The sequence below is a fragment of the Bos taurus genome, chromosome 20 (genome assembly GCF_002263795.3).
Source record: "Bos taurus isolate L1 Dominette 01449 registration number 42190680 breed Hereford chromosome 20, ARS-UCD2.0, whole genome shotgun sequence".
In the NCBI taxonomy this organism is placed as follows: domain Eukaryota; kingdom Metazoa; phylum Chordata; class Mammalia; order Artiodactyla; family Bovidae; genus Bos; species Bos taurus.
In genome coordinates, this window is record NC_037347.1 from 11,496,282 (window position 1) to 11,568,370 (window position 72,089).

The 72,089-nt window shown below is 40.5% G+C and overlaps 1 long non-coding RNA gene across 1 annotated transcript; it reads left to right on the forward strand.

Moving 5' to 3' along the window:
• The first annotated feature begins 881 nt into the window (after nucleotides 1-881).
• Nucleotides 882-34,029, forward strand: LOC112443029 (uncharacterized). The gene is made up of 3 exons (XR_003031313.2): nucleotides 882-1,405; nucleotides 5,266-5,492; nucleotides 17,992-34,029. It is a non-coding gene; the product is annotated as an uncharacterized lncRNA (long non-coding RNA).
• Nucleotides 34,030-72,089: the final 38,060 nt, after the last annotated feature.

Sequence of the window (72,089 nt, forward strand, 5' to 3'; positions counted from 1 at the left end):
AACTCTCACAACACAATCATGTTTTTTTTTAAAGTAAACAAAACAGTTTTAAAAATGGACAAAAGATTTGAACACTTTACCCAAGAATAAAGTGCAGAAGCTCAGCATCTTTAGTTATTAGGGAAAAGCAAATAAAAACCACAATAAGAAGGGATTCAAATAGATAACTTGCATGCAGCGTTGATAACAGTGCTGTTCGTAATAACCAAAAGCTGAAAACTACACAAATGTTCATGAACAGATGAAAGGCTAAGCAAAGTATACTGATGTGCAGTGGAATATCATTTGGCCGTAAAAAAGGGAATGAAGTCCTGACACAGGCTACAACGTGGGTAAACCCTGAAAACATCCATACTACACAGGGTGGGGAAGCTGGAGGGACGTTTCATCCTGCCTTTGGAAAACCTTACCAAAGCGTCCCAGGCACCTGATGGGGAGCACCCGTCCCCCATCAGTGAGCCGTGGTGTTTATATATCCCACCTCACACGCCTTCCCTTGGCACTATTTCACTTGTACTCTTTGATTCCCTTTTGTGTAGGCTCCTTGAAGCTTTGTCATTTTGATTAAAAATCGTTTACAAAGCTTACAGTATACTTAGTTAGCTTTCAGCTTTCTGAGCTAACGTCACATTCCAGTCCTTCCAGTTTTAGAGACTAAAATGTAGTCACCTTGTTTAGACTTGGGTGATATATAAGATTTTCTCCATCACCATCAACAGACTCTCCCTCTCTGGCTGGTTGCTCATATGTTCATTGTTAATACGGATTTCTTTTTCAGAGGGTCCCCTTTTCCGAAGTTTGGAGCCACCTTTCTCCAACAAAAGCAACCTCTTTAGATCTATAAACATGAGTCGGTTGAGCTAAGGAAGCAATTCTGAAATGTTCTATGTTTTTTAAATTTAAAATGGGCTTGCATTTGGAAAATGACAAGAAGTGTAAATACGATGAAAAGCAAGCTGATAAATTGTATTTCTTGGTGATTCAACTAATTGGAAATTTCACCCATAGTTGATTATATTCTACACCCAAGCTTTGAGCACTGGCACAAATTGTTAGGGTGCTGTTACAGCTGTCTGGGTAAAAGGATTGGCTTAAATATGCTCATGTTGGCACTGCCAGCATAAAAATTAAGGGCAAAGTCATACTGATAGATAATGAGCCCTTTATCAAGGAAACTGTGTTGGACAATCTCAGTCCTCAGAAAGAATTTTTCAAAAGAAACCCCAGCCTTTGTTCCCTCCACTGGAGGGGATCCAGAACTGTCAGTCCGAGCCCCAAGGATTCAGACAGCCTCACAGAATAAAGGAAATCCATTACCATCAGCCTCTCCAGTCTACTCTCCACCCCACTGCCTTTCCTCTAGGTCTTGCCAAGCTGGGTGTGCAAAGAAAACGCTTTACATCAGGTAAGGCTATATTCTGACAGTACCAATTTTCTAAAAGTAGTTAAAATCTTTTGTTGGGTGACTGTATCCCAATGTTAACAAGGATTTCCTCTCTTCAGTTATGAGCAAAATGCATTGTGAAGGAAAGACGACTCCTTATTTAGGATGGTTTGGGGGGACATGAGCTTCTTTAACCATGGATATGTTTGAAACATACATCTTATGCTTTCTGTTGTAAAAGGGAGCCATGCTTATGATGGCTTTTGTGTTGGATTGCAACGATTCAAGAGGGCTTGGTCATGAATTCTTTCAACTGATGCATCTACTTTACATTGTAGGCAGAGCATGCATCATGATTTCCGTTTTACAGATGAAGAAGATAACTTGGGAAGGCTATGTGATTTGACCCAAGTCTCATAGATGGAGAGCAGCAGAATAAAATCTTGGCTGGGGCTTTTTAACTGTAGGACTGCAGCATATGCTGCCTTGTTCAGTAACACCTCCCTTTTGGTTAATGTGCTCCTTATCCTCAATCTGTGATAAGTCACTTCTAGGCAACTTTCAATCTAACCATTGCAATTATCAGCTAATCTATCATCACTACAAATCCAGGAGAAACTTTGCTTCTGTTTTATGTCTTTTAGCCATGAGGTTTGAGGGATCTTAGCTCCCTGACAAGGGATTGAACTCACAGCCTTGGAAGGCCGAGTTTAAACCACAGGACCACCAGGGAAGTTCCCTCAGGATCTAGGCTGATCAGAAAACTTCACACCTCTGGGAACACCTCATTTGCTTCCTTGGGTAATCCTGAATCACAGAGTTGGCAAGTACCTGCTGCATCTATTAGGTTGGTGCAAACGTAATTGTGGTTTTGGACTGTGAATTTTAAATCATTATAACTAGATCAAACACATCTTTATTAACCAAAATAGGAACCATTACAATCAACACATTTTTGCCAATAAGAAATAAACTTGTTTATGCCTATATTGTAAAAATCCATGCTTCAGGATTTGACAAACACTTGGAAAGCATTTTCTGCATCCTGCTGGTTGTGGAAGAACTTTCCTGGCAAAATGTTGTCAACATGCTTGAAGAAGTGGTGATTGGGCCGACAAGAAGTCAGGTGAATATGGCAGATAAGGCAAAACTCTGTAGCCCAATTTGTTCAACTTTTGAAATGTTTGTTGTGCGACTTGTGGTCAGGCGTTGTCGTGGAGAAGAATTTGGCCCATCTTTTGACCAATGCCTGCTGCAGTTTTTGGTTCATCTCATCGATTTGCTGAGCATACTGCTCAGATATAATGGTTTTGCCAGGATTGAAAAAGCTATAGTGGATCAGGTAGATCAGATGGTCAGCAGACCACCAAACAGTGACCATGACCTTTTTTTGGTGCAAGTTTAGCTTTGGGCAGTGCTTGAGAGCTTCTTCTTGGTCCAACCACTGAGCTGGTCATCACCAGTTGTCATTTAAAATCCAGTTTTCATTGCGCATTACAACCTGACTGAGAAATGGTTTGTTGTTGTTGCATACAATAAGAAGATAACACTTCAAAACAATGATTTTTTTTGATTTCCAATCAGCTCACAAGGCACCCACTCACTGAGCTTTTTCACCTTTCCAATTTGCTCCAAATGCCAAATGACCATAGAATAGTCAATGTTGAATTTTTGGGCAACTTCTCCTTTAGCTGTAAGAGGATCAACTTCAATGATGCTCTTAGTTGATCATTGTCAGCTTCCAATGGCTGGCCACGATGCTCCTCATCTTCAAAGCTCTTGTCTCCTTTGCAAAACTTCCTGAACCACCACTGCACTGTATGTTCGTTATCAGTTCCTGGGCCATATGTTGATGTTGTGAGTTGTCTCTGCTGCTTTACAACCCATTTTTAACTCAATAAAAAATTTGCTTGAATTTGCTTTTTGTCTAACATCATTTCCCTAGTCTAAAATAAATATAAAATAAACAGCAAGTAATAAGTCATTACCAAAAAACAGAAAGTGAGAAATGCACATTAAAATGATGTATAACATAACCACATTTAAGAATGTATTCCAATATCAAACAACAAACTTCAACAATTCAAAACCGCAATTACTTTTGAACCAACCTAATAGTTTAACTCTGTTATATTTCAGAGAAGGAAACTGAGTCTCAGAGAGGGTAGATAACTGTCTCCATAATACTGAGTTAGGTGATGCTCCAAGTCACACAGCCAATTAGTTACAGAATCATGACAAGAACCTACATCTCCTAAACCAGCTGTGGGCCTTACTGGTCTGGCCCATGGCCTCACCGGTATGATTCTAGTTTAGCTGGTGCCTGGTAAGCACTTGCCAAGTGTAACAGGTAAGGTTGACTTATGGAAGACAAGGTTTATGACTCGTCTACATGACTACAGGTCTGTCAACAATGGCCTTGTAAAATATTAATAATCTTGTACATAATTCAGGCACTGAGCCACATGAAAAAATAGGAGGAACCATGCAGGCTTATGATGCAACCTAAGGACAAAGCTTCTTTAAATGTGAAATGCTATAAAAGACTCTACCACACAATTCTGTGGCAAAGAAATGGCAATTCCTGCTATTTTTTCAGTCACTCAATTCAAAAGGAAAAAAGAATATGTACCCATTTCCCAAACCATTTACCCAGCCAAAAATGATGGCACATACCCTCTCTACACCCAGCAACACCACCATCTCCCTTCTGCAGACCAAGTTGGACCACATTAAAACTGTGTCCTGACATTCCCCTCATGCAGGAGACATTCCCTCACCAATCCTTGGTATAATACCAGAAATCTGTTATTCTACACATCATGAGACTCAGTACCTTCTTTTACTGGCCATAGTTCACGGCACATGGGATCTCAGTTCCCGGACCAGGGATCGAACCTGCAACCCTTGCACTGGACGCACAGAGTCTAAACTGCTGGACCACCAAGGAAGGCTCAGTACTTTGACAGAGGTGGCTTTGTCAAGCTTTTCCTTATTCATCCTCTCTTAGCGAGGGGTTCAGAAACTTCTTGGCTTAACAATAAGGCTACCCTGCAGAAGGTACAAGACCATTCATCTTAGATTCAGGTGGTATCCTACAAGAGGGTATAAGAGCCATTCATCTGAGGCAGGCCAAGCTCATATGCTTTTGCTCTAGTAAGAAGCTTTGGAGACAGCTGTGACTGTCCACCAGTAGAAAGCTCAGAAGAGATGAGTTTCTGTCCAGGGATAGGTCTTTCTTCACCTGGCAGGCCAGTGGCCCTTGCCTTAGTAACACCTCCCTGCAGAATAGGTTGTTGGGCTAAGCTCATCAACAGAAAGACAGTGTGCAGAAACATAACATGAATTTGAAAAGAGGGAAGAGAATAACCGCTAACCACACTTCTTATGAATTAAGCACTGGTCTACATGCTGTACACGTAAGAATTAATTTCTCCACTGTGCCATCTCTCCCACTTTGCAGATAAAGAAACTGGCACAAAAAGATCAGGGACCTGGTACAGCTGAGTTTTGAACTCAAGCAACTTGGTCTCATACAGCATCTTCTAAACCAGGGGGTTATAAACTCTATCTTGCAGGTTAACTTCAGCCTACCACCTATTATCGTAAATAACTCCCCTTTCTGTGCAGCTTTTATGCTCACCTGGCAGAGTTTGTAGTTGTAACAGGGACTGTATGACTCACAAAGCCTAAAATTGTTACTAGCTCTTTACAGAAAGATTGTGCTGACCCTTCTTCTGAATTATACTGGAGGAGGGAGAGGGGCTGTTCTCTTCATACCTTTTAGAATACAAACACGTCTGAAAGCTGTTATTACATAGACTAACATGCAATATCCGGGAGAGAGTTTAGCATCTAATTCTTTCCCATTTGTCTTAAAGGTGAGGAAACTGAGGTCTGGGCACATGAGAGAAACTGACCCCCAGATGACACTGATAACAGCAGACACGGATCCAGAATCTAAACCCTCAATTCGCTGCCCTGCTGTGTTTGAGACAACACCTCAATTTTCAGTTAGCGCCTTAGCAGGAAAGAGTTAAAGATGAGTTGAGAGCAAGACTGGAACGAATCAGAGCGACCCTCCAGAAGATGGAGAAGGAAGTTAAAGGTAAGTAAAGAGAGGCCAATAGGGAGGAAACTCAGTCTGTGCTGATAAATGTGTGACCCCATGAGTATAGTTCATGGAATTCTCTAGGCCAGAATACTGGAGTCACTAGCCTTTCCCTTCTCCAGGGGATCTTCCCAACCCAGGGATCGAACCCAGGTCTCCCTCATTGCAGGTGGATTCTTTACCAACTGAGCCACCAGGGAAGCCCGATGAAAGTGTCTGGAGGCAGTTATTTCACAGTTTTGTCAGGGCAGCAGGGCAGGGCCACTCATGCCTGCCTGGATTCCCATCCCTTGACTTCTCTTTGCAGCCTTGCACATTCCAGTTTTCTCTGAAGATTGTTCAACAGTTTGGATGTTAACTGTGACTCATTAAAACAAAAGTTTCATTAGCAGCACAAAAAAATTAAAAAAAATAAAACTAATGTAGACTGTCTACTGGACTCTCAGAAGTAGAAGTTTTATAAACGGTATTAACCATGCATTCGTTTAATTCTAACTGGATGGTAAATGCCTTGAGGGACATTCCAAAAGTCATGAATACATGAGTATGGTCTACAAAGAGGGCCCCACCTTGAGAAGTTAGAATGCAAATATCGACCTGATCACTTCCTAATGTTGTTCAAGGCCCATCCATAAGAAAGCCCAGCCAAAATCTTTATTTCTGATCATTTTCATCACCCGTCATATGAAAAGTCCTCATTTTATCTTAGAGCTTCAAAAGAAAACACTGTCAAAACCAGCTTCTTCCTGACTTGTCATTTAATATGTTCTCCTTCATTTCCAAGGGAACAAAGTACATATTTTCCCAAATGCAATTGAAATTGCAACCCCTGCTCCTTCTTTTAGGGCTTTGGGGAGTCAGTGTTAATCAAATATTAATGAGAATCAAAAGAGCTAGAAATTGTTATATAATTTTCCATCTACAGAAATGCAAATGATGTTTCAAATCAGCATAATTTTACAGTTAGTGCATTGCTTTGTTGAATCCATTCAAAACCTTGTAGTCCGGATCATGAAAAGTGTTAGTTGCTCGGTCATGTTCGACTCTTTGCAACCCCATGGACTTTAGCCTGCCAAGCTACCCTGTCTATGGAGTTCTCCAGGCAAGAATACTGGAATGGGTAGCCATTCCCTCTCCAGGGGATCTTCCTGACTCAGGGATTGAACCCAGGTCTCCTGCATTGTAGACAGATTCTTTATCATCTGAGCCACCAGAAAAGCCCAGTCCAAATCATATACATTCAAATACAAATATACTGGTGTAATCACTATCTAATATGACATTCTCAAAATTTTGGAAACTTCAGATGTCATGATAGCGCCAGTCCAAAGAAATAAAATATTTTGTAAAGTATCAACCTTTTTGAAACTCTTCTCAGATGGAGCTGATGGCTCACATATGTGAATTTACTCAGTTGGGATGTATTGGAAAACTTGCACTATTTGCCTAACCTCTGCTTCTCCAGGATTTGCAAGCCTGGTACTGATGCAGTACCCACGGGTTATCATAGGAGCACCCATTTCAGCCAGAGTACAGTGGGGTTTATGAATCAGTGTGGGAGGACCATCCCCTTTTCCTCAGCTCATACTTCCTGGCCACAGCTGATTGGTCCAAAGGAGGACATGTGGCTCAACTGAGCCAATGAGTTCCTTTCTCAGGATTTTGGATTTTGTGATGAGTCAGTCAGTCTGAGCTCTAACATTTAAAGCTCCCAAACTGTCTGTTACCCTATTTTCTTTTATGCTGACATGAAATGTCATGGAAGCTGGTTTGTGAGGAGAGAGAAGAACAAACAGCTTTGCAGAGAGGGGGAACTGAGGAGAGCTACCATGGAGTCCTGACTTCCTGATTTCAGCTTTTCCTACAGATTCAAATTTGTGTCCATGAGATACCTTTATATCATTACAACAAAATGTTTTTTCTATTTAAGTTTATTGGAGTGGGGCTTCTGTCACTTGGCATTCAATGTCTTAATAAATACACAGTATTAAAAAATTTTAAGGAGAAGATGAAATAGAACTATGCTAGGGAAATATGTATATTTACTAAGAAAGCTTATTCACTCATAAGTAAGCTTCTTCGAGTAAATTGAAAGCAGATTAATAAGGCAAGTGACTTGAACTTAGTAAGTGCTCAATAATTTTGTTGTTGTAGCTGTTGTTTGTTTTAATGGATAATAAATAGCAAGGACTGGTGAGTGACATATTGATCACCTGGAGAAAAGAGAAGGAAAGTATGCAATGAAAGCATACTCCACAGGCCACAACTGAAGACCCGCACTCACTCTAACCATGTCTGGGGCTAGCTTTTGTCCCTGTCTCAATAAAGAGGACAATTATCTAGTCTGCTGTATAAGCAGAACCCCAGAAATCATCTTCTCCTTTTCTCCTGTACCAAGTCCATCATTTCACCATTCCACCAGTCCCAGTTGTTCAATCGAAGAGAAGTCTCTCATCTTTACCCATTTCTTTTCATTTCCACTGGATTCTTTACCACTAGCACCATATGGGAAGCCCTCCATTGCTGCTACCCTAATCCAAAGTTGTTGCATCATTTACTTGTCACTCAACTGGACTCCTTTCTGAAATCTTTACTTCCTAGCATTTCTTACTCCATGGTTCTAGCTAAAGGATGCTTTTTGAAGTGTAAATCTGATGATGACATCCATCTCCCCCCAAACACACAATATATACATCTTTTAAATGTTATATTGTTTCCTCTTTGCTGCAGGGCAATGATTCTCATTCTGAACTTCACAATAAAATCATCTGGAGGCCTTACAACAAGCAAACACACAAGCAAACAAAACTTAGGCCTGGGTTTCACTTCCAGAAGTCTGGATTGAATTGTTCTGGAGTGGGATATTCTGATCAGTATTTCTAAAACACTCCCTAGGTAATTCTGATGAAAAGTTAAAGTTGCAAGAACTGCTCTAGGTGTATAAGCTCTGCTTCATGGGGGCTGGATATGGTCTTGCTTCTGCTTCCTTCTCTTCCCTCATTATCTGCCACGTCCCCATCCACTGTTCTCCAGCCACGCTGGTCTTCTCTTGGTTGCTCAAAATCCCCATACTCCTTCCTGCCTGGGTCTACGGCCTCTGAGCAGCTTTTTCCTGTGACACACTCTCCTTTCTCTCCAGATCTTCACTCTATGTCACCTCCTTAGGGAAGACTTCCTGGACCTTCCTGAGTAGGTCAACTGCCCATTCTGGCCCACTGAACTCTGCACCTTTCCTTTATAGGACTTGTCACAGTAAGCTTTATATTTATGTGTAAGTCTCTGAATCATGTTTGTGTTCCCCACTAAACTATACACTCTGTGAGCAGGGGCCCTGTTTGCTTTGCTCACTGCTGCATCTCCAGTCCACAGCTTTCCTCACAAAGGAAGACGAGGCGGCCCTCTTTCTTTGTGATGAGGACCAAGGGAGGAGAGGGAAATATTTCCTGAGGGCTACCCTACTGCTATGGAAATTAAAATTCAGTGCCAAGATTTTTGTTATAAAACTAACAAAAACTCCAAAGGAAAATTCAAGTCTTAAGTGGAATAGGCAATAAAAAATTTTAAGGGGCTTGTAGTTGATGGTGGATGGAATGGGCAGGGCATAAAAGGCTCAAGTTAGGTGAAGGGTCCAGAGGAGAGGCTCTGACTCCACCAGGGCTGGTCTTCATTTCACCCCCATAAACTTCTACCTATGGCTTAAGTGGCACGGCTTGAAAACACAAAAGGAGAACCTTTGCTCAGTCATCCCCCTGGGCCTTGGCAGGACAAGGCAGCAACGCTATGGGGTTACTGGGAGAGACTGTGGTTTTGTCTGAGTTGCAGAGAGAGGACCCACTTCTCTAGATGGGACATCTAGTTTGGTGACTAGACATGCAGCCAGACTCTCTTTTCAAACTCCTGCAGAGAGCTCTGGTACTTACTTGCCGCATGACCTGAGGACAAGTTCGTTATGTTCTCTGTTTCTGTTTTCAGACTGTATCATGAGCAAGATGACAGTGCAGTGGGTATACAACATTATATAGATACAATCTCTTTAGCGATTCATTATAAAGATAATGGATTCTAGCTAACACAAGCACAAATTCTAGCTAACACAAGGCTTCTTCAGCCATTGTTTTTATAACTTGTTTTCTACTCTGAAACTCTACAAGTTTCCCCATTTTCGCTTCTGTGTTGGCAGCAGGAGGAGGCCTGATAGTTGCATGCTCTGAACCACTGCGGTCGACACCCCCAATTGCTAGGGGGCAAACTTGCTGCTGCAGTGGTTTAGTCGTTAAGTTGCATCCAACTCTTGCAACCCCATGGACTGTAGCCTGCCAGGCTTCTCTGTCCATGGGATTTCCCAGGCAAGAATATTGCTGCTACCACATAAGCAGCAATATTTGGTTTCTAAATAAGACCAACGTGCAGCACATTTACAATTTCTGAATTTTGGATCAATCATGATTGTGCAAATGATTTACCTTCTGACTACAGGCACTAAAATGCCATTGCTGTCTGCAAACGTCTGTGAAGTGTACTATACTCTCCATGCCTTGTGATATCTCTGAAGGCAAGTCTTTCACCTTCTGAAGGGAAGACAGAGGGCTTGCACCAGCACCCCTTCCTAGGATAGTGACTGAGGCAACCTTCTACATAGGACATCCTCCTGCCTCTGGCCCTGCCTTATGCTTGTAAATGCATTCCCAGGGACATCACATTTATTCACATGCTCTGGAATGCTGGGATTCCCTGGTGGCTCAGACGATAAAGAATCTGCCTGCAATGCGGGAGACCTGGGTTGGATCCCTGGGTTGGGAAGATCCCCTGGAGAAGGGAACAGCCACCCACTCCAGTATTCTGGCTTGGAGAATTCCATGGACAGAGGAGCCTGGCAGGCTACAGTCCATGGGGTTGAGTCGCAGAGGGTCAGACACGACTGAGTGACTTTTGCTTTCTCCTTTACATAACCACAAAATTATTGTGGGCTTCCCTGGTGGCTCAGATGGTAAAGAAGCCACCTGCAATGTGGGAGACCTGTGTTCGATCCCTGGGTTGGGAAGATCCCCTGGAAAAGGGCATGGCAATCCACTCCAGTATTCTTGCCTGGAGAATCCCCATGGACAGAGAAGCCTGGTGGATTGCAAGGAGTGAGACACGACTGAACGACTAAGCGCACAGCACTGGAATGAAATGTCCTGAGCACACAGTAACATGTGACGGCACAGAGGACTGGCTACATCACACATCCTCAGTAACATCCATTTCAACTAGAAAGTCATTTTTGTTATAACTATACCAATTTCACCTGAAGTTCAGTTTGACTAGCACTCATTGGAAGAGGAATGTGACGGTTCACTTCGTGTATCAACTGTACTGGACCACAGAGGGCCTAGACATTTTGGATGTGTCAGGGAGGGTGTTTCTGGATGAGATTAACATATGCATAGGCAGACTGAGTAAAGCAGAGTGTCCTGCCTACTGTGGCTGAAACTCATCCAATCATTTGAGGACCTGAATAGAATAAAAAGGCTTACCTTCCCTCAAAGGAGAAGGAATTTCCTCTTGCTTGATCACCTTGAGCTGGGACATTTGTTTTTCTCCGTCTCTGGCACTCAGACTGGCTCTTCCTGAGTTGAAACTCTGCTGGCTTTTAGCCTGGAATTACACTATTGGTTCTGCTGCTTTTAGGCTTTTGGACTCAGACTGGAACTAAACTGGCTTTCTTGGGTCTCCAGCTTGTTGACTGCAGATCTTATGGAGAGTGACTGCAAGTCTCATGGAGACTTGTCAGCCTCCATGATCACTAATTCCTTACAATAAATCTCTCTCTCTCTGTGTGTGTATATATATATATACACACACACACACACATGTATATTTATGTTTCCATACATATATATGGACTTCCCTGGTGGCTCAAATGGTAAAGAATCTGCCTGCAAAGTGGGAGACCTGAGTCTGATCCCTAGATTGGGAAGATCCCCTGGAGAAGGGAACAGCCACCCACTCCAGTATTCTTGCCTGGAGAATTCCATGGACAGAGGAGCCTGGCAGGCTATAGTCTATAGGGTTGCAAAGAGTCAGACACGACCGAGCCACTTTCACTTTCTATACATATATATATATATTTGTATTTTTTTCTATTAGGTTTCTGGGGAACCCTAATACAAAGAGCTCCAGAAGATTCTTCTGCCTTAATAAGGTCAGGAAAGCAAATATTAACTACATTTCATTGCTAACGAAGAGTCAGAAGATTTTAGAGAAACACTAACATTGTGAACATGAGTCATTCACTGTATAGTTCTGAGGGGTTGGAAAAGGGGAGCTGACGTGTACTGAGTTCATGCTATGAGCCAGTCACTTTCACAAACATCAGTTTAATGAATTAAAGGCATATTTACAGAGCTAAGAAATTAGTTTAAGAACAAGTCTGAGGCACCAGTTCTATCGCTTGCCTTTCTGCAAAACTATGGAATTTATTAAATTGAATAAGCCTCAAACATGGCCCTGACACAGGCTATGGCAGGAGCCTTCCCTTACTAAAGGGAGCTACAGAAACTTCAAAGGAGAAGGTGTGATTTCTTTCCTTATATTAATTAACTGGGTGGTCACTTTAAAAATCCTATTCTTCCAGACAAAACTGCATCAGTGTAATGCAAAACAGGGGACTAAACTATCTTTCTGCTTCCAAGACTCTAAACAGCTAGCACAGCATCTCACACTGTCATAGTAGGCTGGGTGCTCACTACCTAGAAATACAGTGGATCCTTGTGACAGGTTATAGGCAATCTTAGGGACATCTTCGTTACCTCACGGCTTTTTGTAAATTTCAGGAAGCCTTCCAGATTCCACGCTGCCCAGTTGTAGAAACTACAAGATTGTATTGCAACAGGAAGAAAGCATTAGGAAGTTAGGTTTTCTGACCTGGGACTGAAGAGAGCCACTCCTGGGGCCTCCCAGTGAGACATTTTTAGGACTTTTATCCGCCTGATGGAATGGATAGAAAAGTCCTGTAATAAAAGGACTCGCGCTAAGTCAACAGGTTGGCAGAGTCTCAACCTCATTCACCCTTATATATGAAAAAGATCTAAACCACAGTGAACCAGTGAACACAGTGAAGTTGCTCAGTTGTGTCCAACTCTTTGTGATCCCATGGACTAGAGCCTACTAGGCTCCTCCATCCATGGAATTTTCCAGGCCTGAGTGCTGGAGTGGGTTGCCATTTCCTTTTTCCAGGGGATCTTCCTGACCTAGGGATCGAACTCAGGTCTCCCGCATTACAGGCAGATGCTTTACCATCTGAGCTACCAGGGAAGCCCCTGCAATTTGATCAAGTCATAACCTCAAACAGTGGCTGACAAAAAGTTTTATAATGTACCAAAAGCAGTGACTAGAATTTATGACTGGAGACTTGATCTTTGTCACTTAGTTATGTCACTTACTTTCTCTGGGCTTCAGCTGAAAAAACTAGGGTGCAATGAAAGTGAAAGTCAAGTCGCTCAGTCGTGTTCAACTCTTTGCAACCCCGTGGACTATAGCCTACCAGGCTCCTCCTTCCATGGGACTTTCCAGGCAAGAGTACCAGAGTGGGTTGCCATTTCCCCTGGGGATCTTCCAAACCCAGGGATCGAACCCAGGTCTTCCACATTGCAGACAGACACTTTACCCTCTGAGCCACCAGGGAAGCCCTTGGGGTACAATGAGGAAGGCTGTAAGGAAGGGTGGGGTCATAGGATTTCTGAGATTCCTTTTACATTTAAAACCCCAAGCTTTTCTGTTGTTACTATATTGAGTGGTTTTATCAGCACAATCATCCTTCCAGCTCACAAAAGGTAAAAATTTGGCAGCCACAAAGTCCCTTCTTCATTTGCATTGTAGTATCCTTAGCTTGTCAGTTCTCTGCTTAGATTAACATGTGTGTGTCTCAGTCGCTCATTCGAGTCTGATTCTTTGTGATCCCATGGACTGCAGCCCGCCAGGGTTCTCTGTACATGGGATTCTCCAGGCAAGAATACTGGAGTGGGTAGCCATTCCCTTCTCCAGGGGATCTTCCTGACCCAAGAATCGAACCCAGGTCTCCCTCATTGAAGGCAGACTCGTTATAGTCTGAGCCACCAGGGACACCCTGGAGCATTTGATACAACACAGTGCCTGTGCTAGGTACTGTAAGTAAAAAATGAACTCACAGACTTGTGCAGTCTTGAGGAGGATCCAGGTTGCTAGTTTAAGATAATACACTCTAAGTTGTTATTTAACACACAAACACAGACATATATCTGGCAGATTAAAAATGTGTCTTTGATATTTCTCCGTATAAGAGGGGACTCAATCTTAGTGACTCGCTTGTAACCCATTGAGTCAGTGACAGTGATGCTGTGTGATGTCGGAGGTTAGGTTGGCAAAGGCTACTTCCTGTTTCTCTTGGGACTGATGGCTTGGGTGAAGTCATGCAGCATCTGGGAAGTTTGAGCACCCCAAGACCGCCATGCTGGTGTAGGTGCTCTGTTAACTAACCATGCCAAGCTCCCATAGGAATTCCTCAACCACACACTCAGGAGAGAGCACAGTGGAGCCTTTGATGGTAGGAGCCCCAGCCAACATCTGACGGCAACAGCCTGAAAAATCCTCAGCAAGACCTGCCTAGGCTGAGCTCTTCCTGAATTCCCAGCCCACAAAACTGTGACCAAAATAAAATGGTCAGTTTTAAGCTACTGATTTCAGGGTAATGTGTAACGCAAGCAATAGTCACCAGAACAACATCGGCACTGAAATGATCCTTGATTATTCCAGAATCAAAGTGAACACAGTTAGAAAATTTCTATTTCAAGAAAATTTTCCAATAAGTATATAGTCCACGCTCTAGGAGAGAAAGATAACAGTGGTATAAGTGACCTAAAACCTATATAAACAATCATGGCATGTTCTACACTACCTTACTTTTTTAAAGTATAACCTTGTGAAGTAGTTTAAGTTCCTTCAAACTAGAAACATATCTGTGGAACATTATATTCTGAACAATAAAAATTCAAGTTAAGAGAAATGAAACCAAGATGACTCATTAAATAACAACTACACTTGTCTTCTTTTGTGTTATCACTGCTCTTCTGGACAAATGAAAAATGAAATTTTTTCTGTTTGAAAAAAAAAAGTCATTCTGAGTCTGTAATTACTCTAACTACAGTGAAACACATTCTGGCCTGGGGATCAAAGCAATAATATAGCGAGATAAGAATAATCTCCTGCCTCCTGTCCCTTCAGCTAATTTGTGGGGCACTTGACCATCCTGCCACAGATTCACAGATACTTTCAATACCATCAAGATTTGAGAGTTCTAATTAAATTGAAGTAGAGGGCATGATTCACCTCCTGAAAATGGCTGTGTTGTAACTCAGTGGACCTAGAACTCATCTGAGGATGCAGCCTCTAGTCACTGCAGGAAACCTCTCTATTGACAGCTGACCATCTAAAGGTCTACCTGGGAGAGCAGCTAAAAGCCAACCTTGCCTTTTTATTTTGGTTTCTCTACGTGCTAAGTGGTAATTATAGTCCTGACTTCCCTGAACTGTCACTGTGTAGGTTGCGGGAGGCTGCAAACTTACTGGAAAAAAAAAATCCTGAGAATTATAAATGCCAAGTCAGCTTTGCAAATGTGGAAGTTTTCAAAATCAACTCAACTTGCTTTTTTAAAAAAGAGATTAATCTGTAAAATTTGCATTCATACTGGCCATATTTTTAATGGCCCACGGACAAGGGAAAAAAGTGGAAACAGTGACAGATTTTATTTTCTTGGGCTCCAAAATCACTGCAGGTGGTGACTGCAGCCATGAAATTAAAAGATGCTGCTTGGAAGGAAGGCTATGGCAAACCTAGACAGCATATTAAAAAGCAGAGACATCTCTGCTGGCAAAGATTCACACAGTCAAAGCTCTGTTTTTTTTTCAATAGTCATGTACAGATGTGAGAGTTAGACCATAAAGAAGGCTGAATGCTAAAGAATCAATGCCTTCAAATTGTGGTGCTAAAGAAGACTCTTCAGAGTCCCTTAGACTGCAAGGAAATCAAGCCAGTCAATCCTAAAGGTAATTAATCCTGAATATTCTTTGGAAGGACTGATGCTTAAGCTGGAGCTCCAATACTTTGGCCACCTAATATGAAGAGCTGACTCACTGGAAAAGACCCTGCTGCTAGGAAAGACTGAGGGCAGGACGAGAAGGGGATGACAGAGGATGAGATGGTTAGATATCACTGACTCAGTGGACATGAGTTTGAGCAAACTCCAGGAGATAGTGAAGGACAGGGAAGCCTGGTGTGCTGCAGTCCTTGGAGATCACAGAGTCAGACTGGACTTAGGGACTGAACAACAACTGGCCACGTTTGTCTGTACTGCTATCTGCCTTTGCCATCTGAATTTTAATATTCACTATATAAGTTGACTAAGTAAGTGGGTATGTGTGAGTGAGAGATAGGGCATCAGAAAAGAAACATAAAATTCATTCAAGGTCCTTCTGGGTTTTGAACTAACAAATGCAACAAGTAGGGAGACATCTATTTTCACCATTGCACTAACTGCAGGCGGTATGTATAATCCTATATTTTAAAAAAATAATGGAATAAGGGATTATCTAGATAAACAAATTACCTTTCCCCAGGGGAATCTTCCTGATCCAGGGATCCAACCTTGGTCTCCTGCATCACAGGCAGATTCTTTACTATCTATACCACCAGGGAATCCCAACAAATTAAATAGGGTTTCTTTAAATGACTGACCCTTCGTTTATTTGGAATATGCTTAAAATTATCAAAGTTTGTCCAGCACAAAAGTTTTCAGGGGTGCTTCAGAATATTATACATTCTGTATGTAAATTACAGGAAGAAAGGACAAGTCTATATCAAATAACGTTGGGTCTCAAGCCCATGACAAAAAGATGTTTTAAAATAGAGTTGTTTCTCTTTCTTTGCTAACTCAGTGTTCCCCCTGTGATTTTCCCTTTCCTCCTGTGTTGGTGAGGTCTCATTCTTCTCAGCTTGGCTTCTAGGCTGCATCCTCTCTGAGACCTTCTGATGGCACATGGATCCTCATCCTTCAGCTCCCAGGTTGGCTAAGGGCTGCCTTCCATTCTCCGTCCGTGCAAGTCTTACATTGAGCTGAAACGACTTGCTTGTGTCCTGTCTTCTCCATTAGTCTGGGAGCTCCATGGGGCCAAACCCTGTAGTTTATTCTTTCACCTTCGTATCCAACGTATGGCTGTAGGTGAGGCAAGTGCCCAGACAATGCTGGAGGCTTGTCCCTGGATCTGCCTGTCATCCCTTCAATTATTCTGCATTCTAATATGTAGTATGTCTTTTCCTCCTAATCTTTATGATTTTCACTGGATCCTTTTGAGTTTTGATTCCAAAGTTCTTAAAAGAGAGAGGTCCTGTCAGCTGGTACACAGACTGCAGAAGTCGGGGTGTGAGTGAGTGAGTGTGTGTGTGTGTGTGCGCGTGTGATTGTGTGTGAGAACTGAGTCACCATCTCCCATTTCTGGCTTCACTCCTCACGTCTACAACCCACCCTTGTGCTCAATTTCCATTTCTTTGTCTCATTTCCCTTTTGGAGCACTTCTGAAGGTAAGAAAACTTCATCTTACTACTATATTTGTACTTGCCAAATACTATGCTGAATCCAGCTGCGATTCTTAAATTATTCTGGAGAAAGTGGTATATATCTAGTGCAAAATAAATTTCCTTATACTCTCCAGCTATAAAAAGCTTGTTCCATTTTTTAAAAATATGGCATGGTATACAAGTAAAACTCTGTTTTGAACTTTTTCTGGCATTGAAAAACATAGGGTGAAAATATTCCAAAGCCATTATGAGTCATTCTTTTAGGAATATCTAGTGGTATGGGGAATGGTCATGAGAAGTTAAAAAAAAGGAAAACAACACATAGTATAAAGCTAAACAAAATTGGATTCTATTTAAGTATGTTTAAAATTACTTTTTCCTCTTTCTTTCTTTCTCTCTCTGTGTAAACAGGTGGCAAGGAAGTGTACAAAAATACAAACTCTAATTCAAAGATACAGTACTTACACTTTCTTCTTTATGTTTCTTTCCTGGATTTCTCAATTTATCACAATAATGATGTACTTTTCTATTGTCAGAAAAAAACAAAATCCTGACATGCAATGTAAAGGATAAAAAACCTGAAAGAGTTAAAAACACAGAACAGACTGGGACATTTAAAAGAAAATCTAGGTTTTGTATTTTATCCTAGATAAAGGGGCGAGGCAAAGGGTCTTTCTAATTATAGTATTTTTTAAAATGAATAGTGTTAAATTCTCAAGGGTAGAGAACAGTGTTATGAGGCGCAAAACATCCAGCCCTCAGCTCACCCCACTAACCACACTGCCATCCTTCTTTTTCCTCCTTTTTTTCATAGCAGTTTTTTATTTTTATTTTTTTAAAGGATCCCAGTTATCCTTTCATCTGCTTGGATATATTTTATTTTATACTGTTTGTGTTTTCTCTTTAGAGATGGCTTCCAAAGCCTTAAAGCTTCTGAACGCCCACTCACGTGAGACAGCATCTTGACTCTGCAAGTATGTGCCCTTCAACCCCGCCTGGAGACGAACCCCACTGAAGTCCCTGAGAGCAAACATCGATGAAAAGCAAAGCGATCTGGTATTTACTCAATGCTACTCCTGTCCGGTGGGTCAGAGAACAGACTTCAGTGTCCAGGATAAAGCCGGGCCTTGGCAGCTCAAGCCTCCCCATTGTGATTCAAGATTCGGGGTGTAAACACATGCAGTGTTTAACCATCGCCAGTTTGCTTTGAATGTTTGATAGCCGTGACTGGGGCTCAGGAAGAACACAGTAGTGACTTCTTCACTGGAGCTGAAGTTGAGGCTTTATGTAGTATTTGGGCAAGCGGCCCCGGCAGCTGCAAGCCCTCAATGGGCGCTTTCTAGTCGCTGAGTGGGCTGGGCGGCGTTGCTGGGAGCCCCGGGGCTGGAGCTGCCCCCCGGGCTGGGCCACCCCATCTCAGTGACAGGTGCTGAGGAAGAGGAGAAGGAGCAGCCCCTCCCCACGGGCTCCCAAGCCTGGGCTCAGTGTCTGCCATGAACTGCCATTTTTACTGCGTTTTTGTTTTAGGAACACAGGACCTTGGCAGGCAGAGATGTACCCTGTGGCTTGGTCTTTCTCTGCTCAGCCAGTGGTGATGAAAACAATAACAAAGACCCTGACTTTGCTAAATGGCCCAGACTCACTTAGATAACAAACCAGTACCGTTTTTGGCAGAAAGCCTTCTAGATGCTTGATGCTGTGTGACCTGCTGGAGTGGGAAGGAGGACTGGAAGGGAAGAGCTCTAAGTTATATTTTGGTGCAACCCAAGGGATGATCTCATCTTGTTGTAGATTGACGACCCTGTTTATTATTAACTATCACTTACTGGGAACCCTAATGTGCTGGATACTGACTTAAGGACTGCATGTTGTCTTGCTTGTCATAATCTTGCAATGTCTTTTGTTTTTCTTTCTTTCTTTTTTTTTAAGAAAGGAGAACACTGAGTTTCAGAAAGGTTAAGTGATATGTTCAATACTGTTACACAGCTTATAAATGGTACAGCCAGAAATCCAACCCTGGTACAACTATAAAATAACTTCTACTCTTTCTGGGGGAAACACATTTATAGCTTATGCTTATAAATTTTAACTTTAAGTTTCCAGGTGGCTGTGGCCTAGAAAAGGCAAGTTGGTCATGGGAGTACAGAGTAAATCAATAGTTTATATACTCTTTTCATTACAGAGAATTCCAGGAAAAGTCAGATGAGGTCGAATCATTAGGCAGAAAGGTCTCTTCTTAATAATAAGAGGTTTTACCCTCCCAAGTATGGGCTCAGTGAGCTTGTTAAAACAATTGTCATTGTTCTTATTTTAAATAATTGTTCCTAAATTTTTAAATTTAAAAATAGCTGTTAGTTTTTAGAACAATTAGGATTTGTGGAAGAAACTGAGTCATACAGAGTTCCCCATACCCTACACCCAGTTTCCACTATTATTAACATCTACTAATGCACCTTTGTTATAATCAATGAACTAATATCAAAATAGTATAACTAAGGTCCTATTTATTCAGATTTCCTTGGTGTTTACCCAATGTGCTTTTCCTATGTCAGGATTCCACCTAGGACACCACATTGCATTTAGTTGCCATGTCTTCTTAGGCTCCTCTTGGCTGTGAGAGTTTCTCAGGCTTTCAATGGCTTTGATGACCTTGCCAGTTTTGAAGTATACCAGTGATTTTGTAAGAGGTAAGAGAATGTGCTCTCTGAGGACAAGTCTCATATTTTCTTGTGATTAGACTAAGGTAATGGGTTTTGGTAGAGGACCTTGGATGTAAGGTGCCATTTTCATCACACCATATCAAGGGTATATACTATCAACATGACCTATGACTGTTGATGTTGACCTTGATCACATGGCTGAGGTAATGTTTATCAGATTTCCCCACTGGGAGGTTACCTATCCCCAACCCCCACCTCCCATACTATGTTCCTTCAAACTCGCTATGCATAGCCCACACTTAAGTGGGGGTGCTCGTTGACTTTTAAAAATAGTCTTATTAATTTTCCTCCATCACACAAAGTGACTTCTTGTTTAGCCTCATTTGATACCATTTGTTAATTAATCTCTTCATCTCTGCTCCTACTCTCCAAATTACTGCTCTCAAATCGTAGACTTTCAGAGTTCAGAGAGTATAAACTACATTAGCCCTTTTGTGATTGAGTTATCTGATAGAGGAAGCAAAAATATATACATGTTTTGAAAGAATTTCATATTTCATATTCCCTGAAAGCAAGGAAGCAATCATCATGATGGTGGTGTAGTCACCAAGTTGTGACTGATTCTTGCGACCCCATGGACTGGATTATTACTCAACAGGTCCCTCTGTCCAAGTGATTTTCCAGGCAAGAATACTGAAGTGGGTTGCCATTTCCTTCTCCAGGATATCTTCCTGACCTAGGGACTGAACTTGTGTCTCCTATATTGGCAGGCGGGTGTTTACCACTGAGCCACCAGGGAAGCCCCCCTCCATTATCATAGGATATTCAGAAATTCGTTGAGTGTCCTCAGATTTATTTTAGAGACCAGAGTCATTCTGGCTCCTAAAATAAATGTCAGGTCACCAAGGTGGTGTCTCAACTCAAGGAAACAAAGTCTGCTTACTAAACATGGGAACCGATACTGTGAACATGGATTTCCCAACAAAACACAAAGGGCAGCTGATTCTTTGATGCTGATGAGGAGAAGTACAAAGGTGATGAAGGAGGATATAAATTTGAAGAAGCATCACTTCTTCAACGTTATATACGTAAGCACTGGTTTGGATGAGTTTTAATAAAAGAAATAACTGTTGAGTTTTAATAGAAAATAAAATAGGACTTCCCTGCTGGTCTAGTGGTTAAGAATCTGTCTGCTAACATAGGTATGACCTAAAGCAAATCCCTTACAGTGGAAGTGACAAATAGATTCAAGGGATTAGATGTGATAAGACAGAGTGTCTGAAGAACTATGTTCGTAATGCTGTACAGCAGGCAGTGATCAAGAACATCAATATTGTGTTGGCCTCTTTTGTATATCACTATGAATTAGCCACAGGTATACATATGTCTGCTGCCTCCTGAATCCCCCTCATGTCTGGCAACCCATCCCACCCCTCTAGGTTGTCACAGAGTACATGGCAGTGACAATGAACAGACATATATGTAGCCCAGTGTTTCCAGCCTTTACAAGTACAAGAATCTCTCTTGCAAGTCAAAACAAGTTCATGGAACCCTGTATAAGAGTCATTGAATTTTACTATGCATTCATTGACAATGAATTATAAATTAGGGATGATATTAATCATGTTGGAGAAGGAAATGGCAACCCACTCCAATATTCTTGCCTGGAGAATCCCAGGGACAGAGGAGCCTGGTGGGCTGCCGTCTTTGGGGTCACACAGAGTCAGACACGACTGAAGCGACTTAGCAGCAGCAGCATTAACCATGTTACTACACTATAGCTTCCAAATGTGTTTGAAAAACCAGTGACAAACATATGTGAAAACACGTTATCTAATGTGTGAGACATGTTATCTAATGTGTGAAAACATATCTATTAAGTCTGTAGCTAGTGTTTGCTGCATAAAGGCCTGTAATGACCCACAATCGGGAAGGCATGCATTTCTGCCACTGCTCCTGCTGCCCACCCTACTCCCATGCCCATCACTAGGTTCCTGATCTAGCTCTTCTCCTCTAGTAGATGCTGTTACATCTGGACTTCTAGTTTCTGTAGATCCACTTCCTCCTCACATTTCCACAGAAATTTATTTGAAAGAAGTGCAGAGGGAACTCTATGTGGGCTGATGGATAGGCCTGGCTAGAATTTCACTTTTCCAGGAGTCCAAGTAACTCTTGGTCACATTAGTCAATGGCTCCCTCCATTCACAGCTCTTTAGAAGGTGTAGGAACGCCGAGAACAACAAGAAAGGGCAGCAACACGTGAACATGTTTTGGGACCTTGAATCTGTCACTGTCTCATAGCACACAAAGCCAGCTCAAATTAAAAAAGAGCGTAAGGTCAGGGCTCAGACTCATTCCTGGCATTACTTGCGGGTCACTCTATCCTCTTCTGGCTTAGATATGTTTTTGTTCTCAGTAAGCGTTCTATTTTTTGGTGGAGTCACCGTCTAACCCCACTCTTTCGTTCCCCTGAAAGAAATTCTGATTTTCTATCCTAGTTGAGTTACCTCAAGAAATTCTGGGAAAAAATCCAGTACTTCTCCCCAACTGCCCACATGGTTAGCTCACTCCCAGCTTGGAGGATAGAACCCGGGTTCATAGGAAAGACGTGGATTTCCTCCCTTTCCTTCTCCGCAGTCCCATACCAGCAACACAAAACCAAAATGCAAACCTATCCTTTTCCTAACTCATACCAAAACCCTAACATTAGAGGGTCTTTTGGTTTAGGCTTTAACCTGTTGTAAAACTTCAAAACGTCCCTAAAAGAAGAGGTTGTTGGTTAGGCCTTATCAGTAGGTTACCCAAGAATTAGCTTATCAGATCCTTTCCTAGTGGCAGATTTCAAACTTGAGAGGGTGGGATGAGGAAAACTCTGAGCCCCGCTCCTTCTATTGCCTTCAACAGGTGGGAAAAGCAAAAAGGGAAAACTAAAGGTTAGAGATATTAGGACCAAAACTCGGGGTCTTGCCTGATTGTCTCCCTTACTTCATAGCACAGGGATCAGAAATTCTTTTTTAGAGCAGATATAGGCAGATGACAGAAAGACTGTAATTCAGTTCACACTGAAGGTAACCAGAGTATAACAAAATTCCTGGGAGGTGCTCAAGACAGGGCCAGAATGGAAAAAGAATCAGCGTCACCGAGACCATGAGCTGTAAGCTGGTCAATGGTAAGAAACACATAGCACTCACTGTGTTCTTGATACCGTTTTATGTGCTCTACATCCAAGAGGGAGGTGATGTTTTTTTCTCCATTTAACAAGTGGGGAAATTATTTGCCCAGCCCACTCATGAAATGATAGGGCTGAGTACTGAACCCAGGTAGTGTGTTTCCAAAATTGGAACTCTGAAATAACACTATACTATAGACCAGAGATGGAGAAGGCAATGGCACCCCACTCCAGTACTCTTGCCTGGAAAATCCCATGGATGGAGGAGCCTGGTGGGCTGCAGTCCATGAGGTCGCTAAGAGTCGGACACGACTGAGCGACTTTACTTTGACTTTTCACTTTCATGCATTGGAGAATGAAATGGCAACCCACTCCAATGTTCTTGCCAGGAGAATCCCAGGGACGGGGGAGCCTGGTGGGCTGCCGTCTATGGGGTCGCACAGAGTTGGACACGACTGAAGCGATTTAGCAGCAGCAGCAGCATAGACCAGAGAGGTGGAGCTAAAAGCACACCCTGGTTCTAGTTCAAGCACTGTCTCTAACTGTGTGACTTTAGGGCAGGTCATTTCAGTTTTCTGGATTCAGTTTCATCAACTGTAGAAAGAAAAGATAAGAGTAGATGACACAAAGTTCTCTTACTGCTTCAACATTCAGGGTTCTATATGGAACACATATGGCCATGAAACGTATTAGAACAGAGTAAGGATGAGGGCAAATCTCATTCCTCTAATCCCATCCCCAGGGCTTTATGTGCCCAGGGTTGCTTTTATGCCTTCCTTTCCTTATCTTCACTGATAATTATGCTTCAGTTCAGTTCAGTCGCTCAGTCATGTCCGACTCTTTGTGACACCGTGAATCAGAGCAGCCAGGCCTCCCTGTCCATCACCAACTATTGGAGTTCACTCAAACTCATGTCCATCAAGTTGGTGATGCCATCCAGCCATCTCATCCTCTGTCATCCCCTTCTCCTCCTGCCCCCAATCCCTCCCAACCTCAGAGTCTTTTCCAATGAGTCAACTCTTCGCATGAGGTGGCCTAAGTATTGGAGTTTCAGCTTCAGCATCTGTCCTTCCAATGAACACCCAGGACTCATCTCCTTTAGAATGGACTGGTTGGATCTCCTTGCAGTCCAAGGGACGCTCAAGAGTCTTCTCTAACACCACAGTTCAAGAGCATCAATTCTTCGGCGCTCAGCCTTCTTCACAGTCCAACTCTCACATCTATACATGATCACTGGAAAAACCATAGCCTTAACTAGATGGACCTTTGTTGACAAAGTAATGTCTCTGCTTTTGAATATGCTATCTAGGTTGGTCACAACTTTCCTTCCAAGGAGTAAGCATCTTTTAATTTCATGGCTGCAATCAACATCTGCAGTGATTTTGGAGCCCCCAAAAATAAAGTCTGACACTGTTTCCACTGTTTCCCCATCTATTTCCCATGAAGTGATGGGACCATCACTTTGATGCCATGATCTTAGTTTTCTGAATGTTGTGCTTTAAGCCAACTTTTTCACTCTCCTCTTTCACTTTTATCAAGAGGCTTTTTAGTTCCTCTTCACTTTCTGCCATAATGGTGGTGTCATCTGCATATCTGAGGTTATTGATATTTCTCCCGGCAATCTTGATTCCAGCCTGTGCTTCTTCCAGCCCCGTGTTTCTCATGATGTACTCTGCATATAAGTTAAATAAACAGGGTGACAATATACAGCCTTGACATACTCCTTTTCCTATTTGGAACCAGTCTGTTGTTCCATGTCCAGTTCTAACTGTTGCTTCCTGACCTGCATATAGGTTTCTCAAGAGGCAGGTCAGGTGGTCTGGTATCCCCATCTCTCAGAATTTTCCACTGTTTATTGTGATCCACACAGTCAAAGGCTTTGGCATAGTCAATAAATCAGAGGTAGATGTTTTTCTGTTTTTCTGGAACTCTCTTGCTTTTTCCATGATCCAGTGGATGTTGGCAATTCGATTTCTGGTTCCTCTGCCTTTTCTAAAACTAGCTTGAACATCTGGAAGTTCATGGTTCACGTATTGCTGCAGCCTGGCTTGGAGAATTTTGAGCATTACTTTGCTAGCATGTGAGATAAGTGCAATTGTGCGGTAGTTTGAGCATTCTTTGGCATTGCCTTTCTTTGGGATTGGAATGAAAACTAACGTTTTCCAGTTCTGTGGCCACTGCTGAGTTTTCCAAATTTGCTGGCATATTGAGTGCAGCACTTTCACAGCATCATCTTTCAGTATTTGAAATAGCTCAACTGGAATTCCATCACCTCCATTAACTTTGTTTGTAGTGATACTTTCTAAGGCCCACTTGACTTCACATTCCAGGATGTCTGGCTCTAGGTGACTGACCACACCATCATGATTATCTGTGTCATGAAGATCTTTTTTGTACAGTTCTTCTGTGTATTCTTGCCACCTCTTCTTAATATCTTCTGCTTCTGTTAGGTCCATACCATTTCTGTCCTTAATTGAGCCCATCTTTGCATGAAATGTTCCCTTGATATCTCTAATTTTCTTGAAAAGATCTCTAGTCTTTCCCATTCTGTTGTTTTCCTCTATTTCTTGGCATTGATTGCTTAGGAAGGCTTTCTTATCTCTTCTTGCTATTCTTTGGAACTCTGCATTCAGATGCTTATATCTTTCCTTTTCTCCTTTGCTTTTCACTTCTCTTCTTTTCACAGCTATTTGTAAGGCCTCCTCAGACAGCCATTTTGCTTTTTTGCTTCTCTTTTCCATGGGGATGGTCTTGATCCCTGTCTCCTGTACAATGTAATGAACCTCCATCCATAGTTCATCAGGCACTCTGTCTATCAGATCTAATCCCTTGAATCTATTTCTCACTTCCACTGTATAATCGTAAGGGATTTGATTTACGTCATACCTGAATGGTCTAGTGGTTTTCCCTACTTTCTTCCATTTAAGTCTGAATTTGGCAATAAGGAGTTCATGCTCTGAGCCATAGTCAGCTCCTGGTCTTGTTTTTGCTGACTGTATAGAGCTTCTCCATCTTTGGCTGCAAAGAATATAATCAATCTGATTTTGGGGTTGACCATCTGGTGATGTCCATGTGTAGAGTCTTCTCTTGTGTTGTTCGAAGAGGGTGTTTGCTATGACCTGTGTGTTCTCTTGGCAAAACTCTGTGAGACTTTGCCCTGCTTCATTCTGTATTCCAAGGCCAAATTTGCCTGTTACCCGAGGTGTTTCTTGACTTCCTACTTTTGCATTCCAGTCTCCTATAATGAAAAGGACATCTTTTTGGGGTGTTAGTTCTAAAAGGTCTTGTAGGTCTTCATAGAACTGTTCAACTTCAGCTTCTTCAGGTTACTGGTTAGGGCATAGGCTTGGATTACTGTGATATTGAATGCTTTGCCTTGGTAACGAACAGAGATCATTCTGTCGTTTTTGAGATTGCATCCAAGTACTGCATTTCAGACTCTTTTTTTTACCATGATGGCTACTCCATTTCTTCTGAGGGATTCCTACCCACAGTAGTAGATATAACGAGTTAAATGCACCCATTCCAGTCCATTTTAGTTCGCTGATTCCTAGCAGGTCGACGTTCACTCTTGCCATCTCCTGTCTGACCACTTCCAATTTGCCTTGATTCATGGACCTAACATTCCAGGTTCCTATGCAATACTGCTCTTTAAAGCATTGGACCTTGCTTCTATCACCAGTCACATCCACAACTGGGTATTGTTTAATTATGCTTAATGGTGGGGATAACAGAACTGATATAAAAGGGTGCTTCTGGGATTGAACAAAGGAGAGAGGAGAAGAGAAGGAGCTTTGCAGCCAGATGGAAGACCTGCCTGACAGCAACACAACGTTCACCAAGTTACCCTCTCAGAGCTGCAGCTTCTACATCTGCAGTGTTAAGAATACCTACTCAAAAGGTTTTTGTGAAGATTCAGTAAGATACATAAAGAACCAAGGCCAGTGCCTAGCACATAGTAGGGGACCAGTAGGTTTTAGTTACTTTTCCATCATTGTCCCTTCCTAACAGGTGACATAAAGAGTTGTAATGGCAATAGGAAACCATGTGACCTCATATCCTCCTCTATTGTCCCAAATTTCTGTGCTTACAAGACAGCTCTTGATCTAAGTGAAAAGGAGTTACATTCCTTTTTCCCTTTAAATTTTAAACTTTGTATTTGGTAATGGGGTATATTATGAATGTGAGAGTTGGACTGTGAAGAAAGCTGAGTGCAGAAGAATTGATGCTTTTGAACTGTAGTGTTGGAGAAGACTCTTAAAAGTCCCTTGGACTGCAAGGAGATCCAACCAGTCCATTCTGAAGGAGATCAGCCCTGGGATTTCTTTGGAGGGAATGATGCTGAAGCTGAAACTCCAGTACTTTGGCCACGTCATGTGAAGAGTTGACTCATTGGAAAAGACTCTGATGCTGGGAGGGATTGGGGGCAGCAGGAGAAGGGGATGCCAGAGGATGAGATGGCTGGATGGCATCACTGACTCGATGGACATGAGTCTGAGTGAACTCTGGGAGTTGGTGATGGACAGGGAGGCCTGGCGTGCTGTGATTCACGGGGTCGTGAAGAGTCAGACATGACTGAGCAACTGAACTGAACTGAACTGATAGCCGATTAACAATGTTGTGGTAGTATCAGGTGAGCAGCAAAAGGACTCAGACATATATATACATGTATCTTCTTCCCCAAACCCCTCTCTTGAGGTATTTTCCTAGCTTATAAAATCTCTCTCTTGTTTGGTAATGGCCCTTATACAAAGATCATTTCAGATACAACTAATAGAAAATATAAAGGTTTAAGTGTAAAAGAAATTTGCTACCTATGATATATATATATGTTAAGTCCATTTGGTCCAACAGGATGTAAGCTTCAGGTGAGCCTCTGACAGCACCATGAGTACGTGGTGGTCAGGACTCCACGCATAAAAATACCTTCTTAAGGTTTAGAGCCCACACTGTTACAACATCATGTCTGTTGCATTCTGTTAATTGAAAACAGTCACAGAAAAAAAAATCTATAGAAAATCAATGAATCACAAAGGAAGAGAGCAAAAGAAGAATAAAGAAAAAAGGTATTACAGAACTGCCAGAAAATAATTAACAAAATGGCAAAGGGTCCATACCTTTCATAGTTACTTTAATGTAAATAGACCATATCAGTCTATCAGAAGACAACAAGGTGCTGAATGGATTTAAAAAAAAAACACATGACCCATCTATATGCTGCCTAAAAGAGACTTGCTTCAGATATAAGAATACACACAGACTGAAAATAAAGGAATGGAAGAGATTACTTCACACAAATGGGAACCGAAAGTAAAGTGAAGTAGCTATACTTATATCAGACAAAACAACCTTTAGAACAAAAGCTGTAATGAGAGACACAGAAATCATTATAAAGGGGTCAATCCATCAAGGGTATATAATAATTGTAAATATCTGTCCACCCAACATAAGAATAGCAAAATGTGTAAAGCAAATATGAAAAGACCTAAAGGAAGAAATCCGGGGTTGGTGATGGACAGGGAGGCCTGGTGTGCTGTGATTCATGGGGTCACAAAGAGTCGGATACAACTGAGCGACTGATCTGATCTGATCTGATCTGAAAGGAAGAAACAGATAGAAATCCAGTAATAGTAGGGGACTTCAATACCTGTCAATATTAACATCATCCAGTCAGAAATTCAATAAGGAAAATTAGCCTTAAATTATGTATTAAATTAGGTGGACTTAACAGGTGATATCAGAGAAGGCAATGGCATGCCACTCCAGTACTTTTGCCTGGAAAATCCCATGGATGGAGGAGCCTGGTGGGCTGCAGTTCATGGGGTCTCTAGAGTCGGACACAACTGAGCAACTTCCCTTTCGCTTTTCACTTTCATGCATTGGAGAAGGAAATGGCAACCCACTCCAGTGTTCTTGCCTGGAGAATCCCAGGGACGGGGGAGCCTGGTGGGCTGCCGTCTATGGGGTCGCACAGAGTTGGACATGACTGAAGTGACTTAGCAGCAGCAGCAACAGGTGATATGCAGTGGTAAAGAATCTGTATGCCAATGCAGAAGGGACAGGAGACTCAGGTTCAATCCCTTCATGGGGAAGATCCCTTGGAGTAGGAAATGGCAACCAACTCCAGTATTCTTGCCTGAAAAATCCCATGGACAGAGAAGACTGGTCACAAAGAGTTGGATACAACTGAGTGACTGAGCACACACATGCACAGAACATATACAGACATATACAGAACATTCCATGACCAAAAACAGAAAATACATTCTTCTTAAGCTCACACAAAACTTACTCCAGGATAGATCAAATGTTAGACCACAAAACAAATCTTAATAAAGTTAATGAGATTAAAATCATATCATGCATCTTTTCTAACTGTGATGATTTGAAACTGGAAATCAATTCAAGGAAAACTCGAAAATTCACAAATATGTGGTGACTAAACAGCCTGCAACTAAACAATCATTGGGTCAACAAAGAAATCAAAAAAGAAGTCAGAAAGTATCTTGAAGCAAATGAAAATGGAAATACAACATACTAAAACTTGTGGTTTGTAGCAAGAGAGCAGTTCTAAGAGAAAAGTTCATAATGATAGATGCTTACTAAGAAACAAAAAAGATCTCAAATAAACAATCTAACTTTACACCTCAAGAAATAGAAAACAAATAAATAACCAAGTCCAAAGTTAGTAGAAGGAAGGAAATAACAAAGATCAGAATGAAAATAAGTGAAGTAGAGACTAAAAAGACAACAGAAAGGTCAATGAAGCCAACAGCTGGGTTTTTTTTGTTTTTTTGTTTTTAATAAAATAAATAGATAGGGCTTCCTTAATGGCTCAGCCAGTAAAGAATCTGCTTGCAATGCAGGAGATGGAACCCTGGGTTGGAAAGATACTCTGAGAAGGAAATGGCAACCCAGTCCAATATTTTTGCCTGGAGAATCCTGTGGACAGAGGAGCCTGGAGGACTATGGTCAATTAGGTCACAAAAAGTCAGAGATGACTGAAGCGACTGAGCACACAAAAGAGAAAAACTTTTAGCTAGATTCACCAAGAAAAAAAAATAGAGAATACAAAATCATAAATGAAAGAGGAGACATTACAACTGTTACCACAGAAGTACAAAGGATAATAAGAGACAACTATGAACACTAAAAAAGTGTACAAACTGGAAGAATGTATAAATTCATGGAAACACATAGCCTACCAAGACTGAATCATGAAGAAACAGAAAATCTTAATAGGTTGATTACTAGTAAGGAGATCACATCAGTAATAAAAAAACTCCCAACAAACAAAACTTTAGCACCAGATGGTTTCATTGGTGAATTCTACCAATCTTTTAAAGAAGAACTAACATCAATTTTTCTCAAACTCTTCCAGAAAAAAGAAAAGGGAACACTTCCAACCTTATTTTACAAAGCTAGTATTATCCTAATACTAAAACCAGAAAAAGACACCACAAGAAAAGAAAATTACATGTCAATATTCCTGATAAATATAGACACAAAGAATCTTTAACTGATTATTAGTAAACTACATCCAACAGCACGTTAAAAGGATCATACACCATGATTAGTTAGGATTTACTCCAACAAGGTATGGATGATTCAACATCTGCAAATCAATCAATGTAATATGTCATATTAACAAATTGAAAGATAAAAGTCACACAATCATCTCAAGAGATGTAGAAAAAGCTTTTGGTAAAATTCAGCTCACTTGTGATGAGAACTCTCAACAACATAGATACAGAGGGAACATATCTTAACATAATAATGCTCATATGTGACAAGCTCCCAAATTACATCATTATTAACAGTGGAAAGGTGAAAGCTTTTCCTCTAAGGTCAGAAACAAGACAAGGGTGCCCACTCTTGCTATTTTTATTTAATATAGTATTGGAAATCCAAGCTAGAGCAACTAGGCAAGAAAAAGAAATAAAAGGCATCCAAATCAGAAAGAAGTAAACTGTTACTATTAGCAGATGGCATCCTATCATGTATTGAATGCCCTAAAGACTCCACCAAAAAACTATTGGAACTAATAAAAAATTCAGTTAAGTTTGAATATATAAAATCAATAAAAAAAATCAGTTGCATTTCTACACGCTAATAACTAATTATCAGAAAGAGAAATTAAGAAAATAATCCCATTTACAATTGCATAAAAAAAGAACAAAATACTTAGGGATAAATTTAACCAAGGAAGTAAAAGACCTATACATTTAAAACCATAAGATATTGATGAAAGAAATTGAAGAAGGCACAGTAAGTGAAGCTCTTCTATGCTCATGGGTTAGAAGAGTTAATATTTTAAAATGTCCATACTACCCTAAGAAATCTACAGAGTTAATATAATTCCTATCTAAATTTAAAGGATATTTTCATAGAAACAGAACAAACAATCCTAAAATCTGTATGGAATCAGAAAAGACTCTAAATAGCCAAAACAATCTTGAGAAAAAAGGACAAAGCAGGAGGCAACACATTTCTTGACTTCAAACTATGTTTCAAAGCTACAGTAATCAAAACAGTATGGTACTGACATAAAAAACAGACACATAGATAAATGGAACAGAAAAGAGAGTCCAGAAATAAACCTACATGTATAGAGTCAGTTAGTTTACAACAAGGGAGTCAAAAACATATAACTGGGAAAGACAGTCTTTTCAGAAATGGTGCTGGTAAAGCTGGACAGCCACATGCAGAAGACTAAAAGTAGACACTATTCAACACCATACTTAAAATTCAACTCAAAATGGATCAAGGGCTTAAACATGAGACCCGAAATCATAAAATTCCTAAAAGAAAACAGGTTCCATGACATTGCTCTTGGCAACGATTTTTTTTTTTTTTTTTTGGATTTGACCAAAAGCAAAGGCAATAAAAGCAAAAATAAACAAATATGACTACACCAAACTAAAAAGCTTCTGCACAGCAAAGGAAACTATCAACACAATGAGAACAGAACAGGAAAAAATAGTTGTAAATCATATATCTGATGAGGGGTTAGTATTCAAAATACATAAAAATTCATACAAGTCAGTTGAGGAAAAAACCCAAGATATTTGATTTAAAAATGGGTAGAGGAGCTAAATAGGCATTTCTCCAAAGATGACATGCAGATGGCCAACAGTACCTGAAAAGATGCTGACCATCAACAATCATCAGGGAAATGTAAATAAAGACCAGGCACCCATTAGAATGGCTATTAGAAAAATGACAAGAAGTAACAAATGTTGGCAAGAATGTGGAGCAAAGGAAACACATTCCCACATTACTTTTGGTGAGAATGTAACTTGGTGTAGTCACTATGGAAAACTGTATGGAAGGTCTTCAAAAAATTAAATATTGAACCACCATTTAATATAGAAATTTCACTTCTGGAAATAAATATTACCAAAAGGGATGAAAATATTAACTCAAAAAGTATATGTATCCCCATGTTCATTGCATCATTATTAACAATAGCTAAGATATAGTCTAGTCAGGGCTATGGTTTTTCCAGTGGTCATGTATGGGATGTGAGAGTTGGACTGTGAAGAAGGCTGAGTGCCAAAGAATTGATGCTTTTGAACTGTGGTGTTGGAGAAGATTCTTGAGAGTCCCTTGGACTGCAAGGAGATCCAACCAGTCCATTCTGAAGGAGATCAGCCCCAGGATTTCTTTGGAAGGAGTGATGCTAAAGCTGAAACTCCAGTACTTTGGCCACCTCATGCGAAGAGGTGACTCATTGGAAAAGACTCTGATGCTGGGAGGGATTGGGGGCAGGAGGAGAAGGGGACGACAGAGGATGAGATGGCTGGATGGCATCACTGACTCAATGGATGTGAGTCTGAGTGAACTCCGGGAGCTGGTGATGAACAGGGAGGCCTGGCGTGCTGCGATTCATGGGGTCGCGAAGAGTCGGACATGACTGAGTGACTGAACTGAACTGAACTGAAGATATAGAAGCAACTTGTGTCTATTGAAGAATGAATGAATAATGAAAATGTGATATGTATATATTTCAGCTACAAGAGAAGGAAATCTTGTTATTTGTGACAACATGGGTAGATACTGAGGGCATATTTTAAGTGAAATAAGTCAGATGGAAAGAGACAAATAGCATGTGATTGCTCCCACTTAAACATGGAATCTAAAAACAAGCAAACAAACAAGCAAAACCTCAAATCACAGATACAGAACAGATTGGTGGTTGCCAGAAACAAGGGACTAGGGTGGGCAGAATGTATGAAGGTAGTCAAAAGGTATAAACTTCCAATCATAAAAGAAATAAGTCCTGGGGATGTAACATGTATCATGATGACTATAATTAATAGTACTATATTGCATATTTGAAAGTTGCAAAGAGAGCTGATCTTAAAAGTTTTCATCACAAGAAAAAAGTGTAATTGTGTGTTGATGGATGTTAACTAGACTTATTGTGGTGATCATATTATGATATATACATATACCAAATCTTTACATTAATAAATGCTAAACCAATGTAATGTTAGATGTCACTTATATCTCAAATTTTTTTAAATAGGAAAAAATGAAATAATATTCAGCCATGAAAAAGAAGGGCATCTTATTATTTTCAACAGTATAGATAAAACTTGACAGCATTATGCTAAGTGAAATGTGTTTGACAGAGAAAGATAAATACTATACGATTTCACTTATATGTGGATTTAAACAAAAACAAAACTCATAGAAATAAAGAACAGATTGCTGCTTGCCAGAGAAAGGGTTGAGGGTATTGGAGACATTAGTTAAAGGTAGTAAAAATGTACAAATTTCCAGGTATGGAATAAATACATTCTGGGGATGTAATGTACAGCCTGGTGAGTATGTTTAAAAATACTGTATTATATAGTTGAAAGTTGATAAAAGAATAGATCTGAAAAGTTTTCATCACAAGGAAAAAATTTGTAACTACATAAGGTGATGGACTTTTAACTAATCTTATTGTAGTAATCATTTGCACAGATACAAACATCATTATTTTGTACATCTTAAGCATACAATGTTAAATGTCAACTAAATGTCAATAAAACTGGACAAAAGAATACAAAGAAACCACAATAAAAGAGTGAAAGTGCCAACCGAAATTGAGTGTGGACCTATGTAAGGTCGCAGAGTCTGGCAAGTGTGGTTCATTGGGGGCTTTCTTTAGTGACTAGCTACTGCTACTGGATACCCAGGCTTCTAGCAAGTTCCCTTTTAACTCTCTTGAATTAAGTAGAGTTAGATTCTGCTGCTTAAAATTGAAATCTCTTTAATTAATAAGTACCTGAACATCCCTAATATAAAAGGGTAGGATAAGCAAAAGAGAAAAATACAGGAGAAGTTACTCGAAGTCAGTTACTAAAAATCAGTCGTGTAGTTTTCTCTATGTCCACATTTATGTGTACACACATGACTATTTCCAAATATCTTAAAACTTTTTAGAAAATCAAATTTTACTATCTTTATTTTTTCAAGACACTGTATGATTTTATTAGTAAATGCATCTATATGTATATTTCCAAAATGTAAAGATTCTTTTTATAAATCCATGAGACCATTATGGTACTTAACAATATTTTTTAAATATTTACTATCAATTAACAAGGACAAGATGGCAGGGTAGAAGGATGTGTGCTCGTCCTCTCCTGTGAGAACTCCAAAACTACAACTCACTGCTGAACAACCACTGACAGGAGAATGTTAGATCCCACTGGAAAAAAATACCCCACGTCCAAGGGCAAAGGAGAAGCCCCAGATGGTAGGAGGGCGAAACTGCATTTAGAATCAAACCTCATACCTGCCAGAGATATTCCAAGGGATCAAACAAAACCATGTGCATACCAGGAGACCCCACAGAGACTGAGCCAGACCTGCCTTTGAGTGTCTCCTGCAGAGGTACGGGTTAGCAGTAGCCTGTCACAGGGGCAGGGGCTCTGGGTTCAGCAGACCTGGGTGTGGCATAAGCCCTCTTGGAGGAGGTCTCCATTAACCCCAACACAGAGCCGCCAGAACTTACATTAGACTGGGGAACAAGACCCAGTTTCTCCCCCAGGTCAGTCTCTCCCATCAGGAAGCTTCCATAAACCTCTTATCCTTCTCTATCAGAGGGCAGAGAGAATGAAAACCACAATCACAGAAAACTAATCAATTTGAGCATATGGACCACAGTCTTCTCTAACTCAACAAAACTATGAACCATGCCGTGTAGGGCCACCCAAGACAGATGGGTCATGGTGGAGAGTTCTGCAAAACGTGGTCCACTGGAAATGAGAATGGCAAGCCACTTTAGTATTCTTGCCTTGAGAAACCCACGAACAGTATGAAAAGGCAAATAGGACATTGAAAGATGAACTCCCCATTTTGGTTGAAGAGATGGAGCCAAAGCAACAACGACACCCAACTGTGGATAGGACTGGTGATGGAAGTAAAGTCCAACGATGTAAAGAGCAATATTGCATAGGAACCTGGAATGTTAGGTCCATGAATCAAGGCAAATTGGAAGTGGTCAAACAGGAGATAGCAAGAGTGAACATCGACATTTTAGGAATCTGCGAACTAAAATGGACTGGAAAGGGTGAATTTAACTCAAACAACCATTATATCTACTACTGTGGCCAAGAATCCCTTAGAAGTAATGGAGTAGCCATCATAGTCCACAAGAGAGTCTGAAATGCAGTACTTGGACGCAATCTCAAAAAGGACAGAATGATCTCGGTTTGTTTTCAAGGCAAACTATTCAATTTCAATAATCCAAGTCTGTGCCCCAACCAGTAATGTTGAAGAAACTGAAGTTGACCATTTCTATGAAAACCTACAGACCTTCTAGAACTAATACCCAAAAAAGATGTCATTTTCATTATAGACGACTGGAATGCAAAAGTAGAAAGACAAGAAACACCTGGGTAACAGGCAAATTTGGCCTTGGAATACGGAATGAAGCAGGACAAAGGCTAATAGAGTTTTGGCAAGAGAACACACTGGTCATAGCAAACACCCTCTTCCAACAACACAAGAGAAGACTCTACACATGGACATCACCAGATGGTCAACTCCGAAATCAGATTGATTATATTCTTTGCAGCCAAAGATGGAGAAGCTCTATACAGTCAGCAAAACAAGACAGGGAGCTGACTGTGGCTCAGATCATGAACTCCTTATTGCCAAATTCAGACTTAAATAGAAGAAAGTAGGGAAAACCACTAGACCATTCAGGTATGACCTAAATCAAATCCCTTATGATTATACAATGGAAGTGAGAAATAGATTCAAGGGATTAGATCTGATAGACAGAGTGCCTGATAAACTATGGACAGAGGTTCATTACATTGTACAGGAGACAGGGATCAAGACCATCCCCAAGAAAAAGAAATATAAAACAGCAAAATGGTTTTCTGAGGAGGCCTTACAAATAGCTGAGAAAAGAAGAGAAGCTAAAGGCAAAGGAGAAAAGGAAAGATATAATCATCTGAATGCAGAGTTCCAAAGAATAGCAAGGAGAGATAAGAAAGCTTTCCTCAGTGATCAATGCCAAGAAATAGAGGAAAACAACAGAATGGGAAAGACTAGAGATTTCTTCAAGAAAATTAGAGATAGCAAGGGAACATTTCATGCATAGATGGGCAAAATAAAGGACAGAAATGGTATGGACCTAACAGAAACAGAAGATGTTAAGAAGAGGTGGCAAGAATACACAGAAGAACTGTACAAAAAAGATCTTCATGACCCAGATAACCACGATGGTGTGATCACTCACCTAGAGCCAGATATCCTGGAAATTCGAAGTCAGGTGGGCCTAGGAAGCAGTACTACATCGAAAGTTAGTGGAGGTGTTGGGTTTCCAGTTGAGCTATTTCAAATCCTGAAAGATGATGCTGTGAAAGTGCTGCACTCAATATGCCAGTAAATTTGGAAAACTCGGTAGTGGCCACAGGATTGGAAAAGGTCAGTTTCATTCCAATCCCAAAGAAAGGCAATGCCAAAGAACGTTTAAATTACCACACAATTGCACTCATCTCACATGGCTAGCAAAGTAATGCTCACAATTCTCCAAGCAAGGCTTCAACATTACATGAACCATGAATTTCCAAATGTTCAAACTGGATTTAGAAAAGGCAGAGGAACCAGAGATGAAATTGCCAACATCCGCTGGATCATTGAAAAAGCAAGAGAGTTCCAGATAAACATCTACCTCTGCTTTATTGACTAAGCCAAAGCCTTTGACTGTGTGGATCCCAACAAACTGTAGGAAATTCTTCAAGACATGGGAATACCAGACCACCTGACCTGCCTCCTGAGAAATCTGTATTCAGATCAAGGAGCAACAGTTAGAACTGGACATGGAACAACAGACTGTTTCCAAATCGGGAAAGGAGTACATCAAGGCTGTAATTGTCACCCTGTTTATTAAACTTATATGCAGAGTACATCATGTGAAATGCTGGGCTGGATGAAGCACACACTGGAATCAAGATTGCTGGGAGAAATATCAATAACCTCAGATATGCAGGTGACACCACCCTTATTGCAGAAAACAAAGAACTAAAGAGCCTCTTGATGAATATGAAAGAGGAGAGTGAAAAAGTTGCCTTAAAATCAACATTCCAAAACTAAGGTCATGGCATCTGGTCCCATCACTTCATGGCAAATAGATGGGGAAACAATGGAAACAGTGACAGACTTTATTTTCCTGGGCTCCAAAATCACTGCAGATGGTGACTGCAGCCATGAAATTAAGAGATGCTTGCTCCTTGGAAGAACAGTTATGACCAATCTAGACAGCGTATTAAAAAGCAGAGACATTACTTTGCCAACAAAGGTCCATGTAGTCTAAGTTATGGTTTTTCTAGTAGTCATATATGGATGTGAGAGTTAGACTATAAAGAAAGCTGAGTGCTGAAGAATTGATGCTTTTGAATTGTGGCCTTAGAGAAGACTCTTGAGAGTCCCTTGGACTGCAAGGAGATCAAACCAGTCAATCCTAAAGGAAATCAATCCTGAACTTTCATTGGAAGGACTGATGCTGAAGCTGAAACTCCAAACTCCATACTTTGGCCACCTGATGCATAGAACTGATTTTCATGAGAAAAGACTCTGATGCTGGGAAAGATTGACAACACGAGAAGAAGGGGACAACAGAGGTTGAGATGGTTGGATGGCATCACCGACTGAATGAACAGGAGTCTGAGCAAACTCTGGGAGCTGGTGAAGGACAGGGATGCGTGGCATGCTGCAGCCCATGGGGTCGCAAAGTGTTGGACATGACTGAGCGACTGAACAACAACAATAACACAGCCATAGAAAGTAACAGATTTTGCATCTGTCTTCTTCACTGAACAGTGATCACCTGGAAGGCAGGGTTTGTTTCTTAACTATCAACGTAGTCCCCTATAAGCAAAGTACCTAACTTAGAACAGTGGTTTAATAAGTGTTTCTTGAATAAAATTTTGCAATGTTGTATAGGAAATTAGAAACAAAGGTTCAGTCTACTTAGTTTATTTCAGTAAGTGTTCTTCAAATGCTCACTAGGTGCTCAGCACCATGCCAATGTCAAGTTCCTCCAAGGCAGCCTCCCTGACTCAGTTGGTTTCCAGTGTACCTTATATTGATAAAACATTGGGTTTTTGAACTTTACTGATGCAGAGACAGTTAACTGGATTTACAGTATTAGAGATATGAGTTGAAGAAATGAATATAAAAGATAAGAAAAGTTCCAAAACTTATTTTGAGGAATAGCTTTATTATGCTGCCTTTTAGAACTTCTGATTAATGCCAGTCATGACTATAAATTTGGGCAATTCACTATCTTTCTGACCAGCAATTTCTTCACTAATAAAGAGGTAGGATACAGGATGTCACTTTTCAGCATAAGATTCTATGTCATTGATGAGTTTCATGAGTTCTTTGCATCGCTACTCACTATGGTGATAATGGTATGGCCACATTCTGACGTGCAGGCTTCAGAAATGACAAGGTCACAATAATCCCCACATTAAACATGATGACTGCCTTATCTTCTTCCAATAGATTGAAAGAAGCATCTCAGAATCCTCAAGAAATAAGAAGAAAACATATTCATATTTTAAAAAATTCTCTCAATGTTTTAACTAAATTTTTTTAAGGGTAAACAGTTTTTGTACTCTGGAAAAGTTCAGGCCTTATAGCATAACTGGAAGAATCCCAGTTGAAAAGGCTTGACATTTGACTATCTGGGCAGCAAAAGAGCATGTACTCAAAATGAAAAGAAAATGACATGATGCTCAAACTATGCTTTAAAGTCCTGCCTGCCACCCATTGTGGGGGGAAGGAGCTTGGATGATGTAAGAAGGAGTAAGGGTGGATGAAGACATGAAAAGTGCGCAATATCCAGTGGCTTCCAGTTGGCTGGCCTATTTTAACCCAGGAAAATAAGAGGTGTTGGTAACTAACTTTGGTCCCCTCTGCAAATGGAAAAATATTCAGAAAAAAATACTTCTCATTCATTTTGCAAATATTTATTGAATTCCAACCATGTGCTAGGTACTGTTCTAAATGATAAGGGTATAGTCATGAACCTGCCTATGGATCCTATAATTTCACATATATTAAGTAGGGCTCACTTGGGCAGGGAATTCAGTGTTGTTTTCAGTTACATGAATGTCCACTATATGGTCAGCTACAGAGGCAGATTCTCAGGAAAACCAATGAACTTCAGTCTTTGTGGCTGCTTGCTTTCATGGGCCCCCTGTTCTGTGTGTCTTCCTCAGGGATTTGGGACTCATGGATACACAGGCCCTGCTCCAGCCAGGGCGTTGTCCTCTATAGCCTGATCTACGGGGAAGATCAGTGGGGTCCTAGGAACTCCTTAAATTTTGTTGGCCCATAGTGACATTCTATACTACATGGGGGCCTCCCCAAGTACCCTGAGCCCAACTCTGGCATCAAGAAGGTTCTGATTAAAATGCTACTCCCCTCTCAGGGCACCTTTTTCCCTGCAACCCCCTTCCTCTGCCCAGTACTAACTGGATGGCAGACCTGGCTTAGTTGGATCAGGCCCTGAGGCCATGGCCAAATGGCCAGCTGGAGCCCTTTCCAGTGATATCAAAGGTCTGCAGCCTCTGAGGGCCTTTCCTAGGACACAAAGCACCTTTAGGGCAAGAAATTGTTTGAGCTGTGGGATGACCAATAAGTTCTGAAGCTAAAAAAGCCTTTTCTAAGCCATCAATAACAAAAAATATATTTCTATCTACTATGCCAGGAGAAAGACAAAATTATCTTTCTATTCTCTCATTTATTATTAAATTTCATAATAAATGGTATTATAAAATTTTTACCATGTGAAAATTGAAGAGTATAAAACCAAACATATAGGGAAAATGTGCATTATATATGTGGGTCAACCAGTTAAATTGTAACAATAACAAGAACTGTTAATACTAGTGATAATAATGCTATTTTCCTGGATGCTTTTTGTAATTTGTAATTTGTTATGATTTCTTTTTTTCATTCAAAATAGACCTCTACCCTGAATCTAGTTTCATATTCTCTTTCATAAAGAGGGCTCCCTCTTTAAGAAACATCAGGCCTTGTGAATCTTCAGCTCTACTCTGATAGGGCTCCTTTTCTTAAAGAAGTGAGCAGGAAAAAAAAAATCATAAGAAATCACTAAAATCATGAGAAACCAATTCCCACAGCTTTTCTTTACTCCATTAAATCCTCACCCTCTCCTATTTGGCCTTCTTATAAGTCAGTCGTTTAGTCGTGTCCGACTCTGCAAACCCACGGACTGTAGCCTGCCAGGCTTCTCTGTCTATGGAATTCTCTAGGCAAGAATGCTGGAGCGGGTTGCCACTTCCTTCTCCAGGGGAACCTTCCCAACCCAGGGACTGAACCCAGGTCTCCTACATTGCAGGCAGATTCTTTAGCACTCAGCCACCAGGGAAACCCATCCTATTTGGCCTTGCATCTATTTAAAAAGGCTCCAACGAGTCAAATGCCAAGAAGGAGTATTCAAAATATCTAAATACAAAAGTGGCTTAGAAGGTAAAGAATCTGCCTTTAACGCAGGAGACCCGCCTGACCCAACCTCATTGAAAAAATCAAGGATCCAACTCCAGCTTCCTAATCTGGAAGAAGACAAACTTGCCTGAATTGGTTTTTGGAACAGGAATTACTTTAGAAGTGCAGTTCCAGAAACTGAGGAGTGTATGATTTTGTTAGTACATTTCTCTTAAAATGAGTTATTAATTCAGAGGCGGCCACTATCAAATGTCTTCCTATGAGACATCAACCACTATTTTCCATCTATTCAGGAGGGAATGGCAAGGCTGAGAGCCAATGAAGGGGAGAGAAATGACTGCCGATTTTGTTGCAAAGAAACCAAAGGACGCTTGATTTATCAGTACATTTGGCACACTCTTTTTCAGGGGTGTGTTGGGGAGGAAGAGTGGGGTGGTGGAAATTAAGGGTTGTAAATTTTATAAATCAAGCCCTCTAAAGTAGGCCAATTGGTCAGCTGCAAACTTGGCAGCGTTGGGAAGCATGTGTGCTGGGGCAGCTTCAGAACACAATGTTCTGTTCACTCTGCGAGTGAAGGAAAGTGGAATAAGGGCTCAACCCAGGACATCGCGAGGGCTCAGCACACACAGGCAGCAAGGCCGAGAGACAAAGGAAATGCTAAGGAATAAGGCAATATCCTTAGACAGGTGGACACAAAAGAGTGTGTGTGTGTGTGTGTGTGTGTGTGTGTGTGTGTGAGAGAGAGAGAGAGAGAGAGAGAGAGTAATTATCGCCCCTGAGAGAGGTACTGTAGTTCTGATGTTTACTGAAACTAAATTCTGGAAAATTCAGAGCAGTTGTGTGATTAATGATTAAAAATAATAACTGAATGTTCTATGTCAGAGTAATGATGAAATTTTGAAAAATTTGCTTGGGAATAATGCTGAGTCTATAAACTATGAACTAGAAAGACGTGTGGCATAAAAAGAAAAAGAATATTAAAAAAAAAAAAAAAGGGGGAATAGCCTGAAACACAGACTTTTTAACTCCAAATGTAATCAGGACCTGCCAGGACTTTTTCAAACCATATTTATATTTCATATTGCTTCAATAATTACTTGGATAATACTGAATAACAGAATAATGTAGAATATATAAAAATAACTTAAAATAGTTGGCATATTTGAGTATTTAGCCTTCTCAGATATTTTCAAATGGTTTATAAGAAAATGAATCCTTCAAGCACAAAAAATAAAGGAAAGAAGGAAAGAAATAGTGATAACAGTTCAAGAAAAACAAGGAACTAACTGTAAATTATACTTTAATTCATAAAACATTCTGTGCAATGGTACTGACCACCCATATTCTGGAGATTTTTTTTTTCGTTCAAATGATTTTGAATCGTGCTGCAGTGATACTCCATTAGAATCATTTACAGCTGATACTATGCAATGAGCTAGTTCACACATGTTTTCCTTCAAATATCTGGTACTATCATAAGCTTGAGAGGAGGACAGAGGTAAAACTAGTGATAATTGCTTAATTTCAAATGTACATGATCATTTAAAACTTTTAAGTTGAAAATAACTTCTGAAGAGATGTCTTTGATTTACTACAGAGAAAAATTTTAAGTTTAAATGCAAAAATGGTTTTTACTTTAGCATCACATCCTCCTCCACATAGGAAAAAAAAAGCATCTTATTTACCAGTGTAAAAAATCAGAGACTGTAGGGGCCAAGACTCAGCTGGTCTTTGTGAAGGAGTTTATAGTTTTCAGCTGAAATCTCTAAGTGCGAACTCTCATTCTCAGCTGCTGGCTCCCTAAGAGCTCCCTGTGGCCTCTGACCCCATTTCCATGGAGACAGAGGTGGGAAGGGTAAAAATAAGTTAAAGGGAAAACTTTTTTTTTCTTGAAGGCAGTATTTTCAAATCCCCACTCCTCCAATCCTAATGAGTGTTCAAGTTAAAACTGGCCACACATCAGTAACTGAAATTTTCTTTATTCTTCAGGGTTAAATGGCTGAAAATAAGGTATTTGCTTGCAAAGGTATGTTTGCATGAAAAAAAAAAAAAGAAAACACCCATTCTGTTGGGTACTGTTTAAGCTGAAAATTGGAGCTCAAATGAAGGTAAAATGGTTGCTGCCATTTAAAGACAGAAAGAGAATCCTACTGGTTTCCAGAGTCTGGTTTGGGGCTGAGAGCTGTGACTATGCACAGATTTCTGCAGTGGGGGTGGGAGTGTAGGTTGGTGTTTCCCCACATGTCAGAAAGCTGGGATATTCATCAGGAGAATTAAATATAGGATGGTTTGCCTCATGTGTATCAGTTAATCCATTGTTTTGCTATAAGCTTTTGTTCCTGACCATCTAACTGAGGCTAATAAAAGTAGATAGGATGCTACAACTCCTGTTGTAACCACCAGCTCTACTCCTGCTTCCAGTAGCCATTCACTGAGTCATGCCCATATATCTGCTACTGGACAATGTATTTTCTCACTTAACAACAGCCCTTTAGGGGGAAAAATTTTTTATTAGGGAAAAACTCAAACATACACAAAATCAGAGAGAGTAATCTAATGAGTCCCATGAGCTCATGTCTCATTTATGGCAATCACTAATTCTTTTGAAGCAAATCTTAGATATTTTTATCCATGAAGATTTTAGTATGTACTTATGAAATACAAGGACTCATTAAAAATAAAAATACCATTACACCACACTGAAAAAAATAAATAATTATTTTCTAATATCAACAAATATCAGTGAGAAGGCTTTTTGAGTTCATAACTATTGCTTTTGTTATATTATTATTCACATTTTACAGTTATAGAGACTGAAGGCAAGAGAAGTTAAAAATTCTGCACAATATCTCACAGAAGTAGGAGAATCTGCTTATAGGTTGAGGTGTAGATGAACACAAGCCCATGTTCTCAATATCACAAGGATTAGTGCAAAACAAAGATACTAGCATTTTTTTGTGTGTGTTTACTTACTATGTGCTACACTTTGTTCTGACTACTTGTCTTATTTAATTCACACAAGAACCCATTGAGGGGTGGATGTCATTATCTGCATTTTGCAGATAAGGAAGTGAAGGCACAGAAGGCTCAGACAATAGCTAGTACATGGTGCATCCAGTTAAAGGAAACATTCATTCACTCTCTCATTTACTCATCAACTTCCTGTCTATCTTTATATTTATCTATGCACCTATATGCCAGCAAGTTTGGAAAACCCAGCAGTGGCCACAGAACTGGAAAAGGTCAGTTTTCATTCCAATCCCAAAGAAAGGCAATGCCAAAGAATGCTCAAACTACTGCACAATTGCACTTATCTCACATGCTAGCAAAGTAATGCTCAAAATTCTCCAAGCCAGGCTGCAGCAATACATGAACATGAACTTCCAGATGTTCGAGCTGGTTTTAGAAAAGACAGAGGAACCAGAGATCAAATGGCCAACATCTGCTGGATCATGGAAAAAGCGAGAGAGTTCCAGAAAAACATCTACCTCTGCTTTATTGACTATACCAAAGCCTTTGACTGTGTGGATCACAATAAACTGTGGAAAATTCTGAAAGAGATGGGAAAATCAGACCACCTGACCTGCCTCTTGAGAAACCTATATGCAGGTCAGGAAGCAACAGTTAGAACTGGACATGGAACAACAGACTGGTTCCAAATAGGAAAAAGAGTATGTCAAGGCTGTATATTGTCACCCTGTTTATTTAACTTATATGCAGAGTACATCATGAGAAACACTGGGCTGGATGAAGCACAAGCTGGAATCAAGATTGCTGGGAAAATATCAATAAACTCAGATATGCAGATGATACCACCCTTACGGCAGAAAGTGAAGAAGAACTAAAAAGCCTCTTGATGCAAGTGAAAGAGAGTGAAAAAGTTGGCTTAAAGCTCAACATTCAGAAAACTAAGATCATGGCATCCGGTCCCATCACTTCATGGGAAATAAATGGGGAAACAGTGAAGACAGTGTCAGACTTTATTTTTTGGGGCTCCAAAATCACTGCAGATGGTGACTGTAGCCATGAAATTAAAAGACGCTTACTCCTTGGAAGGAAAGTTATGATCAACCTAGATAGCATATTTAAAAGCAGAGACATTACTTTGCCAACAAAGGTCCGTCTAGTCGAGGCTATGGTTTTTCCAGTGATCATATATGGATGTGAGAGTTGGACTGTGAAGAAAGCTGAGCGCCAAAGAATTGATGCTTTTGAACTGTGGTGTTGGAGAAGACTCTTGAGAGTCCCTTGGACTGCAAGGACATCCAACCAGTCCATTCTAAAGGAGATCAGTCCTGAGTGTTCGTTGGAAGGACTGATGCTGAAGCTGAAACTCCAATACTTTGGTCACCTCATACGAAGAGTTGACTCATTAAAAAACACCCTGATGCTGGGAGGGATTGGGGGCAGGAGGAGAAGCGGATGACAGAGGATGAGATGGCTGGATGGCATCACCGACTTGATGGACGTGAGTTTGAGTGAACTCTGGGAGTTGGTGATGAACAGGGAGGCCTGGTGTGCTGTGGTTCATGGGGGTGCAAAGAGTCGGACACGACCGAGCGACTGAACTGAACTGATGTACCTATGTATCCACTGATTTGCATAGATAATATATTTTCATGGCACAAAACTCTAGAGGTTCAAAATGGTAGTCAGTTCAGTCGCTCAGTTGTGTCTGACTCTTTGTGACCCCATGAATCCCAGCACGCCAGGCCTCCCTGTCCATCACCAACTCCCGGAGTTCTCCCAGACTCACATCCATTGAGTCAGTAATGCCATCCAGCTATCTCATCCTCTGTCGTCCCCTTCTCCTCTTGCCCACAATCCCTCCCAGCATCATAGTCTTCTCCAATGAGTCAACTCTTCGCATGAGGTGCCAAAGTACTGGAGTTTCAGCTTTAGCATCAGTCCTTCCAAAGAAATCCCAGGGCTGATCTCCTTCAGAATGGACTGGCTGGATCTCCTTGCAGTCCAAGGGACTCTCAAGAGTCTTCTCCAACACCACAGTTCAAAAGCATCAATTCTTCGGCGCTCAGGTTCTTCACAGTCCAACTCTCACATCCATACATGACCACTGGAAAAACCATAGCCTCGACTAGACAGACCTTTGTTGGCAAAGTAATGTCTCTGCTTTTCAATATACATGTGGAAAAATGTGTATCACGTTTGTCCTGCATCCCTCTCCCCCACCATCCAGTTCTGTCTCCAGAGGCAAGCAATATTTGGAGATCCTGGGTATTCTTCCCTTGGTACTTCATGCACACAGATGAGGAAATGCATATCCGTCTCCTCCTATTTTTACATGAAGGCAGCATGCTATACACACTGTTCTGCACTTAAGGGTTTCCACTTAGCATATTCTGGAGTTTTACTACTCTTTTTTTTTTTTTTAAACACAGGACCCATACTGTTACATCCAGCCCATTCACATTGGGAAGCAAACCCACGTCTGACTCTCTAAGTCTCTAAATCTTAACTTCCACATAAATATTTAATGTTAACTTGGAACTTCCTTGTTTTCCTCATTTACATTTTGAGCCTGCCTAAGCAGTCTTTAAAGTCAACTCATTCTGCTACCATTGCCTTATGAAAGGTGCTGAAACTGACTTTAAAAGTAAGATACATTGGATTGTGTTGCCTGAGATCCTAACAAAGTTTCATTTAAAAATAATCCAGTGTTATAATTAGCCAGCCTTTAGATGTTCTTTATTCTCTTCGTTTTATTTGACAATTAAATGTTGTCAAAGAGGATATAAAAGGACTTGCAATAAAAGACTCTATCAATAATTCGTGTAATACAAATAAAAAATAAGGATGGAAAAATATTTTTAAATGTCTCTTCAATGATGTTCTAATGACGGGGGTTTGTGATCATAATTGCTAATATCTCTACATCTTTGGCCTTCTCAAAGAGTGCTAGTGGTAAAAAAAAAAAATGCCTGCTGATGCCAGAGACATAAGAGACGCGGGTTTGATCCCTGGGTGGGGAAGATCCCCTGGAGGAGGGCATGGAAACCTACTCTAGTATTCTTGCCTGGGAACTCCATGGACAGAGGAGCTGGCAGGCTACAGTCCATAGGGTCGCAAAGAGTTGGACGTGACTGAAGCAACTCAGCACGCACATACGCATACAGTGTTTACAATGATCCCAGGTTGGCATTGTCCACAGATACCACAGAAGCAATACAAATCCTCTTTAAATCCAGGCTTCAAATCAATTCTTATGGGTCAAGTTCCAAGGAACATCCTCCACCATCCTTCTCTCCACCCCATCTCCCAGATCATAGTAACATGGAGAAACAGGCCACCACGAGGAAGAACGAGCAAAACAACCAACTATCGAAACAGACCCACAAAGGCAGGAGGTAGTAGAATTATCAGATATATAGCTAAAAGAAAATAGAAGGATTTGAAAAAGAGTGAAAATATATAAAAGAGAGGCCTAGAGCTACTGAGCATGGGGAGAGACGATCCAGTGTAATCAGACTGCTAGAAAAGACCACAGGAAAACTTAGAGTTTAAGTTACATGAAAATTGTATAACTGAATTGTTATCTCTATGAAAAGACCAATTCTTGGATTCATACAATCCAATAAATCCCTAGGAAAATTAAATAGGGAGCTGACTGAGATACCTTGTAGAGAAACTAGAAGTAAAACAAAAATTAGTTTGAGAGAAAGGCAGGTTTACTATAAAAGTACAATTAGACAGTTGACTTTTCAACAACACAGAAATGGGGAAATATTAGAATATTGTTTTTAAGCTGCTGAAGATAAAATAACTATCATGGTAGAATTGTTTACCCAGTGAAACTATCATTTAAAAATAGGATAAAATAGTGAACCTTTCATACAAAAATGGAGAGAATTTACCACCACCAGATCTTCTCTAAAAGAGCTCCTACATGACAGATTTCATGAAGAGAAGGATTCCAAGAAGACTTAAATTACAAAGAAAATAACAAGCATCAAGAATAGTACCACATTGGTGTCTAAACATGAACAATGGAATAAAATAATAATATCTAATTTATGGAGTTAAGATGTAAATTTAAAAACTAAAATCCCTGATTAATAAAACGTGTCAGGAAGAGCTCCATTCAACATTAAAATGTCATATGCTTCTTATATTGTTCAGAGTAGAAATGCTGATTAAATTCAGACTTTAAAAATTAAATATGCATATTAAAATGATTTCTAGGAAAAACACTAAGAGCATAAAACAAGCAGAAGAAAAAAATAGAATGAGGAAAAAGCAGATCCCAAGTAACCCAAAGAAGCAAAAAAGAGAAAAAAAATAAAAAGGAAAAATGAGAGCAAATAGAATGTAAAAATAAGACGGTAGAAAGGCATTAAAACAGACCAGTAATCAATATAGGTGGACTAAACTCCTCAATCATGAGACTATTAGAATGGATTTTTTGAAAGGTAATAAGTTGTCCTACAAGGCCCACATTCAACAGAAACTTAAGTATAGAAAAAAGAGTTCAAGTTAAAGGATGGAAAACTAAACAATAAGCAGAGAACAAGAGAAAGTTAGCAAGTCTAATATCCGACAAAATACACTTCTAGGCTGAAAGCATTACTATAAATAAAGTGAATCACTATATTTTCCTAAAAGTTTCAATTCACCAGGAAAATACAGCAACTCTGATTCACATATCCCCAAAATATAACTTCAAAATATATAAACCAAATACAGATAGAACTACAAAAAAAAAACTGATAAATTCATGATCACACAGTGTCTGTCATTCTCAAGCTTAAGTGAGCATCAGAAGCACCTTTGCTGCTGCTGCTGCTAAGTTGCTTCAGTCGTGTCTGACTCTGTGCGACCCCATAAATGGCAGCCCACCAGGCTCCCCCGTCCCTGGGATTCTCCAAGCAAGAACACTGAAATGGGTTGCCATTTCCTTCTCCAATGCATGAAAGTGAAAAGTCAAAGTGAAGGCGCTCAGTCGTGTCCGACTCTAGTGACCCCATGGACTGCAGCCTACCAGGCTCCTCTGTCCGTGGGATTTTCTAGGCAAAAGTACTGGAGTGGGGTGCCATTGCCTTCTCCGAGAATCACCTTTAGGGCTTATTAAAACACAGATTGCTGAGCCTGCCCTTATTGGTTCTGATTCAGTAGGTCTGAGGTGGGGCCCAAGAACCGTATTACTAGCAAGCTAATGTCACCGGTCCAGGGCCCACCCTGTGAGACCCACTGCTCTAGAGAAGTATGCACCCAGAGACGTGTTTATGAAAGTTTACAGCAACATTGGTCATTCTTGAAAAGTTCTGACAACTGCTGTTAGTCAATCAACAACAGATACAACAGCTCATAATATATTCAGACAATTCAATGTCTAATCTGAGCATAGATTCATGTTGGAAAAAGAGTGAATGTGTACATCTTTACCAAATTCCTTGGAACTGAAACCGATTCTTTAAGGTAAAGAGCAAGAAAGTAGTACTGATACACAAACCTGACACACAGAGTTTTAAAACTTACTAATCCAAAAGGATCTAGGCTAGAGGTGGAAATAATCTCAAAAAAGGTACAGTGAGTGCACAAATAGTAGCTCCATCAAGAAAGACGAAAATGAAGAAGACACATTTCTAACCTCTGAGACTATTGTCAAGGAAAAGAAGCATATCTTTCCCAAATTTTGGTGGGGGTGGGAGATACGTTTGTGGAGTGCCACGTGCAGCTCTTGGGATCTCCTGAGTTTTAGTCTGAAGACATGTATCTACTACTACATAAGTCCATCAGGAGATACTTTCTGTATCATTCAACTGAAGTATGGAGTAGAATGATTTCAGCAGTTCTCGGATTTAGCTTCTGTGGGCCTCTAGAAGTCCCTGAGGTAAAAAATGTTTCTATGGAATAATTCTATGACATTATTATTCTGTGACAATTAGATTCAAGGGATTAGATCTGATAGACAGAGTGCCGGAAGAACAATGGATGGAGGATTGTGACACTGTACAGGAGGCAGTGATCAAGACCATCCCCAAGAAAAAGAAATGCAAAAACGCAAAATGGCTGTCTGAAGAGGCCTTCCAAATAGCTGAGAAAAGAAGAGAAGCTAAAGGCAAAGGAGGAAAGGAAAGGTGTACCCACTTGGAACCCAGAGTTCCAAAGAATAGCAAGGAGAGATAAAGCCTTCCTCAGTGATCAGTGCAAAAAATAGAGGAAAATAATAGAATGGGAAAGACTTGAGATCTCTTCAAGAAAATTAGAGATACAAAGGGAACATTTCATGCAAAGATGGGCATAATAAAGGACAGAAATAGTATGGACCTAACAGAAGCAGAAGATATTAAGAAGAGGTGGCAAGAATATACAGAAGAACTATACAAAAAAGATCTTCATGACACAGATAATCACGATGATGTGATCACTTACCTAGAACCAGACATCCTGGAATGTGAAGTCAAGTGGGCCTTAGAAAGCATCACTATGAACAAAGCCAGTGGAGGTGATGGAATATCAGCTAAGCTATTTCAAATCCTAAAGCATGATGCTGTGAAAGTGCTGCACTCAATATGCCAGCAAATTTGGAAGACTCGGCAGTGGCCACAGGACTGGAAAAGGTCAGTTTTCATTCCAATCCCAAAGAAAGGCAATGCCAAAGAATGTTCAAACTACCACACAATTGCACTCATCTCACATGCTAGCAAAGTAATGCTCAAAATTCTCCAAGCCAGGCTTCAACAGTAGGTGAATTGTGAGTTTCCATATGTTCAAACTGGATTTAGAAAAGGTAGAGGAACCAGAGATGAATTTGCCAACATCCGTTGGATCATAGAAAAAGCAAGAGAGTTTCAGAAAAACATCTACCTCTGATTTATTGACTATGCCAAAGCCTTTGACTGTGTGGATCACAACAAACTGGAAAATTCTGGAAGAGATGGGAAAACCAGACCACTTGACCTGCCTCCTGAGAAATCTGTATTCACAAAGCAACAGTTGGAACCAGACATGGAACAACAGACTGGTTCCAAATCGGGAAAGGAGTACATCCAGGTTATAATCATCACCCTGTTTATTTAACTTCTATGCAGAGTACATCATGCGAAATGCCGGGCCGGATGAAGCACAAGCTGGAATCAAGATTGCTGGGAGAAATATCAATAACCTCAGATATGCAGATGACACCACCCTTATTGCAGAAAGCGAAGAAGAACTAATGAGCCTCTTGATGAAAGTGAAAGAGGAGAGTGAAAAAGTTGGCTTAAAACTCAACATTCAGAAAACTAAGATCATGGCATCTGGTCCTATCATGTCATGGCAAATAGATGGGTAAACAGTGTAAATAGTGACAGACTTTATTTTGGAGGGCTCGAAAATCACTGCAGATGGTGGGTGCAGCCATGAAATTAAAAAGACGCTTCATCCTTGGAAGAAACGTTATGACCAACCTAGACAGCATATTAAAAAGCAGAAACTTTACTTTGCCAACAAAGGTCCATCTAGTCAAAGCTATGTATGGTTTTTCCAGTAGTCATTTATGGTATGAGAATTGGACTATAAAGAAAGCTGAGTGCTGAAGAATTGATGCTTTTGAACTGTGATGTTGGAGAAGACTCTTGGAAGTCCCTTGGACAGCAAGGAGACCAAACCAGTGAATCTTAAAGGAACTCATTCCTGAATATTCATTGGAAGTACTGATGCTGAAGCTGAAATGCCAGTAATTTGGCCACCTGATGCGAAGAACACCTGACTCATTTGAAAAAACCCTGATGCTGGGAAAGATGGAAGATGGGAGGAGAAGGGGACTACAGAGGATGAGATGGTTGGATGGGATCACCGACTCAATGGACATGAGTTTGAGTAAACTCCAGGAGTTGATTATGGACAGGGAGGCCTGGTGTGCTGCAGTCCATGGGATCGCAAAGAGTCGGACACTGCTCAGTGACTGAACTGAGCTGAACTAATGACATTATTTGCCTTTTTCACTGTATTGATATTTGCACCTGTTGGTGCTTGACCACAGATCAAGACAGTGGCATCAAACTATGCTAACAGATACTGATTTCTTCAATAACATGCACTAGCAGTGAAAACAGAGCCAGTTTCTCTTAAGAACGTCTTAGATCAAACATGAAAATGATTAATCTTATTAAATCCCAACTATTAAGTACAATTAAGTATTCCATGTGACAAAATGGGAAGGGCGTGTAAGACACTTCTGCTGCCCACTGAAACAGGGTGCTTGTCTTGAGGAAAAGTGCACATTTAATTGCATGGGTTAAGCTAAATAGTTATTTCTCACAGAACACAAGATTTCATTTGCAAGAACGACTGACAGACAAATTATAGTTATTCAGACTTGAGTATTTGTCAAACATTTTCTCAAAAATTAATGAAGTGAGTCTGCCACTTCAAGGGAAGCAACCCACAGTATTCTTTGCCAATGATAAAATCCAAGCTTTCAAGTGAAAATTAGAACTTTGGAAAACTCATATCCACCGCTGTGAGCTTGACAACAATCTAATACTTGAAGACATTGCTCATGGGATTGGTGATGATGTTAATGATCACGAGTGTTCAATATTAGAACAATAAACTTTATTAATGTGTCACAAGTTTTAGAAGCAGCATATAACTCAATGAACCAGTATTTTTCACATGACCAACAAATGGGTAAAATAGCCATTAAAAGTGAAAGACAGACAAAAGAATTTTAATGTGACAAAGTAACCCTTAAAAAACAAGTACACACAAGGAGAGTTTGGGGAAGTATTAAAGAAAAATATCCAAAACTCCCTGAAAAGGCAATTGAAATACTCCTCTGTTTTCCAACTGTATATCTGTATGGAATTTTCTTTACATGTGTCAAGCACAACATTTATCAACAAGATGAAAAGTGGATGAAAATCCAGCTGTCTACTATCTAGCTGGATGTTAAAGATATTTGTAGCAATGCAACAATGCTATTTTTCTATTTTTTCTGAAAAATATAGTGTATTTTCATAAAATATGGTATTTATATAAACATGTAATGGGTTTTATTATTGTTTTTAAATGAACACATAAACATTGAATTTTTCTCATGCTATAAATAAGAAAGGCTTATCCTTAACATAAACAAAAGCTCTTTGAGGTCCTCAGTTTTTAAGGGGCCTTAAGACTCAGAAGTAGGAGAATTAAACTAACCATGATTAATCTATCTGTTCATGGCCTAATCTTAAATTGAGTTACAGATTTGAATGGATTGAGGAGACAAATTTGGAAGCAACAACAAAGAATATAAATTTTTAAAAATTTGGCAAAGCAATGATTTACACCTAGGAGTGATAGTGACCACTCCCCCTCCAGGGGCATTTGAGATGTCTGCAGACGTTTTTGGTTGTCACGCTGGGTGGATGGAGAGTATAGGGAGGAGGTGCTATTGGCATCCACTGTGGGGGCCAGGGATGCTACTAGACGTCTTACAAAGCACAGGACAGCTTTCCCGCAACAAAGAATTATCCAGCACAAAGTATCAGTGGTGCTGAGGTTGAGAAACCCTTACCTTAACTACAGTAGACAGATATATAAACTGCCTGTCAGAACAAAGAGAAAACTGAATCACTTAAATGTATGCATCTGAAACACCACAGTTTTTAATCAAGGTATGTGCAAATCAGCATAGGAGAGTAGGCCAAAGCCATGAAATTGTTCTCTGATTTACCACTGAGACCAGTTGGTCATTTTCCAAAGGGGGCTAATATCTGTGGTCTGCTGCTGCTAAGTTGCTTCAGTCATGTCCAACTCTGTGCAACCCCAGAGATGGCAGTCCACCAGGCTCCCCCGTCCCTGGGATTCTCCAGGTAAGAACACCGGAGTGGGTTGCCATTTCCTTCTCCAATGCATGAAAGTGAAAAGTGAAAGTGAAGTCGCTCAGTTGTGTCTGACTCCTAGCAACCCCATGGACGGCAGCCCACCAGGCTCCTCCATCCATGAGATTTTCCAGGCAAGAGTACTGGAGTGGGGTGCCGTCTAGTCTATTATTAAAATTCTCATAAAATTTTAGAAACTCATTCTATCTCACTTATATGCCGTAAGTCAACTCCGGTAGTGTGCATCTGTGTATTTCTGAACATAAGCAAATGTGAGGTGGGTAAGCCTGAATATGAGTTAAAAACACACTGTAAATAACATCTTGTGCTCTGACTCAAGACAACAACTGAAGGTTCCCTAATCCTTCACAGAATACACGACTTTTAGAACTAGCAAGACATCACAACAATAAAAGCAAAAACCCCTCACAATAGTAGTATTCTGTTTAGTACTGAGGGAGCTAGTTAGTAACTGCTGGGCCAAATAATGGCATCATTTTGATAGAAAGGAATTATAAGCTCCTAGGATCAATCAATAATCAATTGATTACAAACTCCTGGAATCCATTAATCAACTGTTGTCAGTTGAATTATGTGCTCTCCTATCCCCAAAACCCGGGTTGAAGTTCTAATCCTCTATACTTGAGAATGTGATCTTATTTGGAAATAGGGTCTGCACAGAGGTAGTCAAGTTAATAGGAGGTCATGTTAGATTTGGGTGGGCCCTAAACACAATGGGAGAAGGCGATGGCACCCCACTCCAGTACTCTTGCCTGGAAAATCCCATGGATGGAGGAGCCTGGTGGGCTGAAGTCCACGGGGTCGCTAAGAGTCAGACACAACTGAGCGACTTCACTTTCACTTTCATGCATTGGAGAAGGAAATGGCAACCCTCTCCAGTGTTCTTGCCTGGAGAATCCCAGGGACGGGGGAGCCTGGCGGACTGCCATCTACAGGGTCGCACACAGTCGGACATGACTGAAGTAACTTAGCAGCAGCAGCAGCAGCAAACACAATGATTGGTACCCTTCTAAGGGGAGAGAGGTTTAGAAACACGCACAGGGGGAAGAAGTCCCTTTGTGGACAGGAGTAGAGATGGGAGCAATGCAGCTACATGCCAAGGAGCAGTAAGGATTTCTGGCAACTGCTAGAAACTAGGAAGGGGCAAGAAAAGATGATCCTTCGTTAGGGCATTCAGAGGGAGCATGGCCCTACTGCTATCTTGATTTTGGATTTTTAAGAACCATGACACAATACATTTCTGCTCTTTCAAAGCACGGTTTGTGATGCTTTGTTAGGGCAGCCTAAGGAAACCAATACACCTACCTATTTACATCAAAGTCTTTTCTTCAAACCTTTTGGAGATTATTTTGTGGCACTGACGTCTGAAGTTCCAATGACAAATCACACACTACTTAAAAAATAGGTTCAATGTTGGATGGTTCTAAAAGATATCGAGTTCTTTACATAATGAACAAGTTGGTTGCTTACATTATTTTATTTTTATCAACCACCCCATCTAGAATTCTGTCATCTATATCACCTATCATGATGTACTTTGGCAAATGGGTCACTCAAAGTGTAACTCATCCAAAGGCAGAAACAGATCCTCAAAGCCTGCATCAACTCATCTTCAGAGTAGAAAGTAGCATAAGTGTGTGAGTTTCTAAGAAGCTGTGGGTCTTGCAAATGAGAATGGGTGACACCATTCTCAAGCATTCAAATTCACTTATAAATAAGTTTGCTGGGAGAATTAGGCCCACAGGGTAGGAGTCCAGTTTAAAACAGAAAGGGTAAGTGACTTTTTAACCTTCACAAAATTAGTAGAAGAAATGGATTTAGTTTGTTACACAAAACTTCTAGTGGCTCTCTGACTCCCTTGCAGAACGCCTTCCCCAAGTACACAGTTGGAATACTCATCATTTAGTCCATTGTGTACTGTCCCTTGTGAGGTGAGATTTAATAAACACTCACCAGTTAGTTTACTCCTGACCCATTGAGGGTCCTTCTTTCACAGCAATTGAAATTCTATTTATAATAAATTTGCTCAGTATTCACGTGGGCGATGCATACATTTCAAAATGTTCAGCTGCAATTTGGATCTAATTAGTTGACACTTTGAGTACAGCCAAAGGTTTTTGTTTTTTTTTTATTCAGGAGTGGATTGGCTGTTTCAACAACAAATCCTCAAAAACATCTGTAGAATAAAGCCAACTGACAAAAATATTTATGTTACAGTTTTCAGCTGTGACATAAGGGGACATTTTGTCTTATGTGCTTTGCATTTTTTTGCAAGAGCTTTGGCCACAGGATGCTCTGTGGGCTGGGCTTTCCTCATTATCATCTTGTCCTGTCCTTCCTTCCTGTTGGTTCCAGGTTACAAGATGCTTCAGATGGAAACCTTGATAGCCTCATGTCTCAACATCTCATTGTTCACACTTAAAAACTAAAATCAAGATGACAGGCACATTGAAATCACTTTTAATGTTGAAGAATGATAACATCAGAGCAGGTATTGGTTAATTATGATGAGATATTGAAGAAGAAAAAGAAGGTGAAAACAGTTAAAAACTAACAATTACGGAGTGCTTAGCAGTCACTGTACCAGACATAGTATCTCATTTTACCCTCTCAACAACTCAGTAAAGTAAGTACATTTTATCTCCATCTTAGAGATGAGAAAACTAAGGCTTAGGGAAGTTAAGCCTACTTTCTTAAGGTCTCAGAGCTAATAAGCTAGGGGCCTGCAATGCAGGAGACCTGGGTTCAATCCCTGGGTCAGGAAGACCCCCTGGTGAAGGGAATAGCTACCCACTCCAGTATTCTTGCCTAGAGAATTCCATGGGCAGAGGAGGCTAGTGGGCTACAGTCCATGGGGTTGCAAAGAGTTGGATATGACTAAGTGACTAACACTTTCACTTTCAGCACTGAACTCAGCTTTGACTTGTAAAGTTACTGCATTACTTAGACTCAACTGTGTTTCCAGAGACACCACATGGTTTATATAGTAGAAATTCTGATTTCTGCTATGTATAATGAGTATGTATAGCCTACATTTTCACAGTGTTACTACTCCAGGTTTCTCTGATAGCTCAGTTGGTAAAGAATCTGCCTGCAATGCAGGAAACCTGGGTTCGATCTCTGGGTTGGGAGGATCCCGGGAGAAGGGAAAGAATACCCACTTCAGTATTCTGGCCTGGTGAATTCCACAGACTGTATAGTCCATGGGGTCGCAAAGAGTAGGACATGACTGAGTGACTTTCATTCACTTCACTTCACTGGATAAAAGGTAACTAGCTTGCCCAGGGAGGAACAAGGACAGTAAGTGAAAATCTGATCCTTCAGATTCACAGAGGAAGTGGGTATCCAGCAAAATATTCCCTTCTATGTAGCTGTCTTGTAGCAGAGGATAATAAAACCCTGAGGCAATTATCTTGGCAACTTAAGCACCCTGATTTTTGTTTAATTTCATACAAGAATGTGGGACTGATTTGGCCCAAATAATGTTTCAGTTTTTCATTTTGAAATGCTAGTTAAAGGATGCGGACCTATTTCTACAAGTCTGATAACTTGACACCCCCTCCCATCCCCTCCCACCTCTCCCTAAAGGGATCTGGCCTAGGGAGGCCAGTCTCCAAGTCGTGGTGTGTTGTATAAGAGCCCTAGAACCAGACTATCTGGGTCCAATTAGCAGCCTCATTACTCATTAGCTGTGAGATCTTGGAGAAGTTTTAACATTTCTTTATGCTTCAGTTTCATTCTCTTAAAACAGAGATAATACTTGTAAGTCCTCATAGAGTTGCTGGGTAGATTAAGGTAATTCACACGTGGAAAGCGCTTGGAACAGCACGGGACCTAGAGTAAGGCTCACTAAGTGCTGGCTAACACCTTCAGCAGCAGCATCTTCTAACTCCTTGCAGAAATTTTAGTGTTTGACAACGCTATAAACTCTGCTTTTCAATGTGGAAAATGAAAGGGTCCAAAGATCTTCATTTATACTTTAAAACTTCCTGGAGAACTTTTAATAGGTATTAGGACCTTTATTATTATTTATGTCTGTACTCAGCAACAATTTTTCAGAAAATGCAATGAGCTAGAAAAATCTCAAAAAAATCAACTTTATTGAAATTGTCTTTTTTGAAAAGTAATCAGTGAAGGAGTCTGTTTTTAAAGAAGTTACTTCTGGCTTGAGACAACATAATAAAGCATATAGCACAGAGCCTGGCACATGGTAGACATTCAATAAAAGTCACTGTCACTACTCCTAATGGAACATCTTCATATTTATTTTGTGGTTTACTAGTACTTTATCCCATACTGAGCTTTTCTTTTGTGGATTACACGTATTTTTTCCCCCAGCTTTTGAACACTGCAAATGTTGGTTTTTGAAGCAGTATAACCATAATTTCTTCTTCTCTGAACTTTCTGGCTAAAAATATCTGCCTTGCCCTGTCCTCTGGAGCTGGAATTAGAAAAATTTAACCTGGGTGTGAAAGAATAAATCAATTAGAGCATGTACACCCTTCACAATAGCATTCTGTTGGGCGTTGCTTATAACCAAGGTCTCCAATTTCAGGTTCGTCAATAGAACCCGTCTCAAGTGTCATTGTGGACAGTGGACTATTAACATTCGCTCAAAGTAAGTAAGTGCATGGAAGGATTCAAGTTTCAGCCCTTTTCTTGATGAGGATCAGTAACTCTAGGAATAGGACCGCGGGGATAAAATACCTGCTATGAAAACACGTCCTTTGCGTGAGCAAACATATTTATGTTTTACTGGAAAATGTTGTTTCAATAAGGAATTATTATTGTAACAGATCACAGTTTATTTCTGATGTAATCTAAAATATTTCTACTACTAAGTAATGCATGCTAATTTCAAGAAAAAACAAACAGGACAACTCTTTTTTTTCAAGAAAAAGAACAGGACAATTAAAATCACCTGTGTAATATGCTCATAAAATCAAACTACTTTGCTATGGTGCATAGCTTTGTGGATTATTTTTCTGTGTGTGTACATATATATGTATTTTTGTCATTATTTACATTTGGGGAAATTTTTGATGGCTTTAATTTTTATGTAGTTAATTATTCAACTTCTCCTTCACAACTTCTCTATTTGTATCGTACTTGATATCCTTCCCCATGTCATATCATTGCATGGTTAACTTTCTTTAATTCATCTTTTTGGTCTACATGAAATTGATTTGGTTTAGGAGTGAGCAAGAAAACTAACTTTATGTTTCTTTAAATGTCTGGCCTATTGCTCAGACACGGCTTTTAAAATAATTATAAAGAGTCCACCAGAAAATTACTAGAAATAATCAATGACTACAGTAAAGTTGCAGGATATAAAATCAACACACAGAAATCCCTTGCATTCCTATACACTAATAATGAGAAAACAGAAAGAGAAATTAAGGAAACAATTCCATTCACCATTGCAACAGAAAGAATAAAATACTTAGGAATATATCTACCTAAAGAAACTAAAGACCTATATATAGAAAACTATAAAACACTGGTGAAAGAAATCAAAGAGGACACTAATAGATGGAGAAATATACCATGTTCATGGATTGGAAGAATCAATATAGTGAAAATGAGTATACTACCCAAAGCAATTTATAGATTCAACGCAATCCCTATCAAGCTACCAACAGTATTCTTCACAGAGCTAGAACAAATAATTTCACAATTTGTATGGAAATACAAAAAAACTCGAATAGCCAAAGCGATCTTGAGAAAGAAGAATGGAACTGGAGGAATCAACCTACCTGACTTCAGGCTCTACTACAAAGCCACAGTTATCAAGACAGTATGGTACTGGCACAAAGACAGAAATATTGATCAATGGAATAAAATAGAAAGCCCAGAGATAAATCCACGCACATATGGACACCTTATCTTCGACAAAGGAGGCAAGAATATACAATGGATTAAAGACAATCTCTTTAACAAGTGGTGCTGGGAAATCTGGTCAACCACTTGTAAAAGAATGAAACTGGACCACTTTCTAACACCATACACAAAAATAAACTCAAAATGGATTAAAGATCTAAACGTAAGACCAGAAACTATAAAACTCCTAGAGGAGAACATAGGCAAAACACTCCCCGACATACATCACAGCAGGATCCTCTATGACCCACCTCCCAGAATATTGGAAATAAAAGCAAAAATAAACAAATGGGACCTAATTAACCTTAAAAGCTTCTGCACATCAAAGGAAACTATTAGCAAGGTGAAAAGACAGCCTTCAGAATGGGAGAAAATAATAGCAAATGAAGCAACCGACAAACAACTAATCTCAAAAATATACAAGCAACTCCTACAGCTCAACTCCAGAAAAATAAACGACCCAATCAAAAAATGGGCCAAAGAACTAAATAGACATTTCTCCAAAAAAGACATACAGATGGCTAACAAACACATGAAAAGATGCTCAACATCACTCATTATCAGAGAAATGCAAATCAAAACCACTATGAGGTACCATTTCACACCAGTCAGAATGGCTGCGATCCAAAAGTCTACAAATAATAAATGCTGGAGAGGGTGTGGAGAAAAGGGAACCCTCTTACACTGTTGGTGGGAATGCAAACTAGTACAGCCACTATGGAGAACAGTGTGGAGATTCCTTAAAAACTGGGAAATAGAACTGCCTTATGATCCAGCAACCCCACTGCTGGGCATACACACTGAGGAAACCAGAAGGGAAAGAGACACGTGTACCCCAATGTTCATCGCAGCACTGTTTATAATAGCCAAGACATGGAAGCAACCTAGATGTCCATCAGCAGATGAATGGATAAGAAAGCTGTGGTAACATATACACAATGGAGTATTACTCAGCCATTAAAAAGAATACATTTGAATCAGTTCTAATGAGGTGGATGAAACTGGAGCCTATTATACAGAGTGAAGTAAGCCAGAAGGAAAAACATAAATACAGTATTCTAACGCATATATATGGAATTTAGAAAGATGGTAACAATAACCCTGTGTACGAGACAGCAAAAGAGACACTGATGTATAGAACAGTCTTATGGACTCTGTGGGAGAGGGAGAGGGTGGGAAGATTTAGGAGAATGACATTGTAACATGTAAAATATCATGTAAGAAACGAGTTGCCAGTCCAGCTTCGATGCACGATACTGGATGCTTGGGGCTAGTGCATTGGGACGACCCAGAGGGATGGTATGGGGAGGGAGGAGGGAGGAGGGTTCAGGATGGGGAACACATGTATACCTGTGGTCGATTCACTTTGATGTTTGGCAAAACTAATACAATTATGTAAAGTTTAAAATAAAATAAAATTAAAAAAAAATAAAAAAAAAAAAATAAAAAAAAAAAAAATAAAATAATTGATCCCTCCTGTTGATTTGAGATATTTTTAGCATATGGTAAGTTCATATATAGCCTCAGGTTTGTTTCTGTACTTTCCATTCCGTTTTTTTTTTTTTTTTTGATTCATATATTCCTGCATAGAACCACATTTATTAATTACTGTCAACAAAGCTCCATCTAGTCAAGGCTATGGTTTTTCCAGTGGTCATGTATGGATGTGAGAGTTGGACTATAAAGAAAGCTGAGTGCTGAAGAATTGATGCTTTTGAACTGTGGTGTTGGAGAAGACTCTTGAGAGTCCCTTGGACTGTGAGGAGATCCAACCAGTCCTTCCTAAGGGAGATCAGTCCTGGGTGTTCATTGGAAGGACTGATGTTGAAGCTGAAACTCCAATACTTTGGCCACCTCATGCGAAGAGTTGACTCATTGGAAAAGACTCTGAGGCCGGGAGGGATTGGGGGCAGGAGGAGAAGGGGACAACAGAGGATGAGATGGCTGGATGGCATCACCGACTCGAAGGACGTGAGTTTGAGTGAACTCCGGGAGTTGGTGATGGACAGGGAAGCCTGACGTGCTGCAGTTCATGGGGTCATAAAGAGTCAGACATGACTGAACGACTTAACTGAACTGAACTAGAAGCTAAATTTGGCAATTTATACAAGGCTTGTGCTTAAGTTTAATTATAGGCATTCTACCATCACCTTTCAAGAAATACTAATTTGTTTTAATAATATATGTACAGTATATACATTTAAATGATGTGCTGCTGCTGCTGCTAAGTCGCTTCAGTCGTGTCCAACTCTGTGCGACCCCATAGACAGCAGCCCACCAGGCTCCCCCGTCCCTGGGATTCTCCAGGCAAGAACACTGGAGTGGGTTGCCATTTCCTTCTCCAATGCATGAAAGTGAAAAGTGAAAGGGAAGTCGCTCAGTCGTGTCCGACTCTTAGCGACCCCATGGACTGCAGCCCACTAGGCTCCTCCGTCCATGGGATTCTCCAGGCAAGAGTACTGGAGTGGGTTTGTCAATAGTGAAAAGTAAATCTCCTTCTCTTTTATTCTCTGTCAGTTACTTCCCATTTTGGAGCCAACCACTATTTCTTTACTTTTTTTTTTTTAACTGCTATTTCTTATACATTCTTCCAGTGCTATTCTATGCTTATATAGAATCGAAATATGATGTTAAATTGGCACTTTCAGTAAAGAGCCTAAGATGACAGATATTAGATTGCCAGATACTAAAGTGAATAGCATACCAAAATATAAATCCTCAATGGAAACAGAAGCCAATTTTGTGGCCTTCAATTTTGTACCCACTTTGTGGGTATAAAATAGTGGGTTGCTGATGGAAAAGGAGAGTGAGATAAATTTGTGATTTTGAAAAGGATTTCTTTGGAGAGAGCAGTGCATGACCCACCCCCTCAGTTGTAGAGGGAACCTTCCATGGGACTCATTTTGACATGGGGCCTTGCCAAGTGACAGACACTAAGGGTGTGGCGTCTCCCACTTGCCTGAGAGCCAAAGAAACAGATGGGTGGAGCCGTGGGAGTTTGGTCACGTGGGTTGGCTCCTGAAGCTCATAGTGTGAGCTTCACACAAAAAATGTGTGATTTTCATGTACCAGGATGGACCACACAGGGGGGAGAGAGAGAGAGAGGGATGGGGAAGGGGAGGGAAAGAGTTACGTTAAGTCACACACAACAGTCTATCTAGAAGGGGAAGAGAGCTCAGCATTCATAATGTGGAGGTGGACTGCAAGGTTGCCAGGAGGAAGAGTAGGCAGTACCCCCGATGAGAGCACATCAAGTGCATCAGGGAAAAACAGGTGAGATACCTCCAGGGGTGGGAGGATTGCCACTACATAGCCACAACAGTAGCCTCTGAGTAGGATGATGGCCATCCCAACTGATGTGGACTGAGGGAATTGCAAAGGCAGGGACTTTGATTTTAAAACTGGGAAGGTCCTGGAAACCTGAAACAAGTTGGTCACCCTACACATGAGTAAAAATTGTCCATTTCAATCACCTGTCAGACCTAGAGAGTATTTGTTGTTGTTTAGCTACTAAGTTGTGTCCTTCTCTTTGCCATCCCATGGACTGTAGCCCTCTAGGCTCCTCTGTCCATGGGGTTTTCCAGGCAAGAATACGAGAGTGGGTTGACATTTTCTTCTCCAGATTTGCCTGACTCAGGGATCAAACTTGTGTCTCCTGCATTGGCAGGTGGATTCTTTACTGCTGAGGCACCTGGGAAGCCCCTCAGAATGTACAGCACAATTCTTACTTTCATGCTCTCTTTACCTTGCATCATCCCACCCTAGAGTGGTCAGAAATAACTAGTAATAAGAAGCAGAAGAGCTGAGCTAGAGAAAGCAAGTCTCCCTTGAGAGAGAGGTGCAATGGTAACTTAACTTTGGGTTCACAGTTTTGAGTATGGCATAGGACTGGGCATTCTAATTTCTTAATTGAGCTTAAGAAATCTAAATTGATACTGGTGATCTGAAGTGATATAAAACTTTGTATAACTCACAAGTGATCAGAAAAATCATGGAAATGAATTTTAATCGAGGGGTAGGAGACCTTCCCCAGTAAATACATTTTAATGGGTCAGTGGGACATAAAGTCACTGTGTGATTTCACTCGTGAGTCATGCTGTTTCAATATGCTAGCTGTGTATTTGTATAGTATGTTACACATCCTGCCTGCTTCACCTTTTTCATTCAACAATGTACTGTGGAGCTTATCCTATGGACAGAGTTTTGTTGTATTCATTCATGTCTTTTATTTGTTTTTATTTATTCTACTTATAAGTGATAAATACAGTGTTTGTCTTTAAGCATAATATCCTCCAGGTCCTCATGTTGTTTTAAATGGCAAATTTTCATTTTAATGGTATTCCATTGTTTATATGTATACCATATCCTTATTCATTCATTCACTGATGGACACTTAGATTGACTCCATATCTTGGTTATTGTAAGTAATGATGCTATGAACACTGGGGTGCATACACCTTTCTAGGTCAGTCTTTTAGTTTGTTTTCTTTGAATATGTGCCCAGGAGTGCTGCTTTCTCCGTGTTTTTTTTTTTTTTTTTTAATATTCTATCTTTAATTTTTACTATTTTAATTACAATATGTCTTGTTAAGGGTCCTCCTTGGGTTGGTCTTGCTTGATGCTTTTTGTGCTCCTGGATCTAGATCTGTTTATTTTTCTGTCTGAGTTAGTGAAGTTTTCAACTGTTATGTTTTCAAATAAATATGCTCTCTGCCTCTTTTTTCCTCCTCTTTTTGGGACGCTTTTAATTCAAATGTTAGTATGCTTGATGTTTTCCCAGTGGTCTCTTAATTTGTCTTCATTTCTTTTTTCTATTCAACTTCAGTCATTTCTACTACTCTGTCTTCTGGTTTGCTGATCCAATTCCCAGTATCATTTAATCTACTATTGATTCCTTCTAATGTATCTTTCATTTCAGTTACTGCATCCTTCATCTTTGTTTAAGTCTTTCTTTTATTTTCTCTTTGTTAATAACTTACAGGTGTTAATAACTTACAGGTGTTTCAGGTGTCCAACAAAAAAATAAACATAACTTTTAATGTTAAAAATTGGGGAATAAAAGAAAAAATAAAAAGGTCTATGTCCCAAATTGAAAATATCCTTTGTAAACAACCCTTGGAATGAAAACAAAATCGAATCAAAAACTGGAAAATGACTAAGAAATGCTGGTAATAGAGCTACATAGCAGAATTGCTTGGTGGGAGAAAATACAATTAGCTGGTTTCAGAACAATATAATACATATCTAGACATTTTGGAAAAATGAGAATTACAACAGCCTGCGTCTGTTACATCTGTTTGCTCTGTTCATCTCTTCTTCTCCTATCATCTTTACAATTATTAGCTTGAACTGAACTTTTTCTTTTCCCCATCTCCACTTAATTCTTCTTCTGGGGACTTTATCTTGTTCCTTCATCTGCAACATATCCCTCTGTTGCCTCATTTTGCCTAACTTGCCAGTTTTGTTTTGATGTATCTGGTAGGTTGTTTCCCAGCCTTGGAGAAGTGGCCTTTTGTAGGAGACATCTTATGCATCCCAGCAGCATGCTCATGTCTGGTCACCAGAATTATATGCTCTAGGGGTGTCTTTGTGTGGGCTGCATGTGGAGTCCTTCTGTGGGTAGGCTGATTACCAGTGGTGGTCTTTTAGGGTGAGACAGGCTGGGGCCCAGTCTGGTTGGTTTCCAGGCCCTAACTTGTGTGGAGGCTGACAACTGGCTGGCAGGGCTGGGTCATGATGTGTCTGGTTATGGAATTCCAGGGGCCCCAGTGCTAGTCCTGGCTCACTGTCAGGCAAAGCATTGGTTCTGGGTGATTGGGGGGCCAAAGTTTCTATATGTACTGTTGGCCTGCTGGTAAGTTGGGCTGGGTCCTGGTTGGCTGTTAGTGTAGCTGAGGGTAACAGAGGCTGGCTGTTGTAATTCTTATTTTCCAAAACATCTAGAGATGTCTTATATTGTTCTGAAACCAGCTAATCGTATTTTCTCCCACCAAGCAATTCTGCTACATAGTTCTAGAATCAGCATTTCTTAGTCATTTTTCAGTTTTTGATTCGATTTCCTTTTCATTCCAAGGGTTGTTTACGAAAGAATTTTTCAATTTGGGACATAGACTTGTTTTTTGTTTTATTCTCCAATTTTTAACATTAAAAGTTAGTTTTACTCTTTTGGTGGACACCTGAAACCTGACACAACCTTGCAATTAACTACGTATGGATGTGAGAGGTGGACAATAAAAAAAGCTGAGCACCAAAGAATTGATGTCCTCAAACTCTGGTGCTGGAGAAGACTCTTGAGAGTTTCTTAAATGGCAAGGAGATCAAACCAGTCAAGCCTAGAGGAAATCAACTCTGACTATTCATTGGAAGGACTGATGCTGAAGCTGAAGCTCCGATAGCTTCCGCCACCTGATGCAAAGAACCAACTCATTGGAAAAGACACTCATGCCAGGAAAGATTGAAGGCAGGAGGAGAAGGGAATGACAGAGGATGAGATGGTTGGATGGCATCACTGACTCAATGGACATGAGTTTGAGCAAGCTCTGGGAGATGGGGAAGGAGAGGGAAGCCTGGCATGCTGTAGTCCATGGGGTCATAGAGAATTGGACATGACTGGGTGACTGAATAGCAACAACAATTTTGAAGAAGTTAAATTTATTTTGATAGGATAACTTAAAAAAAAAAAAGTTTTAGGTGGAGAACTCCTTTATGTTTCTCCTAAGGCTAGATGTCCCTGAATAAAGAAAGAAGTGTGTGTGGGGCAGTGGGCTGGGGGACAGGATAAGTTTGGGAGGAAAGGGAGGCTGCATAAATTTCTTGTCCAGAATCCCTTCCTGTCCCCACCCACTGAGGACAATGTGAAGAGAGAGGGAGGTACAAAGAGGGATACATGGAAAGTGATGCAGCAGCAACCATGGATTTAGAGATCAACCAGGTAAGGCTTTTGCATGTCAGGAACCATCATCTGTATAGCGCAGCATGCTGCTGAGAAAATTAAATGAAATAATGATGTAGCAGTGCTCTATACATTCCTTCTCTTCTGTATAGGAAGTTGAGATTATAAGATATGCCTATCCCAGTGGACCATGATCTTGGATGCTGAATGTAGTACTGTAGCTGAACAGCAATGCTATCTTTGATGCTACTTACAAAAATATTTTTTTTAATTGGAAAAATAGTACTTCAGTGAATGAGACCTCCAGAGGTTAATTCATTGCAGTGTTATTCTCATTTTAAAATTCTGCTATCTGCCCTAAATTTCTAACTGTTCTGTGTAAGGGGGAGTGGCTGTGAGAAGGGCATATGTCTTGAGGAGAGGACTAGGAGGGATAACAAAACTCTGAGGGTCTGCCCACCTGCTGCATGAAGGAGACGGTGAGGGAGTGTCATGGTAGAGAGGAAAAGGAGAAGGTAAGAAGAGAAGGCAAAATGCTAATAAATTGGGAAATATCTTATTTTCTGTTCTTTTTGCTCTCTCTCACTGGTAATAGATCTTCTAACAAGTCTATTAGTTGTTGCTGTTCAGTTGCTCAGTCGAGTTTGACTCTTTTCAACCCTCTGGACTGGAGCATGATAGACTTCCCTGTCCTTCATCATCTTCTGGCGCTTGCTCAAACTCATGTCCATTGAGTCAGTGACGCCATCCAACCATCTCATCCTTTGTTGTCCCCTCTCCTCCTGCCTTCAACCTTTCCCAGCATCAGGGTCTTTTCCAGTGAGTCAGCTCTTTGCATCAGATGACCAAAGTATTGGAGCTTCGGCTTCAGCATCAATCCTTCCAATGAATCTTCAGGGTTGATTTCCTTTAGGATTGACTGGTTTGGTCTCCTTGCAGTCCAAGGGACTCTCCAGAGCCTTCTCCAGCACCACAGTTCAAAGGCATCAATTATTCAGCACTCAGCTTTCTTTATGGTCCAACAAACAGTAGAATCTCTCAAATACTGACTAGAGAGGAGCTCTTGTCAGGTCTGGTGACATGAGTGAGAAAAGCAAAAGTGAATAACTGAAAAACTGAATATCCAAATGCTGGTTAACTGAGAGTTGGCTCTAAAAAGAGTGAAAACATCTGCTGGCTTCTTTGAAGGAAAAAAATCCCTCTGGGTTTTTCCTGCAACAAATCCTGTTCTCAATTTTCTCTTTGGGAGGGATCCAGGAAAAAAATGACCTCTCCCATTCTAGTAATGAATTTCTATTCCCTTTTGAACTTTAAATATGTTAATTTAATCCCCAGATGGTCACCAAAAAATATGTATTGTCAAGTCATAGATCTTGACACACCACTTCCAGGCTCGCCCCTGCCCTGTTGCTCCAATTTCTCTGGTTCTGGTTCTAAACAGAGAGCACATCAAGGGGAACCATGTCTGGCCTGGTCCAGCCCAGGCCTGTACCACCAGTGTTTACAAGAAGTTTGCCTTTTTGTTATGGTGTCCCTTCACTGAGTTGAAGCGTGCCCAAGCCTCCAAGAATTTCAGAGACTGGCTAAGAACTGTCAGTGGCCTGGGATCAAAACCACACTACCTATTTCTTATTTCTGGACTTGAAATCACCCCCATTCAGAACACATTATCTTACAGTTCAGTAAACACTGCCCAACTGGGATCTTCTTTATTTAGTTTATGTTTGTAAAATAGTTCAAGTACTAGCCTTCATTAAAAGATATATAGAGTGTGTTAATCTGAAGGTCAAGAAACATTTTATGAACCTGAGTCTGTGGGTGATCAGACGGACTTGTGCTTCTGGTAATACTGACGCTTCTTGCCTCTCAGTGTCTGATTGGTCAGAAGTAGATTAGTTTGAAAAATGGGATGTTATTGTTCTAATCTGGGCCTCTCTGGCATTTATTAAGTACAGGGGCCTGTGCTAGAGGCTGGAGTCTAGAAGCTATAGGAGAGCTTGTACCTGTCCTCTGGGAACTTCCCTTTTCTCAGCAGTGTTCAGATCTACTCTCATGGTCATCCTGAATCTCCCAACTTATGCAAGTGGGCCAAAGCTGCGCATACAGAAAACATCATGTGACCATTCGAGCATTAATATAAGCATTTGTAGAAACTGTCTACAGACATCTAAAGATTTATTAGAACCATCCACAAGCTATTAATGAAGTTTTCCTGAAGAAGTGCTCTGCATGCTCAGAACTGAGGAGGATGCTCATATGATGAGCTACAGGTCTCCTTCCAAGAAACCAACAGTTGAGGAGAGCAGGTAAGAAATATAAACACAGCCCCATAACATGAGGAGAGATTAAGGTCCCTGAGATACATAATCCCTGTCATTTAGGCCACTTATTATATCCAAAGATGTCCTTCTCACTGGCTCTCTACCTTTTTGTTTTCTTCCTTTTTTACAAGTATTAGAAGCAGCCTGTAACAAGAAAGCATACAAGAAAACAGTGATAACAACTAGTACTAGAAAAAAAGCATGGCCACCATCACGAATGTCTTCCAATCCTTCTGGTCCACTCTTTCCACAAATTGGCCTCAAGAGTCTTGTGTCTTTAACACTTCCTGTTTTTCCCATCTCAGCCACCTATTCCCATTGATGGATATACCCTGGATCTTACCACCTGGAACTTTCCCTTAAGCTCCAATTTATCAGTCTTGGGCCAACTTCTATTCTTCCATATTCCCTTTTTGCTTCTTATCTGATTATTCATCCCCCCCACTACTGTCAGTACACCAGCTCTTCAATATTCCTTTCTATCCACATTGATTATCCCTACATATGGCATCGCTTCCTTCCTTATCCAAACCAGACACACAAATGCATCACTTTCACCACTTTATGCTGTAACTGTCTCCCCAAACTCCAAACCTGGATCAGCCAAATTATCTGCTATCTCCTATTTTTCTTTTAAACTTTTTGGCCACACCACGTGGCATGTGGGATCTTAGTTCCCCAACTCAGGATAGAACCCATAGTCCCTGCAGTGGAAGTATGGGGACTGCCAGGGAGGTCCCTGCTATCTCCTATTTTTATCTGTCACTCCACTGCCTATTGCTGCCCTCCCCAGAGTCTTCAAACTCACAGCTTCTTGGCGACCTCTGTGTCCTTTAAAAGAGTTTCCATACTCTAAGCCCTTTTGCATTCTCCACTAGGGCCAGAATTTCACTACTCTCTTCCCGCTACCCTCCCCATCTCTTCTGTCCCCTTATATCATAGGAAATGAAAACCATCATGTATGACAGCCCTAGAACCAAGGGCTCCTTTTTATGATATATAAACCTCCTCACTACCCCCATCTCCTTACCTTCAGCTTCAATAGAAGTGGTATCCCTCCCTGAACATAGCTCATCCCTCTGCATTGCTGGAGCAGCTTTCACAGGAGTATAATTGGGAAGAAATACAATGTCCATGCATCAGCTACAATCTTTTCTTCTGAGATATGTCTAAGACCCTTGCTTAGAGAACTGTGTCCCAACATCTATTCTCATAATTGGATGTCACAACTGTGTCTATCCTCTTCACACTTATCATTAACAAATTAGTAGGCAAGTGAGAAGAAAGTCTGTGATGAGATACAAATATGCTAAGTTCTTGAAGACCCTATTCCAGACTGTAGTTTGGATATTGCATTGCCAACCTGCCCAAGATGTACACTTTTTATGTAATTTTTTGGTTTGTTTCTTGTTAGTCATTATCAGATGGATTTAAGAGGACAAGGATAAATTCACATTTATCCACACATGGGGGATCACAACCAGTTTCAGGTATGTCAACAGGAAGTTGACAGGAAAGTGGAAAGTGGGAGGGAAACACTCATGAAAGTTAGTTAAAAAAAAAAAAAAAAGATAAAAGAAAAGAAAAAGAAACCTCAGAAGATCCTCAATAGGCAAAAACTATCTCTAGGAAGTCCTTCATGCCAAATCAACTGATTTCAACAATAGGAAACTATATAAATGGGCCTGGTTGGGAGTTATTTCGTATAATTGCTAAGTCTTCTCTGGAGAAACAATCTTTGGGGAAACAGCACTCCAAGTCAAATAAGTCTTTAGGTAAAGCCTCAGCCTGCCCACCACCAAACCTGGCCTTCAGCACTCTGAAGAGGATTCCCAGTTATCTGACACACAGAATTACCCAGTTTAAGCTGTGCTGAAGCTGAAGCTCCAATACTTTGGCCACCTGGTGTGAAGAGCCAGTTCATTAGAAAAGACCCTGATGGTGGGAAAGATTGAAGGCAGGAGGAGAAGGGGACAACAAAGGATGAGATGGCATCACGGACTCAATGGATGTGAGTTTGAGCAAGCTCTGGGAGATGCTGAAGGACAGGGAAGCCTGGCATGCTGCAGTCCATGGAGGCGCAAAGAGTTGGACATGACTGAACAACTGAACAACTAAACAACAACACAGTTTATAATATTATCAAGCTAAGTCAACCTTCTCAGAGAAGGCAATGGCACCCCACTCCAGGACTCTCGCCTAGAAAATCCCATGGACGGAGGAGCCTGGTAGGCTGCAGTCCATGGGGTTGCTAAGAGTCGGACACGACTGAGCGACTTCCCTTTCACTTTTCACTTTCATGCACTGGAGAAGGAAATGGCAACCCACTCCAGTGTTCTTGCCTGGAGAATCCCAGGGACAGAGGAACCTGGTGGGCTGCCGTCTATGGGGTTGCATAGAGTCAGACACGACTGAAGCAACTTAGCAGCAGCAGCAAGTCAACCTTCTAAACCAGGAGGCATTCCCGGGAGATGACCTACTTCCCTTGACTAAGATCCTCCTACAAACCTGCTGATATAGTTCTCATCCAGAAAGAATTCAAACCTTGAGAAGGAGGACTTTAATACCTAGCATCCATGTCCTGGGAGTTTGCTAAATCCTCTGTGAGAAACTCTTGTAGATCAAACTTAGTGCAGCATGATCCAAGCTATGGGGTCAGGTAATCCTGGATTTGACTCAAACTTTAGATAAGATACTTCTTTAAGTCTTGGTTTCCTTGTTTGTAAACTGGGGACAGTAACAGTATCTATTTAAAGAGTGGTTCGAAGAGTTAATTCTGAAGCTCTTAGCTTTGCAGCAGTTGTCATTACATTTAAGATCCCATCATCTGCAAATTTAGAAGGAATCTCTGCCATTGGGAAACATGTTCAAGGGTCACGACTGAATCTAAGGATGTAAAAAGAAACAGCAAATGCTGGGTGAATACATTTGATTGGAAATTCTTAGGCCAAGTCACTTCCCAATACACAACACGCGTAGCCAGTTCTTTGTGGTAGGGAAATCTGAAGACTCCCTGGACCCAGTAACCCACAGAGCACCTGGGCTTACAGGAGCTTTACAGCGGCTGAAAAAATGGATTATAACTGGGGAGAGCCAAGCTAGAGTTGGATGAGTGGAGAACAACCCAATCTGAAGTTTTAGGAGGGAAAAGATTTAGGATTAAACAAGGTGTGTGTTGACTTCAATGAAGAAGGCAGATTATGAATCAAAATATGTCCCTCCCACCCAATAAATTGCCATCAACTTGAACATTTTCTGCAGCTGT